This window comes from Budorcas taxicolor, chromosome 7, assembly GCF_023091745.1.
Source record: "Budorcas taxicolor isolate Tak-1 chromosome 7, Takin1.1, whole genome shotgun sequence".
Lineage (NCBI taxonomy): Eukaryota > Metazoa > Chordata > Mammalia > Artiodactyla > Bovidae > Budorcas > Budorcas taxicolor.
In genome coordinates this window covers 42,894,678-42,963,333 of record NC_068916.1, presented here as the reverse complement: position 1 = coordinate 42,963,333, position 68,656 = coordinate 42,894,678, and the positions used below count along the sequence as shown (strand labels likewise).

The 68,656-nt window shown below is 57.0% G+C and overlaps 4 protein-coding genes across 4 annotated transcripts; 1 reads left to right on the top strand and 3 right to left on the bottom strand.

Annotated features, from left to right (window-relative positions):
* Positions 1-8,457: 8,457 nt before the first annotated feature.
* Positions 8,458-13,255, bottom strand: MISP (mitotic spindle positioning). The gene is made up of 4 exons (XM_052644364.1): positions 11,446-13,255; positions 10,735-10,865; positions 9,305-9,343; positions 8,458-8,547 (listed from the first exon to the last, which is right to left on the bottom strand). Exons 1-4 carry the CDS (start codon positions 13,253-13,255, stop codon positions 8,458-8,460), a joined length of 2,070 nt encoding a protein of 689 aa, XP_052500324.1.
* A 5,344-nt stretch (positions 13,256-18,599) lies between these two features.
* Positions 18,600-43,357, bottom strand: PALM (paralemmin). Its single transcript, XM_052643112.1, has 9 exons — positions 43,330-43,357; positions 32,631-32,682; positions 32,046-32,126; positions 31,710-31,840; positions 29,801-29,966; positions 28,287-28,308; positions 26,709-26,768; positions 24,197-24,328; positions 18,600-20,654 (listed from the first exon to the last, which is right to left on the bottom strand). Exons 1-9 carry the CDS (start codon positions 43,332-43,334, stop codon positions 20,125-20,127), a joined length of 1,179 nt encoding a protein of 392 aa, XP_052499072.1. The 5' UTR covers positions 43,335-43,357; the 3' UTR covers positions 18,600-20,124.
* Positions 43,358-50,525: 7,168 nt separating this feature from the next.
* PRSS57 (serine protease 57) lies at positions 50,526-55,490 on the top strand. The gene is made up of 5 exons (XM_052644271.1): positions 50,526-50,604; positions 50,863-51,016; positions 51,866-52,010; positions 53,661-53,924; positions 55,263-55,490. The coding sequence occupies exons 1-5, from the start codon at positions 50,526-50,528 to the stop codon at positions 55,488-55,490; spliced, it is 870 nt and encodes a 289-aa protein (XP_052500231.1).
* A 939-nt stretch (positions 55,491-56,429) lies between these two features.
* Positions 56,430-62,745, bottom strand: FSTL3 (follistatin like 3). Its single transcript, XM_052643675.1, has 5 exons — positions 62,578-62,745; positions 61,041-61,226; positions 58,491-58,706; positions 57,705-57,932; positions 56,430-57,614 (listed from the first exon to the last, which is right to left on the bottom strand). The coding sequence occupies exons 1-5, from the start codon at positions 62,678-62,680 to the stop codon at positions 57,559-57,561; spliced, it is 789 nt and encodes a 262-aa protein (XP_052499635.1). The 5' UTR covers positions 62,681-62,745; the 3' UTR covers positions 56,430-57,558.
* Positions 62,746-68,656: the final 5,911 nt, after the last annotated feature.

The following is a 68,656-nucleotide window of genomic DNA, read 5'->3' as shown; positions in this document are numbered from 1 at the left end:
AGCTTCCAGAGCCACCGGGGTCTGTGCCTGGAACCAGTACTGGTCACCTGGACTCCGTCAGGACTGGCCCCAGGGGCTTATGCCACTGGTGGCCCCACCGTCCAGCCTCCACCTCCCCCGCAGCTCCCCTCACCCAGGGGAGACCAAACAGGCAGGGGGGAGACCAAGCTAGGCGACACCCCAGGAAGCCCTCTCCTCCAGGGTTTCAGCTGGTGGACACTTATTCAGCACCTACTGTGTGCCAGGCCCCCGGGATGGACTCTCCACCAGGTGGCTTCATCCTGCCCCTCTGAGATCGGCGCGCAGGGGACCTGCGCCCTGAGAGGGGCTCAACCCTGACCCACCTTCGGCCAGTGACCGCCGGACACGCCCCCAGGGGCCACGCAGGCTGACACCCAGGCTGCACGCCGGGTCCTGCCGGCTTCCCTCTGCGCCTGGGCATACTAGCCTGTTCCCGCCTCACAAGCTCAGGTTGTTCAGTCAGTTCAGTCGCTCAGTACATACAGAGCAAATACCACGTGGCGCGGAGGAGCATTTGAGGACGCGCATACCTGTTGGAGGTCCTGACACCTGCAAAGGCGCCAGGGTAGGTGTGTTGGAAGAGGAGCAAGGAGATCCACGTGGGTAGAGGGCGGAGCAGGCTATGAGGGCCTCGGGGCGTGGAAGGCTGGACTCCCACCCCCAGGGACGCGGGAGCCCCCAGGTCGCGGGGCAGAGTAGGGACGCGCCCGGCCTGCTGCTCACGCGCCCTCTGGGGGCTACAGGGAGAACAGACAGCGGAGAGGACTGCGGGGGTCCCAGAGGGGTTGGGTGGGGTGGGGTGAAGAATGATGGACGGATGATGCGGGGATGGTGGGAGGGGTGCCGGGATCCAGCCTGGGTGGGGGTCGTAGGGGGCGAGCAGGGGTGCGTTCTGTTTCCAAGGACTGTAAAGACCACGATGATTTAGAAGGGTTTCCCTAAGCACACACAAAGGTGAGCTGCTATGATTTCTTGTTGCTGGTCTGACAGCACTTGGAGGCTTGCATGAATGAAGGAAGGAAGGACTTGGAGACAGTGCTGTCAGTGGACTTTGGCCTCTGGCCACTGGGAGCCCCAGAAGGTTGTGGAGAGAGAGCAGAGTGCACGAGGTCTCCCTCCAAAGCTCCCCGCCACGCCCTACCCTGCCTCCCTCCGAATCCTGGGTGACAAAGTGCACACGGTGGGCACCTGTCCAGAGAGCCCCCCAAATATTACCTCAAGGTGTCTAGAATTCTCTGGAGACACCAGAGGCTCTTTGCCAAATGGACTTTCTATCCAGACACTGCAGGTCCCCAGCAGGAAACCAAGGAAGGAAATGCAATTTGCAGGGGCAAGACTGTGGACAAAAGCATAAATTCTGTTTGGAGTAGAAATGAAACTTATGTATTTAAGCCTAAAAAAATGCCATTTTAATATACCTACCTTTCTTCTTTTTTGGGGGGGGGGGCTTTTTTTCAACTACTTGGTTCTGGGAAAAAATTAATAGATTTTTTAAATACATAAAATCACATCTAGAAGGCAAATAGTTTCCTCTAACATCGCTTAGTGCTGCTGCCTCCACACTGCCCTACTCCTTCTTACCTTCACCAGCCTAGGGGGTTCTCTGGGTTGCGGTGGAGAATAGGGACAGGGTGGGTGTGGTGGTGGGGATGCTGCATTTTCTCCAGTCTGGGCCCTCAAGATGTTCTGGGAAAACGCCAGTCAGTTTGAGGAGTAGGGAGGCAGCTTTCTCATGCTGGATGAGAACTGGTGCAGCTTGTTCAGTCGCTCAGTTGTGTCTGACCTCATTGACTGTAGCACGCCAGGCTTCCCTGTCCATCACCAACTCCCAGAGCTTGCTCAAACTCACATCCATTGGCTCGGTGATGCCATCCAACCATCTCATTCTCTGTCACCCCCTGTCACCCCCTCTCTTCCTGCCTTCAATCTTTCCCAGCATCAGGGTCTTTTCCAATGAGTCGTGGTCAAAATATTGGAACTTCCACTTGAGCATCATCAGTCCTTCCAGTCAGGGTTCATTTGATTTAGGTGCTACTTAGTTAATGTTTTGCTGCCCTCTGGTGGTAGCATACATTTGCTCCCTTCAGCCTCGATCCAGGAAGTTGCATCTGAGTCCCTGATGGGTGAGGATTCCTTTATTTACTTGGTCAGTAGCAACAAGAGACAACATTTACGCAGCCCTGATTGTGTGTCAGCTGCCTGGTAACCCTCATAACCACCCACCTATGGAGGGGTCAGCGAGACTACCTCTTGAAAGCATTAGTCGTTCAGTTGTGTCCGACTCTTTGTGACCTACCAGGCTCCTTTGTCCATGGGATTCTCCAGGCAAGAATACTGAAGTGGGTTGCCATTCCCTTCTCCAGGGGATCCTCCCAACCCAGGGATCAAACCCAGGTCTCCCGCATTGGCAGGCAGATTCTTTACTATCTGAGGCACCAGAGTCTCCTTATAGATGAGGAAACTGAGGCTGGCAGACCTGGGTCTTGAATCTGGGGCTCTCAGAGGTGAAGAAGAATACCCTGTTTGGGGGCTGGAACCAGCTGAGCCTGCAGCTGTCATACTTTGACTATTCATTTACGTGAACCAGTAAATCTCAGTATCACCAAAGGCCTTTTGAGTAGAGTTTGCTTCAACCTTTTTTTCTTGCAATCCAAAGACCCCTGACTAGTCGGACTGGTCCCCAGGTGAGGTCATATTCTGAGTTTTCATTAGACGTGAATCTAGGGAAGGGGGCTTACCTAACCCACAGCAGCAACCACCTTTGAAAACTGGGGCACAGAACCCCACAAATAACCTCAGAGCTCTGACCCTGTTTTTATCCCCAAATTCAGTCCCACTAGAGGGCACTCCTAAAGAAAATCAATGTTGAATACCCACTGGGAGGACTGATGCTGAAGCTGAAGCTCCAATACTTTGGCCACTTGATGTGAACAGCCAACTCATTGGAAAACACTCTGATGCTGGGAAAGGTTGAAAGCACAAAGAGAAGGGGGAGACAGAGGATGAGATGGTTGGATGGCTCAGTGGACCTGAGTTTGAGCAAACCCCAGGAAATAGTGAAGGACAGGAAGCCTGGTGTGCTGTAGTTCTTGGGGTCGCAGAGAGTCCAATATGACTGAGCGACTGAACGACAGAAGGCACTGCCTGGAAATATGCTATTGGGTCCAGGCATCAGCCTGTCTGAGAGGCAGATGGAGATGGGGGAGCATGGCGGGCATGGAAAGTTAAAAAAGATGCAAAGGAGGATTTATTTTTAAAGAAACTGCTCTCAGCACTGCCCTCACTAATTTTTATCCAATTATAGTTTCCTCACTTCTCTTGCAGAAGGGAAATGTGGTGAAACCTGAGGGATGGTTCTCCCCACAGAATCTGCTGGGAGCTGCCCAGCCACAGCCATGTTCAGCTTCCTCAAGAAAACTGAGAAATCCAGATTTTTATAAAAATTTCCTGGTTTTTAAATATTAGCAAATCTTTTAAAAGAGAGAGAAAAAAGGATGTAAACATCGAGACCAAGAGAGGCCTCTATTCTAAATCTGCCCCTCTGCCATTCAGTTTGAGACCTGAAGGGTTAAGAACTGCCAAACCCCTCGTTCATGGGCCCCCGACGCCTGTGGGTAAATGGGTTACCTCACCTTTACTGGAAGGGAGACTAGTTTTTACTGGAAGAGGCCAGTTTACTCATGGTAACTTGATGAGGGTGAGGTTCAAATTGGGGATGAAGTTCAGACCCAACCTTTCCCATTAGATCCCATGCCCTCAACTCTATGCTAGGTCCCCCCAAAATGGCCAGAACTCTTTGAGTTGTCCCCATGATTCTGGCCCCTGTGTGCACACCCTGAATAATCTCCTTGAGTGTGGGTAGAATGTTATTGGTAAAGGTGATGAGCTTCTTCAAGTATGATTAAGGTCCGCAAATCAGCTGACCTCAAATTGATTGAAAGAGTGATCACCTTGGGTGGGCCTGGCCTAATCAGGTGAGGCTTTCATGAAGGCCTGGGAGCAGCAAATATCCACATAATGACCTGCTGGTGGAGGGACCATGTGGCAAAGACTTGGGGGTGGCCAGCAATAATACCTGGACCTTAGTCCTACAAATGTAAAACATTTCTGCCAGTACCCAAAAAAGGGGCCTGGAAAAAAATGCCTTCAGATAAGAATGCATCCAACACATCAATTGCAGCCTGGTGGGACCCTGAGCTGAGGACCCAGCCCCACTGAGCTGGCCTTCCAACGCTCAGAAACTGTGTAGAGATAATGGGTGTTTTTACTTTTTTAATTTCGTTTTTTAGATTTTTTTTTTTAATGTGGGCCATTTTATTTTTCTTGGCTGCACTAGGCTTTTGTTGCACACAGACTTTCCGTAGCTGTGGTGAGCGTGGGCTACTCTTTGTTGCGGTGTGTGGGCTTCTCACTGCGGTGGCTTCTCTTGTTGTGGAGGACAGGCTCTAGAGCACACGGGCTTCAGAAATTGCGGCACGTGGGCTCCCCAAGCCTCAGAGCTGGACCTTAAGCCACAGGGCTCGGTGTCCACACACTTTTCAGTCCAGTACATGGTGCCCATAACCTCCAAGGGGCAGGACGATGTAAGGCGCACCTGCCCTGTCAGGTGGAGGAAGTGCTGGTCACCACCCAGCCTGGCAGTCCCCGTCTGTCCTGACTCAGGGCTGGCCACACCCCTGGCACCACCGGAGGGACAACGCCCAGACTGACACGAGCACCCAAGCATCTGTGCCTTGGAACCTCTCCTGTTGTGCCCAAGACTCCTGTGAGCAAGCTCCTTGGGGATGAGCCTGACGAGACCTGGCTGTGGCACCCTGTCCAGGGCCACAGATTCCACAAATACAAACCCAGGCTATCCATACCTTCAGATAGACAGTGTGTGATTTTTTATTTAGCATATTGCTGTTGTTGTTTAGTCACTAAGTTGTGTCCGACTCTTTGTGACCCCATGGTCTGCAGCACGCCAGGCTTCCCTGTCCTTCACCGTATCCTGGAGTTTGCTCAAACTCATGTCCATTGGGTCGGTGATGCTATCTAATGCTTATGCTACTTAGCATAACGATGTCCCAAATATTGCATGGGATATACTTATACTGGAAACGTCATTTACGGTTGGCTTGATTTTCAATAGAACTGGGCATCTGAATGTTATCTCACAGCCCTCCCCTTGCCACCCAGGCCAACGGATATGTGGCTGGGGGTCCCCCAGACCCAGCAGCAATCCCGCAGCTGACCACAGAATCCTGAGCTCATAGCAGCTGCTATCGGAGCACCGAGGGATGGTTGTCACACAGCACAAGCTGACGGATGTGCATAGGGAGTGATAGTGACAGAGGCACACCAGAACCCAGAGCCACAGTCACAGCCCAGCTCCTGGATCCTGATCCCCACGTGGTCCTGCAGGAGTTAATGGAATAAGAGAAACACCGCCAAAGGAGAAGGTGAAAAATGCTGAGAGCGAGGAAAGGTTCTGGCTTTTCAGCTGGAAACCAGGCTTATGTTTCAGCCTTTCTAATGGCCTTGGAGAAAACTCCCTCCCTCCCCAGATCACATACCTCCATCTGGGAGGAAACCAGAAAAGAGAGAGCAGGGACCTGCGGACGCAGCCTCTGTCTCCACTTTGTCCTGCATCCAGACAGACCTTCCCTCCATTGGGAATTGCACTAAGACTTCACTGAAACCTCTCACCAGAAAAAAACAAAAAAACCTCTTGCTGAGCCCCTGTGGGACAAGGCAGCCTGGCAGGTGAATAGAATTCTCCCTCCCTTCCCCGAAGGCACAGCCCAGTGAAAAGAATTAAGCAAAAGTGAATCATCAAAAAACGAGACCTTCCCACTGGCCTCCTGAAATGTGCCTGTGAGGGTGAATTGAGAATTTCAAGGACAGTACCCTTTTCAGGACACTCCTCAGGTTTTAAGCCAGTAAATGCATCATTCCTGGATCTTTTCCAAGGTCCTTCTGAGGCCTTCAAGAGAGACAACACTTTTCTTTTTCTTTCTCTTTTTAAAATAACTGTGGGAAAATACACATAACATAAAAGCACAGCTCATTGGCATTAAGCACACTCACACTGTTGTGTAACCAGCCCCACCATCATCTCCAGTATTTTCCGGTCCTCCTAAACTGAAACTCTGTCCCCATGAAACAATGACTCCCCATCCCCTCCCCTACCCCCTGGCCCCACCATCTACTTCCTGTCTCTGCGGATTTGACTCCTCCAGGGACCTCCTGTGAATGGAATCAGACAGTGTGTGTCCTTCTGTGTCTGGTCAGCAGAGTAACAGCCCCAAAGATGTCCCCATCCTGGTCCTGAGGCCTGTGGCCGTGTCACCTCATAGGGCAGAGGGGACTTTTCAGGAGGGATTAATTTAAGGCCCCTGAGATTCGGACGACCCTGGATTTCCAGCAGACCCAGTGTCATCACATGGTCCTTTTAAGAGGGAGGGGTAGGGTCAGAGGCAGAGAGACAAGAGAAGCTGCGCTGCTGGCTGTAAGGATAGAGGGAGGGGCCACGAGCCAGGGATGGGGCGCCTCTAGAAGCTGGAAAAGGGAGATGGTGCTCCCCAGGAGCCTCCAGAGGGACCAGCTCTGCCCACACCTGGATTCAGCCCCGTGAGGCCTGAGCCGGACTCCTGACCTCAGGACTGTCAGAAAACCAAGCTGTGCTGGTCTAAGCCCTCTGTTCCTGCTAGTTCCAATCACCCCCAGAGACTGGCATCCTCAGAGAAGGGGAACCAGAGGGAGCAGCCAGTGGGCACCAGGGTGGAGGAGGAGCAGATGTGGTAGGAGATGGGGGAGGAACCGGTGAGGCCCAGGCTATATTCGAGACCCCAAAACTGCCTTCCTAAAAGGCTGGGGTGGGGGCACATTTGGTTCCTGGGGCTAGAACAGAACAGTGAGAACCCCAGAGATAAGCGGACCTTGGACCAGGCAGAAGGCATGCTGCCAGATCCAGTGCTCCCACAGGACACAGGCCCCTCCTCCCTCAGGCTGGGGTCCCCTAGACACAGGCCCTGCCTCCTCCCTAGACTGGGGTCCCCCTGAGGACAAGTCCCCTCCTCCATCAGACTGGCATCCCCCTGAATACAGACACTGCCTCTTTCCTAGACTGGGGCCCCCCTGAGGACAGGGAGCCCCTCCCTCAGCGGATCTGTTCTGCCCCCGGTAACCCCTCTCGACCTCACCCCCAGGGACGCCCTCGCCCGCAGCCTCAGCTATTTTGGGTGCACTGCCTCCCCGCCCCGCGTGGGCCGCTCTCAAGAATAGCTCTCAGAAGAGCTGAGGCGGCTTCCCTGTCTTGGAAGGGGGTGCGGGCCGTGGGGTGGGGGCGGGCAGCGGGTGGGGACAGATCCTGAGGGTGGGCATCCCCAGCTGCTACTAGTCTGGAGCCTGGGGGTTCGGGTCAGAGGGGGAGGGGCTGCTGTCGGGGTCCCTCTGGGGTCCAGGCACAGGTACTGGGGTTTCACCCCTGAGGTCCGGGTTGGGGGAGCGGAAGAGGTCCCATCACCACCCCCCATGCATGGAGGAAATCGAGGCAGGGTGGGCAAAGGGGCCTCCAGCCACACAAGGGTCAGCACTACTGGGTGATTCCTGGGAATGATCTAATCTGCGGGAGTGGTGCCTGTGGTATATGTTCAGAGCCTAATAACGACCCCTCTCCAACCACCGCCCCTGGAGCCGGAGGGACTAGGGACCCAGCTGGCACTGAATAAGCGCTCTGAGAGTGACTAGGTGACGTGGGAGAACTGAACAGTCACTCATGAACAAGCACTACTTGAGCACCTTCTGTATGCCTCACACTGGGGAGGTGAAATGGTGGGGCAGTGATGTCACCTGGAGAAGTGAAGCAGGCAGAGGCTCAGGGCACGCCCACTCCAGGCAGGGACCCCAGCAGCTGCTTTGTTTCAGGTAGGACAGAAGCCCCTAAATCAAGCACTTTTCAATGCCTGGGGCTGGGGCGCTGTCCCCATGGGATCCCATAACATCAGAGCTGTGCTGGGTGTGCTGCGGAGGGGGCCACGAGACCCTCGGATTGGGGTGCTCAGGCCTCCTCCCTCAGACTGGAGGTTTCCGAGGGCTGGAGCCAGGCAGGTCTCCCCTGTCAGTTTGGGACTTCCCAGAGGGAGAAGGGTTAGGGTGTCTCCCCTCTCAGACCAGCCATAATAATTATATCAGGAGGTGAGGGGACTGGTCTCTTTCCTCCCGGAACTCAAGAGCGTTTGACAAAGTCACAGGAGCAGAAGGAGTCATCCAAAAGCACAGCAATTTCTCCAGGAAAATGAAAATGGGAAAGAAACCCCACACCCCACAAATGCATCCACTCTTGAGACTGTCAGCAGGAGACATGTAGGTCTCGGGTGTGGGTTTAAACGGGGATCTAGGTCCTAAGGCAGGGACTCAGCAGCTCCCCAGGGCCACGGCAGCGCCGGCCCAGGCTCAGTCCTCATCCTCGCTGGCGTAGATCCCGGCTTCCCAGCGCTCTGCCATGGCATTCCTGTGTCGGGTCACCCGTGTGGCTTCTAGAATCTGCAAAAAGGAGGCATGGAGTTTCCTCAGGGCTCTAAACCCCCAAACATCTCCCCCGACCGCTAACCCCTAGGAGAGGCCTGGAGAACGATTAGAGTAGGACCGCCACCTCCTGTTTCAGACCCTCCACTCCTAGTAACAGTGCAAAGGAATGTGCTAACTCATGATGAACCCCACAGGAGGGAAATGCCCGGGCCTGGCATTGTGGACTCAGGTCAAAATGAAAGTGAAAGTCAGTTGCTCAGTCATGTCAGACTCTTTGTGATTCCATGGCCTGTAGCCTGACAGACTCCTCTGTCTGTGGGATTCTTCAGGCAAGAACACTGGAGTGGGTTGCCATTCCCTTCTCCAGGGGATCTTCCCAACCCAGGGATCAAACTCAAGTTTCCTGCATTGCATGCAGAGAGGGTCACAAATGTATTCCCCGAAACCACTGAGGTAGGTGACCTTCTATACACTCTCAGGTGGACCCCTCACTCAAAGAAAATATCCCTGTCTTGGGCGAAGCCTGCCCCAAAACCATCTCCTCAAAAGGCAGCAGGTGGACCCTCTTTCTACAGTCTGTGCCTATGGCAGGCATCAAAAGCAGATCACAGAAAAATCCACCTCAGGCAGACACTACCAATCAAGAAGATACCAGGGCCAGTACCCACTCCCAGAAGAAAGGCTTCCCATGACCCTGATGCCAGGGGAGAGGGGGCACTGATGCAGGGGGAGGGGAGGAAGGCCCAGGTCCTCGCCCCAGGGGCACACTCACCTCTGAGTTGACATCATCCAAGGGATTGATGCCGGCATACTACAGGAAAGGAACACATGTTAGTCCCCGGGGCCTTCCAGCCCTCCCCACTGGACTCGATGCACAGTCACATTTGGGGCAGAAGGGAAGGCCTTCCCTGCCCACTCTGGTCCCCCAAGTGTTCCTCAATCACCCCAAACTCAACCACCCACTATGCTGTTCCCTCATGTTGTCCCCTCATTGAAGCATTGCCCACCATTTGCAACTGTTTTCTCTTTGTAAACTTCATCATAACAAAGACAACTGACATTTACAGAGCTCTTGCTGTGGCCAGCCCTGCCCTAAGGTTCGAAGGGGGACGTTCTTATTATCACACTCATTTCACAGGGAAGGAGACTGAGGGTCAGAGAAGGGCAGAGTCTTGCCCATCACATAGTCAGCAAGCAGCAGGACTGGGACTTGAACCCAGGTCCCCAGGCTCCACTCTGCCCCAAACCACTAGGCAAGACTGTGAGCACCACATGGGCAAGGCTGGAGAGGGTGTTATTCTTTGTAGTGTAACAGTTCCTGTCCAGAGAGAAGACGGCCTCATGGTTACTAATGTAGGGTTTGGAGTCAGGCCTAGGTTCAAGTACTGGCTTGGGAACTCGGGCTATATGACATTGCGTGGGTGCTTAGTCACTCAGTCATGTTCAACTCTTTGTGACGCTATGGACTGTAGCCCACTAGGCTCCTTTGTCCGGGATTTTCCAGGCAAAAATATTGGAATGGTGGAAAAGGAAATGGCAACCCATCCAGTATTCTTGCCTGGAAAAGTCCATGGACAGAGGAGCCTGGCAGGCTGCAGTCCACAGGGTTACATGACTGAGCACAAGTGCATGAGGGTGGAGGGAGATGTGTTGATAGCAATAAACTGGTAGAACTAAAAAAAAAAAAAAGAAATCGGAGTGGGTTGCCACGCCCTCCTCCGAGGGATCTTCCCAACCCAGGGATCCAACCTGCATTTCTTACGTCTCCTGCTTTGGCAGGCGGGTTCTTTACCACTAGCGCCACTTAGGAAGCCCTGTATGACCCTGGGCACGCGTAAGTATGGCTTTCTCAACAAGAGGGAAACAAAAATCCCTCCAGATGTTAAAGGCACGGTGCTTGCAGAGCCCTGAGACGTCCATCATATGATGTGAATAATAATCAGAAATGATGTTGATGGTAATAAACACATGAAAATGATAAGGATCATTTTGATACACTGCCACTGCTCTCCTCCAAGCAGAGCTCATCCTCAGCCTTTGGTTCAGGGGGAACAACCTCATGGTGGGGACTCTGCTTATACAGCCCGGACATGAAGAGAAACTTGGTTTATCCACTGTGCACCTTGCCTGAACTTCTTCACCCCTAATGGGGAGTCAGACCTCAGCCAGGCCTCCAGGGGGATGGCAGAACTCAAGACTCACCCACTGTTCCTTCTTCTTTCTCTGCTGGAGAGCATCCTCGGCTGGGGCCTCCACCGTCCACACCAGGTCCGAGTGCAGGTGGATGGGGGTGAAATAGTGTGACTCAGACACTGAGTAGCTGCCTGTGATGCCTGGTGGGGGTGGGGGAGGGGGGAGGAATGAAAGGGCATCACGGAGGGTCCTAGAGTCTCCTGAGGGCATAACATCTGTGAGGACTCAGCCCAAGAGACACAGATTCTGGCTGAGAGGCTGGACCAGTTAAGGAGATGAGTGAATGGACAGACAGACAGAGCAGACAGCTGGTTGGGAAAACTGGTAGATCAGATCAGAATAGCTAGTCAGGAGAAACTGGATCCATAGATGGGCTGGCCATGCAAGGAGAAAAACACTAGAAAGTGACACGGGGTGGGGGCAGTTCACATGGACAAAAAGGATCAATTGATTGAGAGGCTAGAACATCTGTAAACCTCTATGCACCTAACAACAAAGTCTCCAAATCCATAAAGCAAAAACTCAAAGCAAAGTTAACATCTTTCTCCAAAATCTACTGCTTCAGCAGACAGACAAGTGGACAGACCAGTCAACCCAGGAAGTGAATGAAGTCCCCCAGACGTTCCCCCACCCTCACCCTCTCCTGGCACCCTCATACTCCTCCTGCCACCCTCCTCTGAGACTCTGCACAAAGCAGCCTTTCCCAGGACCCGTTCTCACTGGATGTGCGGGAGGAGCTCCGAGAGTCGTGGTCACAGCACTCATCCGAGAAGACCTCAGGGTACAGAGCACTCCGCCGCTCCTCAGCCATTTCCCGCTCCCGTCGCAGGACATTCTCCACTTCCCTCTCCAGCAGCTCAGATGACTGGGACTTCTGTAGCCTCAGTGCTGGGGCCCCTGCCACCTCCCAGCCCCAAACTCGGGGGGCCTCAGGTCTCTCAGGTTCATCCGGGACTCTGAACCGCAGGGGCCGCAGATGGAAGTACTCCTGTCTCAAGACACCCCTGCTGGCATGCAGGGGTCCCCGGGGGGGCTCCTGCTTCATGCCTGAGGGTTTTGCAGAGGATTCTGAGGGACGTCTCTGAGACCCTGCGGCTTTGGGAGAGCCCATTGGCCTGGCTTCATCTGCTGAGAGGTTGCTGGGCCTGCAGCAGGCGTGGGAGGCAGGGGACTCTCCTGGGGGCATCCCAGGCCTCAGGTACGGTTGGTAGGCATCAGGTGGGATACGGCTCACCTTCCTCACCTCTGGGGCCGGGCTGGCCGCATGGGCATCCGGGGTTGGGCTGAGGATGGAGTCTGAGCTGTGGACTCTTCGGAGTCTGGGCTGGGGTCCTTCGGAGGACCAGTCAGGTGTGGATGCCCGGCCCGCCTGCAGCCCCTCCCGCCGGTGATCCTCCTCACGCCGTGACTCCTGAGCAATGTCCCGCTGTACGTAGAGTGATGGACGGCCCCTGTCCCGCCATGGTGCTGCAGCCAGGCTCACCTTGCTCAGCAGGAGCCTGGCTGGGATCTCCACCAGCTCCTGGTGGCTGGCTGCCCGCCGAAGCCCCCTCTGCTCTCGGAGGTCTGCCTCTCGCTCCTGTGCCAGTCGGATCTCCCGCTCAATGGGTGTCTCCTTGAGGGGCTCTGGGGACTTTTCTCTGGACCAGGAACTGGGGTCCTGCAGGGCTTGGACAACAGAGCTGGTGGGCAAAGGGTGAACCCTCTTCTCTTCTGTGACCACCTCCTTCACCTGGGGTTTGACTGGGAGGACATACCCATTGGCCAGGGGTGGCCTGCTAAGGGCCTTAGAGGCCTGACTGGTCCCGGGTGGGGAACTCTGAGAGACCACTGTATTTACATGGGCCACTTTAGGTTGGGGGCTCTGAGGAACCTCTGGATTCACGTGGGCCACCCCAGGTGGGGCGTTTCGAGAGACCCCTGTTTTTGCATGGGCCACCCTGGATTGGGGGCTCCGGAGAACACTTGCATTGGTGTGGGCTGCTCCAGGTTGGGGGTTCGCCTGCTCCAGGTACAGGAACTGCCGCCTGGCTGCCAGGAAGTCGATCTGCTCCCTGTCTATCTCGTTCTCCTCCAGGGGCATGGACTGTGGTTGGCTGGGGCCCCTGGGCTCCCTGTGGTCAGGGGCACCATGGAGCGTGGCCACTGTGCCACTCTTCCTGACGGCCTGGCCCTGAATGACTGCCTGGCGCTCCTGCTCCAGGTTCTGTGGCTGCCAGGGTGGGGTGTCCCTGGCTTCCAGGTGGTAGACCTTCACCTCCTCATCCTCATTATCCTGGGGGCAAGGTGGCCATGGGGCTGTCTGGCCAGGGAAGACATGCAGGCTGCGGGACGTCCCAGTCCGTGTCATTTCCAGGGAGGCCTCGTGGTCAGTGGGCCATGCTGGTGTCTCGTCCTGGCTCCAGGCACTGGCCATGGGCCCCACGCCCACCAGCTCAAATGTGTAGCTGGTGTCACCATCAAAGGCTGCACCGGCCATGCGGGATGAGTGAGGGATGCCGAAGATGGGATATCTGGTAACTCGGTCCATGTTCGGAGGGAGGTCTCTGCCCACCACAGGCTCCCAGGGTGGAGATGATCTGGGCTCACTGAAGGAGGAGAAGGATGTGTGGATTACCAGGTCAGAGAACTTGGGGAGAAATGTAGTCCCTCTCCCTCTAAGGACAAAGTCCTGGCCAAGTGGCCTCTGTGATTGGCTCAGGGATGGGTAAGTGACTCAGCCCTGCCAATCAGAGCATTCTATATTTGGACCTCTGTTATTTGTACAGGGATGGACATGTGACCCAACCTGGCCAATGACATTAAACTCTGGGACTTTTCAATTAAAGTGGAAAATTGGAGCCTCTTCCTCATTGGGCTTGTGAGGCTGATAGGATGAGACAGAACTGTTGGGGGGCCATGTTTGCCCTTGAGGACACACCTTGCTTAAGAGCACCCCCAACTGCAACACAGCACCCTAAAAACATTGTTTCAGCTCCTGGATCCAGCCACACCTGAATCCCTGGGGGCCTCTGTACTGATTAACAACTCGCCCCCTGTGTGTCTAACATTTGCAGGCACCCCTCCCACCTCCTCTCCCAGACACTGCATACCCTGTTGGGTGCCAGCTCGCTGGGTCCAGACCCAGGGCGGGCTACCTCCCAACAAACTCTCTCTAAGGGCACACACATCTTGAGGTTCCTTCTGTGATTCTTTGTTTCATCTGACATTTACAGATGGCCCCACCTCTCACTGAGGGATGTCAAGTGGGGAAACTGAGGCCCAGAGAGGGGTGTGATTAGACAGAGAATCCCATATCTGGCTCTCTCCTTGAACTTGCCCAGAGGGACACCTTGTCCCATCCAGATGATTGTGGCCTCAGCACCATAAAACTTGGCCCAGCTAAGGAGTACCTTGGGCCTTGTCCCAGCTAAGGAGTACCTTGGGCCTTGTCCCTTAGGGCCAGGCAAAACCCTGACCCAGTGCCCCAGGAGGCCCAGCCCCACCAGGAGTTGGGGCTCCCTCTGAGCACGTTTCCAGGAGCCTTTGTGGAGGCCAGGCAGCTGCTCTCACACCACCACGACTCCTGGCATCTCCAGGCTGCAGTCTTCACACCCTGCCCAGGGCACTCAAGGCCACCACCTCAACCCAAATCCACAAACTCTACAGGCACCAGACCCCAAATCTGACCCTTTCCTCCTCCTTCTGCTGGGAGGACCTTGGTTTCTGCTTTTCCACAGTCTCCTTAGCTGCAGTCCAGGGAGCTCCTCCAGGAAGCCCCTCCAGACTGTCTCCACCCTTGGAGCCTGTGGCCTGAGCATCCCATGTGTACTTTGCCCAGTACAGCTGAGGAAAGGAAGCTAAGCTGTTCTCAACTCCTCAAGCAGCCCTTGTCCCCGTCCTCAGCCCCCTGATGCTACCAAGGCTACTGGGTACATCGCTGCATTTTTACACCAACTTGCTTGTGAAAGTGAAATGTGGTTTTAAAAGAAAACTGCAGACCCTCCCTGAGCTGGAAAAGTGACACCAAGCAACCTAAAATCGATCATGGGGATCCATGCTACAATCAACTCACTCTTATCATGCAGTCTTTCAAATATTGAAACTATAACTAGGAAAAAAATATTTAAAAACAAGCAGGCTTAGGTGAAAGTCCTAGCCAAGAGGGCTGAGCCCCTATCCCAAAGACTTAAGAGTGGCCGGGTGTTTATACATCTTTGCAAGGAGAAGATTGTTTAAGGCCTGTCACCTCCCACTGCAAGCCATCAACTCTCTCCCAGGGGCCTCCCTCCCTCCCAGGGGCCCAGGTGAGCATCTCTCCCAGTAGCCCAGAGTCTGGTACACAGCAAGTGCTTAATAAAGGCTACCTGACTCTCACTCCGCGTGCCCAGGGGCCAGGGTTAGAGTTCATTCAAGCAGAGAGCCGGCTGCCCCTCCAGGCTTCCCCCCTAGCCCCAGCCCACCTTGGAGGGCAGGTCTGGTCCCCATGCCCTGAACTCCTAGGGAATGCAGGAGAGTGCAGGCATGGTGGGGTTGATGCAGAAATGTTTGCTTAGTGAGTGGGCAGAGGCTCACCCAGAAGGATTTATAAGCCACAGGGGACATTAACTCCAGGAAAAAGAACTGCACGCCCAGAGGGTGTCAGGTCTCCTGGTGGGTGGGGCAGGGCGGGGGACACATCCCTCCTCAGCCCATTCCTTCTGGGTGATGCACTGAGGCCAGCAGGGTGCGGTCCCTCTTTGCCTGTGTCCTTGGGCAAGTCTCCTCCAGTTTCCCACCAACCCCAATGTCCCTCTGGATGGTAGGTAGGTCCAGAGCACGCGGCTGCCACCACGAGAGGCTGCCGCCATGCAGGTTCAGCCTGGTATGCGGTAGGCACCAGATAAATGCTTTTATAGCAGTGGCTGATGCTTTTAATTTTTAAACCCTGGATCTACCACTGATCTCAGAGTGACCTTGGGGCAGGCACTCCCTCGCCAAGCCTCAGTCTGTAAGGTGGGACTATGCTAACTCCACATCAGGGCCTGGGGAGGAACCAGGAGGCCCAAGCAGGTGCCTGGCACACAGAAGAAGAAACTGCCAGGGTTAGAGTTCATTCAAGTTCATTCTTCTCCACACTGGAGAAGAAACCGCCTTCCTGGAGGTCTCACAAACTGTGCAAATGAGTTGTACTAGTAATCAAAGACTTCCAAATCCTCGAGTGGCTCCTCCCAACTGGGCATCTCATGCCAGCACTTTGTTGGCCTCTCACGAGAGCCTGCGACGTGGGGATCATTCTGTGCCCAACACGAAGCAGAGGAAACCAAGGCCCTGAGAGGGGTCACACAGGAAGTGACAGAGCAACAGGTTCTGAAGCTGGGCAGTTACCTCCTCCTCCAGGAAGCTCCCCCGGATTGCTCCTCCCCAGTCCCAACTCTGTACCCTGTTGATACCAAAACTGAAACTGGGTTTATGGCCCCTGGGCCACATACCTGCTTCCTCATCACTGCAACTGGCCTCCTGCCCTCGGGCAAAGGCCTGCTGGAGGGGCCTGAGGCTCAGACAGGGCCAGTCACACAGCAGGGACAGGCTCTTGGGGTTCCTCTTCTGTCCCTCTGGGCTAAGGTCCCCAAGATCCTGGTAGCAGGGCCCCTTAACACACCTGGATTCTGGACCGAGTCTCTGCCCCACCCCCACGGGATTCCAGCTGCCCTCTCTGAGGCTGGACACTCCCCCTCATGCTGAGACCACCCCACCCCCTCCAGTGAGCCCCAGTCAGACCCCAGCCCAATGGAAGGGGGTGTCGTAGACTGCTCAAGCCCTCCCCAAGCAAGCCTCTGGCTGGTGCTAAGCGTCTCTCCAGAAACCCCTGAATTCCCAGAATCAGCGGGGGTGAGCTGTGCCTCTGGCCCCAGGGGTGTGATCAGGCCCCTTCCTTAGAGGGTCAGGGTTCAAGGCCAATGGATTTGGGGTCCTGAAGACCAGGGTAGAGACTGGGCCCCTGGTAAAGCTCAGGGACCGGCCTCTGCTCCCCTGGGCAGGGGCAGCATGGGAAGGACATAGACCAGCCTCAGATCCAGCCAGGGGGCTCAGAGCGAGGGGAGGACTCCCAGTCCCTGGAAGCCCACTGAACCCAGAGGTGGCTGGGGTGGGGATGAGGACTTCCTCCCTGTACCCGGAGGGACCCACTGGGGTCAGAAGGTGCCGATGACACAGAAACCCCCATGCCAAAAGCAGAGCTCCCCACCCAAGCAAGACTCCCACTCCCCACCCCCCACCTTAGTGTCCATCCCACCCTCCTTTGTCCCAGCCTCACCTGCGCTCTCAGCCCCACAGACTCCAAGCCTGGCTCTGGCTTCCTGGCTGGCACAGAGGCCTCCCAGCCTCGCCCTGGCCCGGGTTGCTAGGGAACAGGGCCCCACCCCGGGAAGCAGGTGCACCCCCTCCTCCTAGGCCCCACCTGGGCTCGAGAAACAAAGTTCAGAGGAGGAAGAGAAAGACGACACCGCTGCAGAGGGAGGGTGGCTGCTGCGCCATGCTGCACTGCCCCCGGCACCCAAGGCCCCAGCCCACAAAGCCCGAGCCAGAACTCACCCCTAAACCCTCTGGGCCTCCCCACCGCCTCCCAGCATCGCTCAGAGAGGGGCCATCTGTCTCCCGAGGTCACAGGGCTGGTCCATGAGCCAGCTGCTGTTCCTCAGAGGCAGGTCCAAGTCCAAACCCCAACCCAGGCCACCTGGCTCAGCCCACACTCTGAGGCCATTTCTCCTGAGAGATCCTTACTGGGACCAGCCCAGCGTCCTAGTCTCTGGGGATTTAGCTGGGTTTAAATTCAAATCCCACTTAACCACTCTGAGCCCATCTTCCTCCAGGAAGCGGGGGACATCACAGGATGGGGGGATGCCCCCCAGCCCACTTCCAATAAATGGCCAAATGAGGACATAAAGGTGTCAGAAAGCTTTGGGATGGTTGGGGCCCAGGCACACTGAGGCTCAAGGTGGAGGCAGGTGTTCCCAGCACACGGCTGTGGTGTCTGATCCTTGGCCGAGGTGCAGAGGACTTGCTTGCACCACAGGGCCCCTGAGTCTGCGGGAGAATCAGCCCACCGGGTGCTGTGGTTGGTCCACAGGGAAGGGTACACAGTGGGCTGGGCTTCTGTTCCTGGCTGGGGTGGCTGGCGGTGGGGGATGGGAATCTCTGTCCTGACCTGCCCCTTGGCCAGCTGTGGGCCCCCTCTGAACCTCAGTCTCTTCTTCCATCCGATGTGCCTCCAGCTGCGAGTCTGGCAGGGCTGCTCGCAGTGCAGGGGAAGGGTGGAGACTGGATCACCCCACATGCCGGGGCACTCCTGATCCCAGACTGGGGCGACCTCCTCCGCAGGACTCACACAGCCGCTGTACAGGTGGGCAAGCCAAGGCCCAGAAGGGGTGGCCACTCCTACCCAGATTATGTAGTGAGAGAAGCGGGGCCAGCAGCTTCTGCCCCATGTCCCCGTCCGTTTGCCAGGAACCAGCTTCTCTGCCAAGCTTGAGGGTGTCTGTCCCCAGGGGACTGTGAGCCCAGCAAGCAGCAGCCTCACAACCAAGGTGGGGTGGGCAGGTGTGGAACCTGAGGGCCCCAAGAAAACAGAAGCCAAGTCGCACCATGGGAAGCAGCCCCCTTACCTCCAGGCCTTACCAGCCCAGGTGCCACAAAGGTGCAGGCGGGGACTCCACCAACACCCCTACCCACAGCACTGGCGTGAGTCTGATGGGTGCAGAGCCGCAGACAGGAGACACCAGTTCCCCTGGGCTCTACCAGGCTCCTTTTAAGGCTGGACCGCCTTGCCTGGGCAGGGCCCCAACCTCTGGCCTGGCCGCACCCTCCCCGCCCAGGTGAAACTCAAGAATTCCAGCCCTGGGGCTGTTCACACCGTTTATTTGCTTCTCTGGGAAAGTCAAGAACATGGGGCCTCATCACACATTGAAAGCAGAGGGGGGCAGCAAGGGCACTTTAGCGGAGGCTCACGGCTCGAGGACTCGGGTGAACTCGAGGAGAAAGGGGGGTCCCATGGCCACTACTCAGGTCACCTCATAGAGGACCTCTCATCCCAGCCACCCAGGGGCAGAGCTGAGATGGGGACCCAGGCTGCCATCCAGAGCGGGCCCTGCACCCACCCTTCTGAGGTGGGGAGGAGCCTGGGCCGTGGGCACCAGGCTGCAGGCCCCTAGGGGAGGGGCCAAGATGGGGCCTGGTCATCCGCAGCCCACACACGAGAGGGCCTGTGAGCATGTGCACGAATGTGCCTCTGGGGACAAGTGTGGCTGAAACCAAGGAGATGTGTCTGTACATCTTGGTGTCAGCTACCCCCAGGAGGGGAGCCCCCCGCCTCTCACCCCTTTCAGTGTGGGGGAGGCAGGTGCACATCAGGCTGGGCAGCAAATGGAGGTCTCCAGCTGCAATCCAGGGGAAGCTCCCTGTCCCAGGCGAGCAGGGTGCCCTCCTCCACTGCCCAGAATGCGCCAAGCCCAGCAGAGCTGGCGGTGGGCCCAATCTCTGTGGTATGGTAGGGGATACCCGGGACCCTGGTCCAAGCAGGCTGGAAAAGGGGCCAGGGGCAGTCCCCTAGGGTCCCCAAATTAGCACCAGGAGGATAGGGGGGCCCAGTGGGAGTGGGAGCTCAGGATGGGGCTTGCATGGCCCTGCCTTGTGCAGGATGCATCTCGAAGACCCCTGGCCCAGCCTGGCCAGAAGACAGCACAGGGGTCACACCCTGCCTAAGTGGGGGGCGTGGCCCCAGGGTGCCCCCTTCCCATGTTCCATCGCCCACTGGCTGTGCCCAAAGAGAGCACTGAGGGGAGGGGCGCATTGGCTGGGGGTGTCCAGAGGGGCTCATGTTCATCCCAAGACCTTGAGCCGGGGCTCCCTGGAGAGGCACAGCCTCACCTCAGTTGCCCAAGATCCTGACCAGGCGCCTTGGCCTGGGAACCCTGCCACAGAGGCTGAGCGGGGACAGCGCAGGCTCCCAGGACCCCTGGCTCCCAGGGTCCCTCTCCTGGGGGGTTGTCCCCTCAGGGACGTCATTGGAGGGGGCAGGAAGGCACAGGCAGGAGGCCCAGAGGGAGGTGGGCTGGCATGGGGCCACGTTGAGGCCCTGGGTCATACCGGCCAGGAGCTGCCGTGACATGGGAGGCCCTCGTTTGGGGAGAAGCGGGTGTGTCCGTGTCTCTCCTACCAGGCGTGGGTGCACGGCTCAGTGGTTTAGGGTGTGTGGGGGGTGGTGATGGGATGGGGGACCCCTGTCCCTCTCTTTCCAGTGAAAGAAAACTCGGAAGGAACACGTGACAACACGGCAGGTCCTGGGCCTGTGACTGTGGGTGGAGGGTGGGCAGGCGCCGGGAGGGCCAGGCTGTGGGTGTCTGGTACAGAGGGCAGGGCCAGGGTCTGGGGGAGCCGGGCAGGTCACATGATGGAGCAGCATTTACAGCGCTGCTTCTTCATGTCGAGGTCCTGGGGCTCGGTGGCGGGGGCCTCAGGCCCCACCTGGTTCTCTTCCCTGGAGCCCTCAGTGGCGGGGGGCTCAGCCGCACTGCCATTGGGCGGGGCAGGCTCCTTGGGCTCGGCTGCATCCTCGATGACCACCAGCTCTGCTGTGATGGTGTCCTGCAAACCCAGCACCTTCTGGGTCTCAGCCTCATCCTCCACATTCTGGTAGCCCATGAAGATCATGGTGACTGGGGGCTCCTGGCCAGGCTGGATGCCAGGCAGGCCCGAGGTGGCCTCCCCAGGCTGGGCCTGAACGCCAGTGATCTCCCGCCTGGAGGGCGTGGTCCGGACAGCCTCTTCTGATGGCCCCCGGGTTTCTACTGCCCCAACCACTGACCCCGCCTCGTTCAGCGTGACCTCGTCCGCCTTGTGGATGAGTTCGTCCACCTCTGAGGAACTCAGCGGGTGAATCCCATTCTCTGCCGTGCCGTCCATGGCGTGGACCACTGGTATGGGGGGAGAGAGAGAGTGTGAGCTGGTTCCCAGACCGGAGGGAGGGCCTGGCAAGGCTGAGAGCCACCTCTAGGCTAAAGGGGAATCATAAACTAAATTACACCTTTAGAACTGACTGACAAGCAAAGCCCCGATTGGGATCAGGGCGCACGGCCAAGTTGGCACACAGAGGAAAATGTGTAGACACAAGAGCATGTGTTAGAAAACAAGAAAGAATAAATGAACTCGGATTTTATTGCCCCGCAGTGTGAAGTATTTCCATATTCCCCAGCCAACTTGCTCCCAGGCCATCACTTTTCAAAGTAGGTCTATTATTTTTTCCATTGCAAAAATGGTGAAAATGGAGTTCGAAGAAGGTAAGTAACAAGTAACTGGTCCAAGGTCACACAGCTGGCTGGGGCTGATGCTGATCTTTCTCCCCAGTCTAGGTGTATTTCCCTTCATGAGGATTTGCAGGGAGTCTGATTTCATGTGGATGATCTTAAACAAAAATTTAGTCCATTCACCCATCTTTCTTGTTTTCTCATCAATGCCCTCGAAGGCTATACATTTTCCTCTGAGTTACGTTTTGGCTGCAGCTCATGGATTACATTAGGTCATTCTGTTTGAAGTGTAAATGTCTTATCATTTCCATTTTGACTGACTGTCTCTTTAAGCCAAGATTTATTTAGAAGAGTGTTTAAACCTGGGAAAGAGGGGAACTGTGGTCCAGGAACACAGCAGGTAAGATATAACATTGTGACAAGACATAGTCACTTTCTAAAATGCTCGACCTGTGTTTGACAAGACTGTGCATCCTCCATTGGGCAGAGTTTTATAAAGACAATCAAGCTTGTTAAGCATATTTTCCAGATCTCTCCAGCTTTCATCATTCATGTCTTTCTGATGTGTCATTTTCTAACCTGTGTTACAGTCTCTAAGACCGGATGTCAGCACCTGGGAGGAGTCCCCACTGTGGTCTGACGCCAGCCCTGGATCACAGCCCTTCTAGAAACACAGCTACCCAGCTGCTTAGGGTGGAGGGAGGGACACACTGAGTGCCCTAGAAACTCTCCTCCTCTGGGGCCAAGGGTCAGGGTTGGCAGTATCTGGGTTCCGGCCAGAAGGAAAGTGCTTTCCACTCTCAGTTTCCTAACTCCTGGGGAGGGGCATCCATGATTCAGGGCCTTGCAGTGACTCTGGGCTGGAGGCCCAGAAGGTGGAGGATGTCCAGGCCGAGCAGAACCAAGCTAGGTATTTCCCACTGGCCAGTGCTCCAAGGTAGGAACCCGAGCCCTTGGCTGCCATGGAAACAGATCACCTTCCCATTGCTAAGCAACCAGAGTCCAGTCTGGCGGGTCTTGAGTCCCCAGGGGCTGGGCCAGGCTGGGCTCAGTGGCCAAGGTAAGGACCTTCCATGAGCACAGACATCTCTGCCCCTTGGCCTTGTGTGGCCATCCTGTGTCCAGGAAATAAAGCAGCTGGGACATGCCCAGAACCACATAGCTGGTGAGAACTGGAGCCAGGATTCCACTTGGGTCAAAGATCCCCAAGTACAGCAGAGCTGGGTTGTGACAGGGCTCCTTTAATAACATCCTGGATGTCCCAGAGGCCTGAACCTCTAAGAACACGAGGCTCTGGGAATCAAAACCACAGTGAGATACCACTTCACACCCACTTAGGATGGCAATTATAATTTAAAATGGTTGATAATAAGGGTTGTTGAGGATGCGGAAAAACTGGAACCCTAATGCACTGCTGGTGGAAAAATAAAATGGTAATGCCACTGTGGAAAACACCACAGCAGTTCTTCAAATAGTTAAACAGAATTCCCACATGATCCAGCAATTCCACGCCTAGGTATTACCCAAGAGAAATAAAAACATACTCCCACACAAAACCTTGTATAGCATAAAACCAAAGGGTGGAAACATCCTAAACGTCCATGAACTGATGCCTAGATAAACAAAATGTGGTCCATCCACACACTGAACTATTACTCAGCCATAAAATATAAACATGGATGAACCTTGAAAACATGATGCTCAGTGAGAGAAGCCAGACACAAAAGGTCACATAGTATATCATTCCATTGATGGGAAACGTCCAGAACAGGCCAGTCCACTGAGAGAGTGGGTTCGTGGTTGCCATGGTGGGGATGGGGAGGGATGGGGTTTCTATTTGAGGAAAAGACTGTTCTAGAACCAGGTACTGAGGGCATACAACATGGAGAGTTTTCACTGGGTTGTGCATGGAATTGTACGTGTGTCCTGCATCTCTGTCTCCAAATTCCATCTTCTCCTGAGGGCAGCATTTACCAGACTCGCTAATGGACCCTGGGGCTGAGCTGTGCTAATTTTATACCTAACTCAAGCGATCAGCTCTGGGAACCTCAGGTCCTGAAGAAAGCAAATGCTTACCTTGACTCCAAATGTACCGTTAATTTTTTTTTCTCTTGCTGCCCATGGCTTGTGTGGAGCACCTGGGAACCTGGGGATATCTGACCTGACTCACCCCACCCTCAGTACCTGGGGATCTTAGTTCCCCAACTAGGGATTGAATGCAGGCCCTCCACAGTAAAAGCACAGAGTCCTAACCACTGAGCCACCAGGGAAGTCTCTTAAAGGTTTCTTGAAATGCTGTCTTTAGGAAAGTATGTTTTCTTTTTCTGGTATCACAGCAAATGTTGCCCCAAACTTCCTCTCCCTAAGCAGGACATGCCAAAAATGAACAAAAGTTTAAATGCCAAGACCATTATGAGACGGTTGTCTAAATACTGATGGATCTCACAGCTTAAAGGAAAGTTTTCCTTAGATTTTTAAAAAAGAAAGTGAATTTTACATTTTGTGAATTATATGGGGGTGGGGGGAGGGACTTTGGAGCTTTCGCCCAAGGCTGCCCTCCCCTCCTATTTCCAGCTGCCAGAGAGAACCCTAGAAACCAAACCAGGTCTCAGCCCCATGGCCCTTCCAACACCCCCCCCACCCCCCACCCCCGCCCCTGCCAAGGCTCCCCATCCCCCACCCTCTCACTCTGCATCAGCTCCACGGGCTACTCCACAACCCCCAGCCTGTGAATCAAATCCCACCCCAGGGCCTTTGCACCGGCTGTGTGCACACTCGGTGCCCCCTGTGCAGCTGCTTCCCTTCTCTGTCCCTCCCCACTCTGCTGGACCTTCCCTCGGCCCCCTCTGAATCTCTAACGGGGGGCCCTCTGTAGCCTTTACCACAACAGTAATTATTTAAATGAATTATCTGCGAGGATATCTGAGCAGAATTTGAGCAAACTCCAGGAGATAGTGAAGGACAGGGAAGCCTGGCATGCTGCAGTCCACGGGTTCGTAAAGAGTCCGACACAACTAAGCGACTGAACAACATCTGTGAGGCAGGGGTTGGAGGGCTCAGCCCGCTGGCGTGGGGGCACCCAAGATGGAGCGGACCTCGCCCAGAGTTCGGCTCCCCAGCCCATCCTGGCGCTGGCCACGCCTCCAGACAGGTTCCGGGATGGAGGGAGGACCGGCCACGGGGCGCTGGCGGGGCAGGGGAGGGGCGCGTACCTTTGGTCTCGTCCTCGTAGACCTTGATGCCCTGAGGGAGGAGCTCCCGGGGGAGCACGGTGGTGCTGGACAGCACCCGGGTCTCCCCCGTCACCTTGTCCTTCTCCACCGTGATCTCCACCGAGTACATGGCTGGCACGAGAGGCACGGGTCAAGCTGCCGCCCACCTGCCCACGTGCCCCCCGCCGGGCTGCAGCCAAGCCGGGGAGGGGAGCCGGCAGCGCAGAGCCAAGCAGCGGGTGCCCTCGTGTGCCCTCGACGCGGCCCTCCTCCCAGCTCAGTATCCCTCCTTGGCTCCCTAGCGCCCACGGGCGTGGGGTCTGAATTCCTGGGCCACTCCGGCCGCCCCACCCTGACTGCAAAGCCTGGATCAGTTCAAGGGAGGTGGGGGCGTGCCTAGCCCAATCCAGAAAGGATTCAAGCGCAAGTGAGCAAGCCTGTGCCCCTCAGCATCCTGGGCACTCGTCCTCTGCACTGCTCTTGTAAGGCCACTACTGACGTGTCAACATTCTCATCCCTTCACCGTGGAGAGGGGATGGTCCCCCGGAAGTGTATGGAGCTACAACCCTTGAAGATTACATCCAACGGCCAGCATCTGCCCCTGTTCTGCAGACAGGTCGCCACAAACACCACACAGAGACGGCCTCCTGGCAGTGAGGCCACCAGGCCCCCACCCCTCCTCCCGTCAGGGAGGGCCCCACATGACCACGCCTAAGACCCCTCCCCGACCTGCCCCTCCTGGGTCTTCCCATTTCTCTCACGGACACCTTTGTTCTCCCTCCTCCCTCTCTTACCGACACCACTACCTCCCCCACACCCCAACCTTTCCGTCTGCAAATTCCAGGGAGCTGCTTTCAAGACTCCCAGAATCCACCCACTGCTCGTCCTCCACAGCCCCTGCTTGGAAGAAGTTGCATCCACCCCCACTATCCCTCAACCCCCTTCACTGCATCCCCACACCATCCCTCAGCCCGACCCTCATCTCCTGAGTCCCCCACAGCATCCCCTACCTTGTCCCACCATGTCCCCCTTCATCCCTTTCCTTCATCTCTCACCATCCCACTCATCATTCCCCCCCCCCCCGACAATACCCCTATCCTCCACCGTTTCCTCTCACCTTCCCCCTACCCACTATACCCCCAACATCAACCCTCCGGGACCCCCGCAATCCGCCCCGCCCACAACCTGTTCTCCCTAAGACCGCCAGTGGGCGCCTGTGAGCTGCGAGCAGGCACGCCTCTGCTTTACCCACCCCCAGCTCTCTGCAGCCCCACACCCGGCATGGGCCGCCCGTCTCTTCCTCGCCCTCACCTCCTGCCCCTCCCCCTCGCTCATTCCACTCCGACCAGCACGCGGTCCCTGCCATCCACCGGTGCCCACAGCCCAGACGTGGTCCAGACTTGACCTTTGCACTGGCAGTGCCCCTCTGCATGCCTGGCTACCTCACTTCCTTTATCCTTGCTCAGATGTCACCTCCTAAGTTAGACCTCCCCTGAGCCCTGTGATTCAAATTGTGCCCCACTCCAGCTCCCTGCGTTCCGCCTTGACCCGCATCAGAGCACCTGCTATCTGGGCTGCAATCCTCTTGCCAGGCTCATAGCAGGTGCTCAGCAAGCACTTGGAGACTGAATGAATGAATGAAGAATGCTCGGTATCACCACGTCCCTACACAGCCTAACACCCCACCATCAGACATAGTTGGGCAGGTTGTGCATTGCTCAAGGTCACCAGCTGGGGGCATGTAGCTTTGTAATTTTCTGCCCACTTCTCTGACACTGAGACCCTGAGGGTGCCCCCTCCTTCTCTAGGCTTCCCCTGCCACCCTCTCCTTCTCCTGACTGTCATTACATCCTGGTCTTCACTCCCCTCTCTGGTTTTGTGTCTCCCAACTTACTGTGATATCAGCAGCTACAAGGTTCTGCTATTTGTCATGACTTCAGTCACTTTCAGGATTAGATTTGTGCCTGACTCTGGGCACAAGGTCACTACAATCCCCACCACCACCAGGTTCCAGCTGTCAAGTGATCAAGCAGGGATTTGAACCCAACCTTATTGAGCACTAATCCCAAGTCTGTCCTGCTTGGTTACCTCCAGGAATGGGGTGCTCACTTCCTCTCCCGAGGCAGCCCAAAGACAGTGAAGGAGTGAAAGTTTGAAGCGAGCATGTGAGCCTGTGCCCACCCCTGCCAGGACCTAGAGCAAGTGGCGATGTTAGGGAGATAGAAGCCAGGAAGGGGCATCAGGTTAGAGCCGCCATGCGAGGGGGCCCGTCTTCTCGGGGAAGCTGGGCCAGCTTGTGATGGGCGTGCCAAAGCAGAGGGGGCACCCGGCCCCACCCAGGCTCAGATCTGCGGCCTTGGTCCAGCCACTCCCCACTAAAACCACAGACCCCACCTGGTGATGCTGATGGTTGCATCTGCACCAGGCCTGGCCCCCCAACCCGGCCCCCACAGGGCCAACACTCAGCTCAGGACAGCAGCTGGACGTGGACCCCAACCTGGGGCCAACCCACCTGCCTTCATCATGGTGGAGCCGTCGACTGTCCTCAGAGGGGTGTTGGAGATTTGCTTCTCTGCTCACGATGGTGGTGGTGGGGGGAAAAAGAGTGAAGAGAGATGGATTCAGAGGGGAGATCACATAGCCCCCCCCCCCGCCAAGATGTGGGACTTCACCCAGACACATGGACACCCTCCAGGCACCTGGACACCTTCAGACACACTCACACAGATACCTGGACCCTCTCCCTAACACATGCTGCACCTGGACCCATCCACACACATGTGCATGCCCTGAACACCCAGACACACATGGAATCACTCCCCGCAAAAAGAAAACACGCTTCAGTCCCATAGTCCATGACCCATCTCTTGGTCCAAATGATTTTCACAAAATCCCTGAGCAGCCTGCATGGATTTTTTTTTAATTATTAATTTTTAATTCCACAGTAAGATGAGGAGACAGACTCTCCTCATAAATAATTAACTCCTGAAAAATCAGGCCAGAGACACTTCTGACCATACCTCCAGTCCTGGCTGGTGGCGCTCTTTCCAGGCTCTACACACAGAAATAGACATGCTGAATATATATTTTAATATATATTCCTTTGTATAAGGAAATTTTAATATAGCTAATAAACCATTATAGCTAACTGTACATATTGAAGTGTCATGTGTACACGTGAAGTATTTGTAAATGTGTACATCACATACCTATAATAAATTTGTACGTGGGCTAAAATCTCTCCCAGAATTCAAACTCTGGGCTTTTTTGTTTCCTGGATGTCAGTCTTCCACATCTCTGTGTGTGGAGGATCCTTGTCTTTTTTTTTTTTTTATGGCCATGCCACGCGGTTTGGAGGATCTTAGTTCCCTCATCACGGACTGAACCCAGGCTCCAGCAACAGAAGCACCAAGTTCTAACCACTGGGCCACTAGGAAACTCCTCTTTGTCCTTTTAAGTGGTGCACAATCTCCAGGACAGCCAGGATCTTGATTTCTCATCCTCACTGACCCCATTTCACAGATGGGAAAACTGAGGCCCCCACTTGCCCTGGAGCCCAGAGCAAGTGGGCATGGAACCAGGGCCGGGCCCGCCAAGGCCAGGCACTCCAGGTGGACAGTATGAACCCACGATGGGGCTAAGACCTCAGGCAGATATGCCCCTGTGAAGCCTGCTTCCTCATCTGTAATGCAGGTGCTGCATCAGTCCACCCAGGGAGCTTGTGAAAATTCGATGAAATGATGTTGAGGGGCCCTGGGCCCAGCTCAGAGTCTGGGTTTGCTGAGTGCAGTGACAGTGCGAGCCATTAAGCTTTTTTATTATCACTTTTTAGCAACAATAACACCTTAAAGGGGCTTCCCTGGAAAGAACCCGTCTGCCAATGCAGGAGACGTGGATTCGATCTCTGATTCGGGAATATGCCTTGGTATTCTTGCCTGTTAAATCCCATGGTCAGAGGAGCCTGGCAGGCTCCAGTCCATGAGGCCGTAAGAGCCGCACACGACTTAAAGGCACCCTTCCCCTGTCTGCCATCTCCTGTCTGGCCACCAGAGGGCGCCGGGGCCCTGCCCGCCCCTTCCCTAAGACGTACCTTTGGGCGTGCCCACCGGGGTCTGCAAGAAAGAAAGGGGAGGGGTCAGGGTGTTGGCGCCCCCTTCCGCCGCCCAAGGTCCCACCGGCCGAGGCCCAAGCCTGAGCGGGGCGTGGTTCAGCGCTGACCCCATTGGAGGGGCCGTCTCCTTCTGGACCCATCCCCCACCCCGCCCTAGCCTGTGACAGCCAGAAACGCTCCTGCCTGCTCAGCTTCCAGGGGCTCGCAATGCTCCCAGAACAAAGTCCAACCCTTCCTGATGACCCCCGGGGCCTCTTCCGCCTCTTCCCACCCCTGGCCGGCCTCCTGGCTCTTCCGTGAGCCGCGTCCCTCCACTTGGAAGGCCCTTCCCGGATTTCCGCTTGGCTGGCTGCTTGCTCAGCCCCCATGACCACCCGACCTAAAGGTGACTCCGCGCCCCCATCCCGGGTTGTCCCTCAGGTTACCATGTCATTTACCCGGCCAGGAGATGGGCCAGGAGGCAGGTATAGTGAGGGGAGAGGCCATACCAGCACTCAGTCTGTGCTCAGTCAACCTCACTGAAAGCCCCCTCTCAACTTGAGTCTGTGCCTTGAGAACTCTTATTCAGTCTTTAAAACCCACCTCCTCTAGGAAGCCTGCCCAGCTCTCCCATGAAACAAACACCTCACTGGGGACTCCACAGTGCCCTAAGCTTCCCCAGGATAGGTCCTTACACCTTCCTGTGTTTGCAGCTGATTGATACATGCACATCTGCCCACTTAAAAACAGCTCAAGAAGGCCAAGGTCTGGGACTACATCCTCCGGTTCTGCCCCAACCAAGCCTTGGCAAGCAGTGAGGGTGGGTGTGTCGGCTCCAGACTGAAACTATCATAGGAGCAGCAGGGCACACAGCAGGGATGTTCCCTGGGCTGCAGCTCACCGGGGTGGGGGAAACAAGGATAGGTCGGGGGAGAGAAGGCTTGCCCCACAGGGCCCTTGAGTCCTAAAGACAACAAGCGTGGTCGGGAGACTTCCGAATTTGCCTTAACATGCTGCGGTAACCACGAGCTCAGGGTCTGGTTTCACCTGAGCCTGGCATACACGTCACAGCCTAGAATTAACAGCTAAGCCTAGTAAAGACTACTCCACTGTGTGGCCTTGAGCCAGTCTCTCAACCTCTTTGGGCCGAAGCCTTTTTCATCAAATGGGGATGCAGCTCCACCTGAAAGGGCTGCATGCAGATAGACAGGTGATGCCCATTGTGTTGGTGAACCTAGGAAGGATGACAAGCAGGTGGTCTTCGGGGAAGACCCTCTACCCATGAAGCGCTCCTTTTTCACTGATTCTTTAAATACCCGTGAAGCCCCTGTCTGGCGGGGAAACTGAGGCCCCGGGAGGCCAAGCAAGGCGTGCAGACGACGCAGCTGGGATGTGGCCGGGCTGGGATGTGGATGTGCACGCATTTGGGATGTAGGGCGCCCACAGCCACAGCCCCGGAGGCGGTGGGTGCTTCGGGACCTGGGCCAGCAGGGTGGTGCCCCGGAACCTCTTACCTGCTGAGAGTTCGGCACCGCCTCGGTCCTCTGGTCTTCTGGGGCGGGGCTCGGGGCGGGGCTCGGGGCGGGGCCGGGGGCGGGGCTCGGGGCAGCCACGCTCCCCCTGGCGGCGGCAGTGGGCAGCGCATCCGTGTTCTCCAGCTCCTCGATCTCCTGCTCCAGCCTGGGGAGTGTGCACGAGGTGACCACCCTGCCGGACACTTCTGGAGCCCGGCACCGCCAGGCGCGTCCAGGAGGGCTTTCTTGACTCGCGTGTCTCCTAACGACCCTGCGAGGTGGTCTCCTTCGCGCTCCCGGCGGGGAAATGGAGGTAAGTAAGCTGCAGAGCCGAGACCCAAACCCAGGCCGGCCGGTCCCAGACCCTTGTGCTGCCCGAGTCACTGTTTACTCCTCTGTTCGCTTCCAACACACTCTTCTTTTTCCACTCAAATACATTTATGTTTACAAGAAACTTTATCTCTCCAGGGAAACTGGAAAAACCATGTCACTTTCCAAGTTTTAGGAGATAATGGTGCTCATAAATGCAGTAAAAACAAAGCTGGCATATTCAATCCTGCCCCAGGCATCAACTGCCTACGCCTTTGGGGTGCAGGCACTCAGGACCCGGGAGATAGATGTTTTCCTTGAAGACTCAGTACAGACTAGGGAGGTGGGTAGTCTGCTGCTGCTGCTGCTGCTGCTAAGTCGCTTCAGTCATGTCCGACTCTGTGCGACCCCATAGACGGCAGCCCACAATGCTCCCCAGTCCCTGGGATTCTCCAGGCAAGAACACTGGAGTGGGTTGCCATTTCCTTCTCCAATGCATGAAAGTGAAAAGTGAAAGTGAAGGCACTGAGTCGTGTCCAACTCTCAGCAACCCCATGGACTGCAGCCTACCAGGCTCCTCCGTCCATGGGATTTTCCAGGCAAGAGTACTGGAGTGGGGTGCCATTGCCTTCTCAGCAGCCCCCTAACAAACTGAGCCCAGCTCAGCAGACTGGACACAGCTGGGGTCAGCCTGGAGGGCTTCCCGGAGGAGGTGTCCAGGTGAAGCCACTGATCGGGCAAAATGCAGGTGATGGAACCACCTGAGGAGCGTGTAGCCCTGAGGGGAAGAAAGCCAAGGCCCCCCGAAAGCCAGCCACACAGTGGGGCTCAAGGGATGCCCTCCTTGCCACCCCCTACCCAGGGCTGCACCCAGCAGGATGGATTGAGCAGAGCCCACCTCATCCAACCCCCAGGGACTGGTAATTCCCATTGACCATCCTTCCCACCTGCAAGTGCCCCTCAACCCGCTTAGTCCTGAGTGGCCCTCCAGGCCATGTCTCAGCCCTGCCTCCTCTGGGCACATGCTCCCAGGTTGAGGAACTGAGGCCTGGGGAGGAGACCCCAGCCAAGCTGCCCCCACTTTCTTCCAAACCAAATGCACCCAGACAGGATCCTGAGGTCCCCATGGGGCGGCAGGCCAGGGTGCCACAGCCAGCACATGCCTTTCAGGCCTCCCCTGGCCAGTGGACATTGGAATTTTGGCTGTCACTTCCCTCTGCCTGACCCCGCTGCCCCAGGAACTGAGCCCGGGCCTCCTGCCCGGCTGCCCGCCTGCTCGGAAACTCTTCGGTGCTTTTGTCCCAGGCCAGGGGGATGGTCACTTTCCCCGGCCTGCCCCCTCCCCCAGCTTCCTGCAGGCCAGCTGCAGTGCCTCCTGCCTCTGTGGCTCCAGGAGCGCTGGGAAGACCAGCTGGGCTGGCGCCAGGAAGCCCCGGGGGAGACTGCATCTCCGTCCTCAAAGACCTGTCTTCAGAGACCTCCATGGCCCAGACCGCTCACCCCTCACCCCTGTGTGGCTGCGGGGTTGGGAGGAGGAGGGGTCAGGCGGGCAGCACCCACCCCCAGTCACTCCCCAGCTCTGAGGCTCATGGCCCCCCACCTGGAGATGGACTCCTCCAGGTGCCGCGCCTTCTGCTCGTCCTCCTGCATCTGTCTCCTCATGTCCTCATCCCCCTCTGAGGTCGAAGACGGTGTCCCCTCCAGCAGCCAGCGTTCCCGCAGCGCCTTGGACTGGGGCAGTGGGCACCAAGGTCAAAGTCAGGGTCAGGGCTGGGGTCGGGGTCAGGTGAGGGTCTGAGTTGGCACTGGAATCAGGGTGGGGGTCGTCTCAGCCCTCCTGCTCCCCGCCCCTAAGTCCCAGATCCGGCTGAGGCAGGGGTCCCTGGATGCTGCCCCCCTTCCGCCCCCCCACCCCCAGCCGAGGCTCCGCGCGGACCTTCAGGTGCTGCAGCTGCCTCCGGTCATCCTCCAGCTGCCGGCGCCTGTTCTCGATCTCTGCCTGCCTCCGCCGCTTCTCCTGCAGACCCCGCACATGGTAAGGGCAGGCTGGGGCCGCGGAGACCCCACAGCTACCCAGACTTCACCCACGCAGGTCCCACTTGTTCTGTGAACAGCACCCACTTGGCTCACTGCACCTCCACCTGCACCCAGCTTGTTCCCCCACCCTCCCCCACCTTGTCCCTTCACCAGGAAGGACTACCAGCTTCCCCCAAACTTCCCCCAGCCTTGCCACAAGGGCAAGTTCCTTGCCCGCCACCCCCTCCACTGCAGGGGGGCTGCCTAGGGGCTCTGAGAAGCTTCTCAGCCGGAGTCCACATGCTGAAGACTAAGCGGCGCTCAACGTTTTAATTTTGTGGGGAGATGCTAGCAGGCACTGAAGTGTCCCACACTGCACCTGCGATCTGAGACCGCGATCTGAGACCGTGAGCCCCAAGCTGGGTGTGGGGAGCGCCTGAGACCCTGCGTCCCCCCCAATCTCCCCCCCATGCCCACCCCATCCTTGGGACCTGGAACAACTCACTGCAATGGCCTGCAGCCGCTCCTGCTGGGATGGGGTCTCTGCCGCCAGGACCCTGGGAGGACAGAAAAGATCAAGTCGGGGGTTGACCCCCAACATTGCTTTCAGCAGATCTAGTTCAAATTCCCACCCTATGTCTTCCTGCTGGATGAGCCCGAGATGAGATCGTTCCACACCCTCCTTGTCCCCATGCAAGATTATCCCTGCATTAATTCTCCCACAAACCCTCCTGCCACTCCTCAGGGCAGGGACAAGGGACAGGACAGGTGAGGCCTGGTCCAGACACCTAGGGAGGGCTTGGGAAGGGGAGAGCATTGAAGCTGGGCTCTGAAGGATGCATAGGAGTTCCCTGGGAATAGAAGCCTGGACTAGAGGGTCTCTTCCAGACTGAGAGACTGACCAAGACAGCCCCTTCCTCATCCTTCTCCAGCTCTGGGAGAAACACTTGGAGGAAGAGGGACCCTCCAGCTCCACCCCCTACCCCTTGGCTGCCAAGTCCTTGATGCTGTTCTGGTACTTCTGGTGTCTCCCTCACTGGCTGCCTCTGGAGTCTTCCAGGACCCCAACAGCTCAGAGAGAGCTGTGAGCCTCCCAAGAACACACAGCAAAAAAGTAGCAAACCTTAAATCCAACCCCAGATTCTTTCCTCATCTCACCCATGTTTTGCTTGTTTCTTTCATTTTTTATTTTTGCTGCACCATGAGGTTTGCAGGATCTTAGTTCCCCAGCCAAGGATTGAAGCCGGCCCCAGCAGTGACAGCAGAGTCCTAACCACTGAGCTGCCAGGGAAGTCCCCCATCCATGTTTTCTGAGAGCCCACCCAGTGCAGTATTAGCCTTAAGCTGGTATGCAGTAAGAGTTAGATAAATGCCAGTGTTGCCAGATGCTCTTAAAGGGACAGGACATCATGCTGTTGAGGATCTGGGGACTTCAGAGAGGGCACAGGACCTGGAAGATAGGTCATCCTTGCCCCTCCCCTTGATCCCCTGCATCCCCCTCCCTACCTGGGGTGGAGGGGGGAGGAGCTTTCAGAACCCGCCCCCTCCCTTCCAGGTCTCCCATCTCTGGAAGCTGCACACAGTAGGTGCAGAGTGAAATGGTCAGACGAATGATGCCCTGAACATCTCTTCCTCCTCAGGGTAACCTCGAGCTTCCAGGGGGTGGAGGGTCCTCAGCCTGAGTGGGGGCTTCCAGACCATCTGCCTCAAACCTCTGATAAACCACAAGGCCACTCTGGGAGGGACTGACTGACAGGAGGCCTCATTTCATATGGGAGGGCCTGGCAGTGGGAGCCAGACCACCCCGACCTGTTCCACTCCCCACCTCCCCCTGCCCCCCCATCTGCCCCGACCCCCTTATCTTCACAGGCACTGAAATTACAGACAGTGCTTTGGACCCCGCCCACCTCAGCCTTGACTCAGGGCCCAGAGCCACCCCGAGGCCTCCTCGGGGTGAGCCACCTCTCTGCCCATCTGGCCTTCATTTCCCCATTTGCACACAGCTCTGGGCCCTCCTGCTATGTCACCCCCCAAACCATGGTTTAGAAGGGGAACAGTGTGCAAGGTCCACCCCAGCCCAAGCCCCTGTGCGCGTGCACACAAACACACACACACACACCCCCTGTAGCTGCTCGGCGGACACCTATCCCGGGGCAGCAGTGACCCGGTCACCCGCCTTACTTGGGTCTAGTTTCCTGGCCATGCTGAGACCTGTGAAGTCATCTGGCTCCCATGCCCCGGCCAGGTGACTCCACCCAGCTTCTCCCTTCCTGTGAGGCAGCACCTGCCCCCCTGTGCCTCCCAGGGGCCCAGCACACCAGCCGCACCCCTGCAGCTTCCCCTTCTCCTTCCTCAGGGAGGCTGCATTCAGCTGGGTGGAGTTCAAGAAAGGTTTGGTCCAGCTGACCGGCTCAGATGCCCTTCCTGAAGGGCCAGACCAGTAGGATTTCTGGGTCTGCCCCATCACCTCGTGTGATACAGACAGGGTGACATGCCATGCTCCCCAACATGGGCCCATCCCCCCAGTTCTTGCAAACCCCACACTCTCCAGCCCAGCCCAAGCCTCTACCATCACCTGCCACCTCCCTGAACCCTGACAGCCCACAACTAGAAGCTGCTTCTCAAAATGAGAACCCAAACCCATCATTCTCCTGCTCTCAAGTCCCCTGGCTCCCATCACCCCTTGAAAACCCACCCCCTGGCATAGCCCAGCCCCCACCCTCTCCCCTGCCCTGGTGCCTGACCTCTACTCTCCCTCCCGCTTGTGCTCACTCTGTTCCAGCCACCAGGACCTCCTGTGGCGCCTGCCCTGAACCAAGTTCATTCTTAGCTCAGGGCCTTTACACTTGATGTTCCCTCTGCCTGCTATGCTCTGCCCATAGCTGGAAACTGAGGCCCAGAGAGGGTGAGTCACTTGTCCAAAGTCACATAGCTACAAAGTGGCAGAGCTGGGATTCGAACCACAGCTGCTTAGCCCCAGGCTGTACCACAGGCCTTCCCTTTTCTGCACAGCTCTAGTTCAGCCTCCAGGAGCCCACCCAGGCAGGAGGCAGAGTTGCAAGAGGGAGGCATAGCAGCTGAGACCCCAGTACAAACAGGGCCACAGAGGGCAGGGGGACCAATCTGCCTAATACTGGGTCCCCACCCTGGGGGTGCGGGTAGGTGGCCATTGAGGCTGGATACAGGGACACAGAGATGGCTGTGAGGCCAGCTCGACAAGCTGGAGACAAGGCGGGCAGTGTCCTTACTGGGGCAGCCAGTCCCTGCAGGGCCAAGCCAGGACAGGGGAAGTTTAGACGAGCACAGTGAGGAGAGGCTCCGGCCCAGGCAGAGAATTTCCATCTCCCCACCCGTCTCCTGTCTCAGCCCCAGGGGCACAGTCTATGTGCCCCCGCTCAGGTGTCCCTCACCAGGCCTGGGGTCGCCTGAGCCGCCCCACCCTACCCAGCCCCTGGGCTCAGCCACTGTGGGTGATGGATGGCTGGGCCCACGGGAGGCGGTCGCCCTGGCAACCGCGCCATTCCCATGGCAACGCAGAGGCCCGCTGGCGCTCAGGGGTGGGGCCGGCGCCGAGCATCTCCCACCCCCAGCCCGGCCCTAAGGGGCTGAGGGGCTGCCTGCCCAGGGCTTCAGGGGTTGCCTGCACCGGGTGGGACCCGAATGGGTAACTAGGTCTGTTCCACCCCCGGGGCAGGAGGAGGGCTTCCAGGGTCTGGTGATCGGGGCGTCCACCCAGGGAAGGGCTTCTATCCGGGAAGGGTCTGAACCCGCCCTAGGCGTATGGCAGCCAAGGTCAAGCCAAGATAAGGCTCGGCATCATAAAACCGAAAAACAAAACAAGAGGCTGGAACTCCCTAACAAATCAGGAATAGAATAGGAACCATGTTCCGCGGGCGGGACTCAGCCGCACTTTACGGAGAGGAAACTGAGTCTGGTGAGAGCCAAGAGTCCGATCTCCCGAAGATCTTGTGAGGGACGTGGGATAATTATGGCCGTTTTATCAATGAAGTATCTAAATGGTGAAGTGAGATCTGCACCCAGACAGGCGGGCAGGCTCCGGGGCGCAGGGAGCGCAGGGTCTCCCTGGCCTGGCTGCGGTGGGGGTGGTCAGTGGGACACCTGAGAAGCTCATTCGGGCTCAGTGAGTAAAGCAGAGGCCAGATCACAAAATGTGTGATTTACACACTGGGCGGAGAAGCTGAGTTTGGGCTGAGGCTTTAGGGCAGCTGCCCCCCTCTGGCTGTGTGACCCGGGGCAACTCACTTGTGTCTCTGAGCCTCCACTGGCTGCGCTGGGCCTCGGGCGACAGCTTGCAGCTGCTGAGGAGGGACAAGCCCTAGGCCAGGACGCCCACCGTCAACGCGCGCAGGCGTCTGGTCCCCGCGCGACTATATTTACGGAGCTTGGAGCAGCTTCTGGGCTCCAGCGGCCTTGTGGGCGGCTCAGGACTCGGGGAGGGCGTCGGCTGCGAGCGCGTGAGATAATCGTGGTCCAGGAGATGAGCTAATGAGACCCGAACCCAGCAAGCCCGGCAGAGGCCTCAGCTTTGCAGGCACTTATTTTTCAAAGGTCCAGAGAAGTTACGCAACCGGCCCAAGGTCACCCAGGGGGCAGGAGGGTCCAGTGTGGGAGGTGGGTGTGGGGGCTGGGGGTCACACTTGTCCTTCCAGAGCCCACGCCCGGCAGCTACAGCCAGAATGAGGGGGTCCCTGTCCAGGCAGGCGTGGAGCCCAGCGCTGGAACATTCCTGTGCTAACTGAAAGAAAACAGCTGACAACGACCTTGGCCACGGGTGGTGATGGGGGGAGGCAGAGTCACGCGGGGCCAGGGGTGGGGAGGTGAGGGGAGCCTGGTGGCCTCTCCCCACATTGAGTGGAAGATGGAGTTGGGGAGTCTGGTTCCCAGCCCCATCCCTGGCCCCTCCTAAGCACCAACACCTTCCTCGCTACAGATCCACCCACAGTTCCATCACCCTGAATGAACCTCAGCCTCTCAGCAGCCACTCAAGCCCCTGTGTTTGCCCCTCACTTTTCCCCTTTCTCTCCTTCACCTCCAATCTCAACTCAGACATAGCTGCCTCTTTCAGGGAGCCTTCCTGGGTCTCTTCCCCTCATCAGGAAGGAATTCTTCTCGAAGCCCCTCAGCCCTCAGCACAGGTGACCCCTAGAACCACTGATGTCACTGGTGAGGTGGACAGCCCTTGAGGCATGGGCTTTCCAAAAGTTTCCAGGCAGAGAGACATCACCACCAAGGTGGAGACGGCAGTTGCAGCAGGCCACAGACCCAGGAAAGAAAAACTGTTGCCTATTAACCTAGGATAGGGGGCAGGGGAGCTGGACCCTGGCCAGGGCCCTCACAACAGAACAGGGCAGCAGGGCATGAAAGCCTGCCCACCCTCAGGGCCACGCCTCCTCTGGTTTCCAGCAAATGCCTCTGCAGGGACCAGCCTCACAGACCTGCATCCCTCCCCACCCCTCAACTTCCAGTGCCTCAAACATTCCAGGTGCGATCCCACCTCAGGGCCTTTGCATGGACTGTGTCCAGATCTGGGCCACCCCTGCCAGGTCTCCAAGGGGCTCACGACTCCTGGGGCCTGTCTTCAGATGTCACATCCTTACTCTGGCCTTCTCTGACCCTAATTAACCCCAGCACCTCCAACCCCCACCCCCTAGCCCTTATCATCCAGAAAACCTAATGATTTTACTTATTTTGTTGATTTCTCCACAAGGACAATAACTGTCTCTTTTTGTCCCTGCCATGTCCCCAGTATACAGCAGGCACTCAATAAATGTCCACTGGGTGAACATGTGTGCTAGGGTCCTTCCATTTCCAAAAGAGGGCCCCACCTAAGGGCTCCCCACCTTTGTCACACTCCTGCCATGCCCCCGACTCCACCCCGGACCATCTGTCCTGTGATCACTTTTTATTTTTATTTTTTTAAAGAAATTCACTGTCACATCTTAAATTCATCTAAAATAGTACCTGGGCTCCCCACATTCAAGAGAGGACAAAGAACAAGCCCCAGCTGCCTGAGAAGTGACTTACAAATTAATACAGGAACAACCTAAGTGCCCACCAGCGGATGATGGATAAATACAAGGTGGTCCTTCCATACACGGGCGGGTCACTCAGCCTTGAAAAGGGGTGGAGCCCTGATGCTCACTGCCAGGTGGACAGACCCCGAGAACACGTTGCTCAGTGAGAGAAGCAGACACAGGACACACAGGGTGTGATTCCACTGATGGGAAACGTCCAGAACAGGCCAATCCACAGACAGGGGATTAGTGGTTGTCCAGGTTTGGGGGCGGAGAAGGCAATGGCAACCCACTCCAGTACTCTTGCCTGGAAAATCCCATGGATGGAGGAGCCTGGTAGGCTGTAGTCCATGGGGTAGCTAAGAGTCGGACACGACTGAACGACATCACTTTCACTTTTCACTTTCATGCATTGGAGAAGGAAATGGCGACCCACTCCAGTGTTCTTGCCTGGAGAATCCCAGGGATGGGGGAGCCTGGTGGGCTGCCGTCTATGGGGTTGCACAGAGTCGGACACAACTGAAGCGACTTAGCAGCAGCAGCAGGTTTGGGGGATGGGGTGGGGAGTGAGTCCTGGTGGGAATGGGGTTTTGGGGGGGGTTGATGGAATGTTCTGCAATTAGAAGCTATGGCTGTACTGTGCATGTACTAAAAACCACTGGACTCTATGCATGTACTGAAAACCACTGAGCCACTTTAAACAGGTGCATTGTGTGGTGTGTGAATGATCTCAAACAACCTGGTAAGAATAAATATACACACAGATACAGCAGAGATGCTGACTGTCTCACCAAGGGCCATACTAGGGGGTGAGGCAGCCACCCCAGGGACATCATAAGGTCCTTCCAGCCCTGCTCTGAGGCTCTTCAGGATTAGCAGGATCTGAACACAACCTGACCTGGTCATCGCCTGCCCACTCCCTGACAGCTGTTACTAGAAGCCCCTGCCAAGCCTTGCTGGCCCCCCACCCGTGCCCCCACTCACCCAGGCTGGGCTCCCAGGCCTGCACTCACTCTTGTTTTTACCTGTCTTCCCACCTCGGGGTCTGGGTCAGGCTTCTCCTCCCAATACCTGGCCCCATCCAGGCTGTCCCAGGGATGGTTCTGACTTGCCCTGAGTTCCTAGTTGAAACCCACAGGCAGGAGACAGAAACAGCAGCCCAGATCTCCACTCCTCAACACCACAACCTCTGCTCAGCCACCTCGTGCTCCACAGAAACCCTATGAAGCATGGTCTTGATGCCCCCTAGCCTCCCAGCACGCCCAGGGACTGGGCTGTCTCACCCTGACAAAGCCCCCATCTCTGTAGGCAGCTCTGACTATCACAAAGTTCTGAAGTCGGGTCCACGCCCATCCAGACATGGGGTCCTGCCACTCCTCCCCCAGCTCTGGCATTTCTCCGCCGGCTGTCCCCAATGGCCGCCTGTCCAGGCTGAGTCCTGAGCTGCTTCTCCCTGCTCCCTGCTCTGGCCCCTTAGCCAGCAGAGCCTCTTTCTGGTGCCTGGGTCAGCACCTCTCTCCTCTTCTGCTTAGACGCCACCCATGGCTCCCGATGGCTCCCCATGGCTCCCCAGATGAGCAGTGTAGGCCCAGGAGGACCTGGCCCCAAGAGCACAAACTGAAGAACGCTCTCTTCTCCCTACGCTTTCCCACCTCTGGTCCTTTGCATGAACCAGTCTTTTCACCTGCTGCACCCTTCTGCCTACCTAGGAAAACTTTTAAGTATCTTTTACAAAAAAGGTCCATAACACAACGGAGCAGGATACCTTTCCCACACCTCAAAGAAGACCCTCCACAGGCTCCCCCAGAGCCCTCTGATCCTGCACAGGGCTACGGTGGTCAGTAGGAAGTGTTTCCTAAATGACCAGATGAGAGACTTCCCTGGCGGTTTGGTGGTTAGAACTTGGTGCTTTCACTGCTAGGACCCAGGTCCTATGCTTGGTAGGGAAACTATGATCTTGCAGGCCACATGGTGTGGCCAAAAACAAACCAACAAACAACCCCCAAAAAAGCAGATGCCAGGCTTCCTAGGTAGAGAAAGGATGGAGGCAGTAGGGTCTCAGACTGGGGGAAAGGTGACGGGATTTTTTTTTTAAGAAAGTCAATTCGTTTTCCTGCATCAAAACCTGAACCCTTTGAAGATGGGGCTGGGACCGCCCAGGATGCTCCATTCACCAGATGGGAAAAGTGAGGTTCAGAGAAGGGGGCAGCCTGACCAAGACCCCATGGTGGGTGAGGAAACGCTCTCCATGCTCCACTCCCAAGTCAGCAGCCACAGAGGGTTCCCTGGCAGTGGGTCAAGGGTAGATGGCCCCTGGGAGGCCAGACCACAACAAAGTCCACCTCTGTGCCATCCAATCGGCCAACCAGGCTGAAAAACTGATGTCTGGATACCTAGAACCACCAGTCCACAGTCCCTGGACAAGAAGGTGCAAAGGCCCTTCCTCAGCTCCCCTCCCCAGCACCAGAATGCCCAAGAGCAAATGCCAGCATCACCCTCTTCTGGTTGTGTGGCCTCGAGCGTGTTCAGTCACCTCTCTGTGCCTCAGTTTCCCCACCTCACAGGACCAAGTGTGTCCATGGGAACAAAGCATTCAAAAAGGGGCCCAGTACACAGCAAGCACTCAATAATCGTCAAGTAAATGTCACATCTGCACCTCTTAGGCCTCTTTCCTGTCTTCCTGCCACCACCTCTAGGATTATCGTCATGTTCTTCCCTTCAAATCCACTCACTGTTTAAATCCAACCCCTTTGTTTTCAAAGGAAATGTTACCAAGGCTGAGTAAACCAGAAGCCAGTGCCAAAACCATCAGAGTAAAAACACTTAAAAAAAAGATACCGTGAAAATAAAAACTTGTTATTAAGTTCTATTATCACTAGATACCGGTTCTGCTTCTCATTAGAGAGGGAGACCAGCACTTGCAGAAGGAGCATTAAGGATGCAGTTAGCACCCAGGTGAGCTGATGATCTCTCTGAAACTGTTCAGGCCTCAGGATGAGAAGGGACCTGATGAGTCCTGACCCAACTCTGCTTTCCTGCCTCCTGTGGGGCCCGATCCTCATGCTCACCAGAGAAGATGTGGACATCTGAGACGGCTGCTTCCAGCTAAGGGGCCAGAAGAGCAGCCCCTCCCCTGCGGCCACCAGCAGACCCTCCCCATGGCAGGATGCCCCCAGCTCCCTGTCCCCCAGTTCCAGGCCCCACCCTTGTTCCACCTTTAGAGCACCACCTATCGCCTCCACTGGCTGGTAAGAATTCTTACTTTCTCAAATTAGTGAAAATTTGTTTAATCCTTTAAAAATCTGTCAAATGCTAAACGTCTTTTTAGAAGAAAGTTTCCAGCATCACCATCTCCAGTGATGGCAGAATCCATGGAAATGGAGGGAGGTAAACGATTGTGCCCTGGCGGGGGCTGTGCTCCTATGAAGAAGGACGGAGGGCCGGGCAGGTGTTCATGCAGGGAGCAGATGTAGCCCCTCCCCACCCATCGTCAACTCCAGTGCTGGGGACTGGCTTCCTTGCACGGCTACTCAAGCAGTTAATACCAAGTCCCGTCCTACACCTGCACCTAGAAAAACCAGGGATCCGCCTAATGGGGGGACTCCGACACCAGATCTGACTGTGACCAAGAAGGCCTAGGGTCAGGGCGGCAAGCACCCAGGAGCCCTCTGTGTGCTCTGTGGCCCTGGGGCAGCGGCTGCCCATCCCTGGGCCTCTATAAACCCGTGCAGAATGAAGGGGGTGGCGGGAAAGGAAACAATGGGGTTCATCCTGAATATCTCATCTCATTCCTCTGCTCTGGGTGGGCGTTTCCTGTCTACTCGCCTCCTCCCCCAGGCAGCCCCCTTCTCAAGGCCACACCCTGCCCAGGGCCTGCTGTCTGGAGGCCCAGAGGCTCCCTTGGGCCCCTGGGAGCACAGCAGATAAACAAGTGAGGGGACCGTAACAGACAGGTCTGGTCCCCTGCTCCCCTGAGCCCCTGGCTGGGCTCCAGGGCCAGGCTGGGCCTTTGTCTAGGTTTTCAAAAGCAGAGGACACAGGGTGTTGCCTTGCCGGGAGGTGGGGGAAGGAGGCAGTGGCTCCCACCCAGCTGAGGGTGTGGTGGGTCATGGGTGAATCCCCGGAGGAAAGTTGCAGGCTTGGAAAATATACCCAGTGGGAAGGGCCCAGGAGCCAGCCGGGTGGGCTGGTGGACCTCCATGTCTGGGCCCTGGGGCAGGGTAGGGATCTGGCCCAGAGTGGGGCAGTCGCTGGCCCCCCGCATAGGACAGGGGGGCTGCAGGACACCAGACACCGCCTTCCCAGCCCCTGCCCATGTAAACACACCCCACAGCCTCCCTGCACCCACCTGTGGGAGTAGGGGCGTGGGGGATGCCCTGACACCAGGAACAGAGGACCCGCCCCGTAAATGACCAGGCAAACACACTGGGCACCCGCTAGTGCAGAGACCGCCGCTAACCCACAGTCCTTCATCCAAGCCCCGGCACACAGCCCACTCATCCACTCCTACACCGAGCCCCAGGCTAGCAGACTCTTGGCTACATCATTAGGGGCCCCACCTCAGAGGCACTTTCCCCAGGAAAGGAGGGGACCCAAGCTCCGCTGTTGGAAAGCACAGGGACCACTAGGCTCACACACATGCCAGACCCGGAAGCCTGGAGCAAAGCCCACTAGAAGCCGGGAAATCGGGCGGCTGGACCCCCGCCTTAACAAGGGCTCCAGACAGCACTTGAGGCCCTTGGGGAGGGCAGCCAGGCGAGGGAGGACCGGCCGGTGCGCGTCCAGGGCACAGGGCGCAGCGAGCGCAGGCCGGGGCTGGGAAGCGAGCTCCAGGCCCGGCGGTGCAGTGAGGAGGGGTCGTCCCGCCGCCCCAGAAGCAGGAGGACCGCAGCCCGCCCGGGGCACGAGGGCGGAGGCACAGTGCGTCCCCTCCCCACACGCTCACGCGTCCCGGGCCGCCCCCAGCCGCCGCCGCCCGAGTCCTCGTGAGCCTGTGGGCCACCGGGGCCGGGTCGAGGGGGAGGCCTGGGGCGGGCACGGCCCAGCCCGAGTCCCTCCGTGGCTGAGCGGGGGTCTCGGGAGTCCCTCGCCACCTCCCCGCCAGCGCTGTGGGGGCGAGAATCGGGGCCTCAGCCTCCGGGGCGCCCCTGGCGCGAGCGCGCTACTCACTCCATCTCCCCGCCGAGATCAGTGGGTCCGCGAGGCCGGCGGCGGGGGCGCGCGGGGGAGGGCCGGCGGGCTAAGGCCAGGCGGCCGGGGCTGCGCGGCGCGGGGGCGGCGGCACCGGCGCGGGCATCGCCCCGCGCGCGGCTGTTTATTGTCCGCGCGGTGGCGGGCGCGGGGGGTGGGCTGGGCGCGCGCGCCGCCGCCGCCGCGTTTCGCTCGCGCCCCCTCCCGCCGGCTCCTCGCCTCCCGCCGCCGCCCGCCTGCGCCTCCTGCCGGCCGCCGCTGCACCCCGGCCACCGCGCGCCCTCCCGCCCTGTCCGCCCGCAGCTCTTGCAGCCCTGACCCATTCATTCCATCTCGGCGCGGGTCTGATTCTCGTGCCGAGCCGATCCGGGCGCCGGCCGGGGACCCAGTCTGGCCGCCATCCATGCCGCCCCTCCCCGGCTCCCCAGCCAGAGGGCCGCGAATGGGGACAAATTGCTCGGGGAGGCCCGGCAGGCGGCTCCAAGAGTTCACGGTCCCGCTGCGGACGGAAGGTCCTGCCGACGGGCCGCGGAGAGTCTGGAGAAGAGCGTTCGGGTGGCGGGCGCGGCGAGCGCGTAAGGCCGGCGATAGGACCGAGCCGGGCCCGTTCCAGGAGGAAGCGATTGCTGGTCTTCTGAGCACTGGCGGGGCTTTGGGCCTGGCCCTACGTTTGGACGAGGGTTAAGGAACTTAATCTGACCCATAACTCTCTCGGGGCAAACAGGCCTGTGTGGTCAGAGTGAGTGAGGAGCAGGGAGAATTCAGACTGTCTTGAGGGCACTGGGGAGCCACAGCAGAGTTTAGAGGAAGAGAGGGTCACCCCGATTTATGTTTGCAAAAGCCACTTGGCCTGCAAGGTGGGGAGCGGATGAAGGGGCGCTAAGGGAAGGGGGCTTGGAGTCCAGAAGTGGCTGAAGAGGGACCTGGTGGAGGCTGGGCCAGGCTGAGAACCAGGTAGATTCTGGATGGATCTTGAAAGGTGGTGCTGCAGATGGCCACAGGATGGGATGCGGGATGACAAGGCATCATTGGTCCCTTCTGCGGCCTGAGCTACTGGAAGGACATGTGACATGAACGGGGCCTGGGGGACAAGAAGGAAACACTGGCCAGACAGCTGGATCCCCAAGGGGTAGGCCTGGCCTGCGCTGGAGGGGGGCACCTCAGGGGGAGCAGGTGAGGGCAACTGGAAGAGCCAACTCAGTCCCCTGCCTTCCCCTCTGTTCCCTGTGGTCTATCTATCTTGGGTCCTCCATTCATGTGGACCCCACGGATCAGGAGGGAGGCAGACTTGTCTTAGGACACTAGCCCTCAGGCTCTGAACACATTTACTCCAGAGGACAATTGACGCGGAGCAGAGAGGGAGGTTCTTTAGAAGTACTTAGGGGTTTTGTAAAACGATTCTGCTCAATGGTGCTCAGTAAATGGGTGTGTAAAGGAACTGTGGTGCTGGAGAAGACTCTTAAGAGTCCCTTGGACAGCAAGAAGATCAACCCAGTCAATCCTAAAGGAAATCAACCCTGAATATTCATTTGAAGTCTGATGCTGAAGCTGAAGCTCCAATACTTTGGCCACCTGATGCAAACAGCTGACTCACTGGAAAAGACTGAGAGCAGGAGGAGAAGAGGGCAACAGAGGATGAGATGGTTGGATGACATCGCCAACTCAATAGACGTGAGCTTGAGCAACCTGTGGGAGATGGTGAAGGACAGCCTGGCGTGCTGCAGTCCATGGGGTCACAAAAAATCAGACACAACTGAGCAACTGAATGACAAAAACAAATGAAACAGGCTTGGATGAGGTCTGGAGAAAGATGGGACAGGATGTGCCGCAGATGCGGGGCTGTCGGCCTTTACCCCCAAAGGCTTTTGCACCCCCTTTCTACAGTGAACATGCACCATTTAGCAGGGAAAGAATGAAATAAACTACCAAACAGAACAAAGGAAAAGACTCAGAAACATCAGGGGGCCTGGGTTCCAGTCCCAGCTCAGCTCCTCAGGTGCTGTGTGATGCCAGGTCTGCTCCTTAACCTCTCTGAGCCTCACTTCCCTACCTCCTAGGGCTGCTGAAGGACTTGGAATAGGGCCCAGCTCACACTCATGTAGGGGTTGGCACTTTTTCTGTAAAGGGCCAGATAGTAAATATTCCCAGCATTGCGGGCTGGCCGATCTGTTGCAAGGACTCACCTCTGCCATTGCAGCCAGAGGCAGTAGATTGCAGCATCAAGTGGCCCTGTGCCAATAAAACTTTATTTACGAAACAGGCATACCCACCTCACAGCTCTCGCCATTGCTGGACATCCTCTGGGCATCTGGACCTCAGCGGGTCTGACACTGGGCTCTGCATGGGCCCCTCTCACCACCCCTTTCCTGTTCCCTGGTCAGAGACCCTGCCCCATGTCTCCCAGCCCTGACTCTAGCCCAGGCCCTGTGTCTCCTACCCCTGCCTCCTTTCACTGTCCTCTCCCTGTCTCCCTGCCTCCTCTCTCCTTTCCACTCTCACTAGAGGGTCTTCCCCTACCTGCCCTACTCACGCACCTTCTATAGCTTCCCAGTGCCCTGCAGCCTGGCTCTCAAGTCCCAGCTGAGCCCTGGAAGCGCCCTTCCTTCCCCTGCCCCTGCTGCTCGCCCTGCCGCTCACCCACTGGGCCCTTCTCCAGGAGCCCCCTCCCCACCTTCCCCGTGTTCCTGGGTCTTCTTCTTGCCCTAAAATCCTACTCTCTTCCCTCTGCTTCCTGCCGACTTCAGTCACTTTTCCCCCTGAATTCCGCCTCTGATGATGTCACTCACTGTGGTGTCTCGCGCCCAGCTCTCTGCCAGAGCAGGGGTCCTCCTTCTGTGTCCCCTTCCCCCCACATCCAGTGCCTGCTCACAACAGGCGCTCAGTAAACACTCATGGAGTGAAGGACTGCATGCCTCCTGCTGTCTCCTTTGATCTTCTCAGCAGGAGTGGTGGCACTAGCCTGTGGTTTACAGATGAGGGGTGCACAGGACACCCAGCCCCCTGCTGAATTCTCGCCAACACCCTTAGAGACCCTCTCAGGTCATCTGTTTCCCAAAGGAGGAGACTGAGGCCCAGACAGCTGTGGGGGCAGCTCTAGGGACCCCAGCAGTGACCCATCCTCCCCCTGCAGAAATCCTGGAGGCTGAAAAGGCAGACAAGGTGGAGAGAAGTGGTGAGGCTCTGCCTGCTGCTTCAGAGACCCATTCGTTGAACGGGTTTGCTCAGCGCCCCCACGTGCCACCCACTGAGACCCACACATCCCTTTCTCTGTTCTCTGCCAGGTCCTCGGATGCAGGTCCAGGAAAAAGTCTGGGAAGTGCAATGGTGTCCGGCACGATCCCTCACTGGCTGGGGCTGACACCCGCAGGGGAGTGACTGCCATACAAGATGCTGGTGGATTGGGCTGTTTATTCTTTAAAAAAAAAAAAAAAATTTGTTTATTTGGCTGCACTGGGTCTTATTGTAGCATGGGGGATCTAGTTCCCTGACCAGGGATTGAATCCAGGCAACCCTGCATTGGGAGCACAGAGCCTTAGCCACTGGACCTTCAGGGATATCCCTGGGCTGTTTATTCTTAAGGCACTATCGCCCATTTCAAGTAATAAGAAGCAGTCTCCTTGGAGTGTGAGTTAAAGGGGTTAAAAAAGTAAAGGGTAAGTGTCACTAGCTGACACCTGCGTGGCCTGTGCCCTGGGCCAAGCATCAACCCCATCCACAGATGAAGAAACTGAGGCACATGGAGTCCAAGTCGGGGTGGGTGGGGTCCCTGGGCTTCAACACTGTGTCTAGGGGTTCACTGGGAAGATTTTGAGTTTTTCTCAAGTTCTCAGGGGCTCCTGACCAAACTTCATTCCTCTTCTGACTGCTTGAACCTCTGCTGCTAATTTAGGCTAAGGAAGGGCCTGTTCACTTATTGAGTGCTGACTGCATGACCCACTCAGGGCAAGGTGATAGACACCGACTGCATGTGTGCCCTACTCAGGTGCTCAGCAACTGACCTTGAGCTAACCTCCTCAATATATAAAACGCTCCAACAAATCAACAACAAAAGTAAGGGTGATAACGATACAGCAAAGTAATTAACACAGGGGACTGAGGGTGGCTAAATATAGCCTCACAATGTCCCTGTCCTCATTTTGGGGCCTGTGGACATGTCACCTCATGGTGCAGAGGGGACTTTGCAAGTGAGATTAAGTTAAGGGGAGTAAAGGGAGTTTTCTCATCATTATCATCATCATCACCATCGCGCTGTGACTTAGAAAGCCACCAAATCCTCCATGCAAAGACCCTTCAAGTCTCAGAGTTTTGGTTTCAAGACCCTCTGCTGTACAGCCCCAGACCAGCCAGGCTCCTCTCCCTGGGCCTTGGTTTAGGAAATGGAAACACTGAGCCCCACACAGGAGGTTCCTTAGGACTTCAACGAGCTTGGTTATTCAGATCCTTGAAGGACGGTTGCTGGTTTCACAACTCTCACCAGAAAAGAAGGAAATGTGCCAGGTTGTGGGCAGAGTTGGCCCCTGGCAGAGATAGCACGAGCTGGTCTGAGGCTGCAACTCTGGCACATTGCTCCCTCGCTGTGCAACCTTGGTCAAAGCACTTGACCTTTCTGTGCCTCTGTTTCCCCCATTAGTAACATGGGGATAGCAACAATTCCAACAGCCTTGGGTTTCTCTAGGACTGCATGAGTCCTACACACCCTGGGGCATGTGGCTGGGGGAAGTGACCGACACGGGAGCACAGCTGTGACAGGCCAATCCCAGGGCTCCACAGTGGACAGGAGCCACTGAAGTCACCTAAGGAATAATCCCCTACCAGCTGCTTTGACCTCCAAGGAAGCACAGGGTCCAGCCTGGCCTAGACCCCGGAAACAACTTCCACGTGGACCCTGTTTCCCACTTTGCTCTGTGTTCAAGGCCTGATGGTTCCTGCAGCTGCTATCACATCACCACAAACTTAGTAGCCTAGAATCACGTGTCCAGGCTTCCCCAGTGGTCCACTGGTTAACAATTCACCTTGCAACGCGTGAGACACTGGTTTGATCCTTGCTCTGGGAAGATCCCACAAGCCATGGAGCAACTAAGCCCATGCACAACTACTGAGCTTGTGCTCTGAGCCTGCTCAGCAACAAGAGAAGCCACCGTGATAAGAAGCCCCCACACTGCAACTGAAGAGTAGCCCTCACTCACCACCACAGGAGAAAGCCCACGCAGCAATGAAGACACAGCACAGCCAAAAATTAATTAATTTAAAAAAATCACATCTGCTTGCCTGGTTGGTGAGCCTCTTTGAGATGAGATCCAGGTACCTGCATGCCATATTTCTTTCCAAACCAGCTGGTTCTACCCTCACCCTGCCACTTTCAAGGCTGTGCCTCAGTTTCCTTGTCAATACCATGGGCAATAACAATACAACATAGTAATTAACACAGGGGACTGAGGCTGGCTAAATATAGCCCCACAACATCCCTGTCCTCATTTTGAGGGCTGTGGACATGTCACCTCATGGGGCAGAAGGGACTTTGCAGGTGAGATTAAGTTAAGGCCCCTGAGATGGGAAAAAGTTATGACAAACCTAGACAGCATATTAAAAACCAGAGACATCACTTTGCCAACAAAGGTCTGTCTAGTCAAAGCTATGGTTTCTCCAGTAGTCATGTATGGAAGTGAGAGTTGAACCATAAAGAAAGCTGAGTGCCGAAGAATTGATGCTTTTGAACTGTGGAGTTGGAGAAGACTCTTGAGAGTCCCTTGGACAGCAAGGAGACCAAACCAGTCAATCCTAAAGGAAATCAACCCTGAATATCCATTAGAAGGGGATGCTGAAGCTGAAGCTCCAATACTTTGGCCACATGATTCGAATAGCTGACTCACTGGAAAAGTCCCTGATGCTGGGAAAGATTGAGGGCAGGAGGAGAAGGGGGTGACAGAGGATGAGATGGTTAGATAGCATCACTGACTCAATGGACATGAATCTGTGCAAACTCCAGGAGATAGTGAAGGACAGAGGAGGCTGGCCTGCTGCAGTCTATGGGGTCGCAAACAGTCAGGCATGACCGAGCGACTGAACAACAACAACCTGAGATGGGGACTACCCTGGATTCCCCAGGGGGCCCAGTGTCATCACAGGGTCCTTATAAAAGGGAGAGGGGAGGATCAGAGGCAGAGAGACGGGAGATGCTGTGCTACTGGCTGTGAGGATGGAGGGAGGAGCCGCAAGTCAGGGACGCAGCTCCTCTAGAAGCTGGAAAAGGGGCAGCCAGTACTCCCCAGGAGCCTCCAAAGGGACCAACCCTGCCCACCCCTGGATTCAGCCCTATGAGCCCATGTTGGAATTCTAACCTGCCTCCCAGACCTCTCATTGCATCTCCACATTAGCGGGGCCTCAGCAAAGCCTCCCCAGGGCAGCACAGGGTCTCTGACCTGTGTGTCCATAGGCTTACGAAGGCCCTGCCTCCCTGCCCCCTCCTTGGTCTGAGGCCTCCTTGGCTCTCCAGTGCTCACAGGAGGAGCCCCTGCCCCTTGGCCCCACATTCGAGGGCCTGAACTGACCCAATGAGCTCGATATTATCTGACCACCAGGCCCTGTGCTTCCGTTGTGAGCCCAGATCAGTGGATCTACACCCTTAACCGGGAGAAACGTCAGCACCAAGGGTGTGGGGGCCTTTGTCACATTACGCTCCACCTCTAGCACCTACTAGAGGCTGGTATACAATAGGTGCTCAATACATGCAGCAAAGGCAGCAGGAATCACAGGGCTTTCCGGGGCTGGGATTGCACATGGGGAGACTGAGGCCGGAGGCAGTGACCGGCAGGGCTGGGGCGGGACTGCCTCCATCTGGTGAGCTGGCCCCCAACCTGGAGAGGCAGCCAAGGCTGCAGTGCTGCTGGCTGCTTAGCAGTTTCTGGTGAACCGGTTACTGGTTACTCGGTTTCTGGGTGAACAACATGGCCCTGGAGCCCTCACACCTCCTCCACTGCTGGTCTCCCGGGCAATTATGATTGTCATCAACAACCCCAATGCAGGAGAATCATCGGGTTTTCTAAAATGCTGGCTCAGAACCGGCCGTTGCTGGCGGGGCCTCCAACCACAGGCCACAGCCCCATTCCCCTTTTCCTGGACGTTGGGTGGGGTGTGGCCCACTGAGCTCTCCAAGGACACACCTGCTTGTGACAGCCATGGGGCCTGGGGTGGGGGACTGGGGCCGCCTGCTGCTGACTGTGACTGCTGTCCTGACACTGCCCATGAGGCCCCCAGGTGAGGACCCCCAAGTACTCCACCCAAGCCTGCCAGAGGCCCACAGGGACCCACCCAGGAAGCCCCAGCCCCCTGCATGGCTGCTTCTTTTGGGGGGGGCAGGAGGCCCAGCCCCAGCCTCAGGTTTTAGGGAGTCTGGCCCCCCACTCCGCAAACTCCAGGGTCTTCTCTTTCCGTCTCTGTCTCTCCTGCCTCCCCCCAGCCTGGCCCCCACCCCATCCTGCCCCACCCCTGACAGGCCACCCACCCTGCCTGCAGGCTCCTGGGGGGCACAGATCATTGGGGGCCACGAGGTGACCCCCCACTCCCGGCCCTATATGGCATCCGTGAAGTTCCAGGGCCAGCACAACTGCGGAGGCTTCCTGCTGAGGGCCCGCTGGGTCGTGTCGGCTGCCCACTGCTTCATCGGCCGGTGAGTCTGGGATGAGGGCATGTGTGGGCTGGGGGGTGGAGGGGGCTTGTGCAGATGGGCCTCTCAGCTGGGCAGGGGGAGTTAACAGAGAAAAAGGGGCAGGAGAAGGAGGGACGTACCGGCAGCCGTGACCATAAGCAGAGTTACAACCATTGTATTCATCCTGAGTGTGTGCTTGCATGCATACTAAGTTGCTTCAGTCATGTCTGACTCTTTGAGACTCCATGGATTGTAGCCCACCAGGCTCCTCTGTTCATGGGATTCTCCAGGCAGGAATACTGGAGCGGGTTGCCATGCCCTTCTCCAGGGGATCATCCCAACCCAGGGATCGAATCGCAGTCTCCTGCATTGGCAGGCAGGTTCTTTACCACTAGCGCCACTTGGGAAGCTCTCGTTCTGAGTATATTGATACAATAATTACTAACATTACTATTGAAATTATTGGAGGCAATGCTATAATCCAGATGGGAATTAGAATAAATATAATGAGTGTTATATTCATTTGAAGTATACTGTTATAATAAGTATTCAAATTAATAGTGCAGCAGGACTCTCCTGGTGACCTGGTGGTTAGGACTCCACACATTCACTGCAGGGGCCATGGGTTTGATCCCTGGTCGGGGAACTAAGATGCCACATATCATGTGGAGTGGTCAAAAAATATATATATATTGCAGCGATTGAAGTTAATACCTTAATTGAGATGGGAGGGTGATCAACTCAACATTTATCATCACAAGCTGGCAGGAGGATGGCATGGGCTTACTTCCCAGGAGGCGAGAGACTGAGCCTGTGTGAGGCGGCCCTCACCTCAGCCTTGCTCACATTCCCCACCCATTCCCCCCACAGAGACCCCGGGACAGGCCTGGTAGTGCTGGGAGCCCATGCCTTGCGCACTGTGGAGGCCACACAACAGGTGTTCAGCATCTCCGCTGTCATCACACACCCAGACTACCAGCCCACCACGCACACCAGTGACATCTGTCTGCTGCAGGTGACCCACTGCGTGGGGATCGGGCCCTCGGTGCAGGTCTGACCTGTCCCTACCCCTCCCCTTACCATGGCCTGACTTGTTTAAAAACAGCTGTTAGGCGCCTGTGAGCACCCGTGAGTCAAGTCACTCCCTTTGCTGCCCTCTGGAACACCCACACCGCCCGCTTGGCCTGCTGCTCGCTGAGCGGTCAGCACCCTAACAGGCTCTGACCCCCAGGCCTTTGCACTGGCTGTGGCCCTGCCCAGCCCATGTTCCCCAGACTCCAAGTGGCTTTCAGGTCTTTGCTCAGTTGTCCCCTTCTCGGGCAGCCTCCCTTGATGACCTCCAGTTCTCAGCTGCCCCTGGCTCCCCCCTTCTTACTCCATCCCCTCTTCTGTGTCCAGCACCACCCACACCTTCTGGAAGCACCTGTACCACTGGTTCCACCTCTGCCCTCGAGGGCGGGGATTTTTATCTCATTTGTGGTGAGTTATTGTACACAGCAGATGCTCAACATTCACGCTGAAAGAGGGAGACAGTGAGGCTGTGGGGCCATCAAATACCCTGATCCCTGCCCCCTCAGGCCCTCCAGGGCGTTTCCTCCCTCCCCGCACATGCGCCTCTATTTGGACCTCACATGGCCCTTCCTGCTTGGGCGACAACCCTTCCCACAGCCCCCACCTGGGGGGCCCCAAATTCAACCCCAGGCACTCCGGGGCTGCCATTTAAAGGGAGAATATCCCCAAACTGCCCTTGAAATGTGGTGAAAATCAAACAGAGGGGACATCAACACAACAAAAATGAAACCCTGGGAACAGGAGGGTCTAGGGTGTGGGGTTTTCTTGGCAAAATATAATGTGGGAAGCCAGTGTTGGCAGCCAAAGCTGGCGTATGAATTCTGCTCCTCTGTGAAACCCATAGCCTGGAACCCCTGCTATGGTTCACCTAGCCCACTGTGCAGATGAGGAAACTAAGGCCAGGGGTGATCAGGGATGCACCCAAGGTCAGGGAGCAAACACTCAAACTAGGGGTCCAAGTTGTTCATTCCATAACTGCTGATTGAGTGCCATCTGTGTGCCAGGAAACCATGAATACACAGCCATGAACACACAGCCCTGGCCTGGCTCCCTCTGAACTCCCGGTCTAACTAGGTGGCAGCTGAGTAAATCAGCCTTGACAGGAGCACATGGGAGCCCAGAGGAGGCATCTGTCCTAGACTGGCAATCTGGGAGGACTTCCTGGAAGTGGTGTCTAAGCTGAGTCCTAAAAGCTGGATAGGAAAGGTGCCCCCAAGCAAGGGGTGCAGTGTTACAGTGTGAGCAACTGTGCAGGTGGGCGGAGGGAAGGGCCAACTGATGGGCCAAGAGGTTTTTTATCCCTGTGTCCTAAGGGCAATGGGCACTGGAGGAGAGCTCAGAGCAGGGAAGGAGATGTTGGTTAGCAGGACCCCTGGGCAGCTGCAGGGGCGAGACTGGAAGCATGGAGGCTGGTGAGGTCTCATGAGCAGGGCCCCAAGGTGACAGAAGCAGCCAGGCCCTCTGACAGACTAACAACAGCTACAACTGACTTCTTTCCACAAGGACAGGAAGAGACAAGGAAATGTAGACAGGAAGGGGTGGCAGAGGGCGGCTGCAGGCAGGCCTAACCTCCCAGCACCTTCCGCCCCCGCAGCTGAACAGCTCTGCCACCCTGGGTCCTGCCGTGGGACTACTGGGGCTGCCGCGGAGGGGTGCCAGGCCTCCCCGGGCTGGGATGCGCTGCAAGGTGGCTGGCTGGGGCTCCGTGTCTGACTTCGAGGAACTGCCCCCCGGGCTGATGGAAGCCGAGGTCCGTGTGCTGGAGCTGGACGCCTGCAACAGGTCCTGGAAGGGGCAGCTGAGCCCTGCCATGCTCTGCACCCGCAGTGGGGACCGCCGGCGACGTGGCTTCTGCTCGGTGAGATGTTCATTCTCAGTCCTGCCTGCTTGCTGTGTAGGGAAACTGAGGCCCTCAGAGAGGTCAGAGCTGGTCAGAGAGCCTTGGCAACTAAGTCCCAGCTTACCTTTGACCAGTTGGTGAGGCCTGGGAAGGGGAGGGAGCCTCCAGGGTCACAGGGCTGCCATGTATGGCTGCACAGGTTGTGCACTGCACAAAGGACTACAGACTTGTGTCTTTAAAAGCAGTGTCCAGATCTCAAGGAAGATGCTTCTGCTCCTAAGCCTTTGTATGGATTAGTGGCAAACCTGGCCCTGATGCTCAGGGAGAAACACAGCCTGGACTGGGAGCAGGGGAGTGTCTTTTGTTCTAGCCAAGAGAGTGTGTGGTTCAGATTCTAGAGCCCAACTGCCCAGGTCCACATTCAGACTGAGCCACTTCTTACACGTATGGTCTTGGAAAAGTCATCTCACTTCTCAGGACTTCACTTTCTCCATCTGTAAAATGGTCACACCAATAGGACATATTTCTTTGGGTCAGAGCTGATTTCTGGTGAAAATTAGGGTAATAGGTCTGGGGAGAGGAGGAAGCAGGGATTTTAGGGTGAGTATTCAGGAAGGCCTCTCTGAGGACAGTACTTTTGAGACTGGAGGAGCCTTGAGAATATCTGAGGGGAGACAAGTTAGGCAGACAGACCAGTCACAGGGCTGCTGTGTACAGTCCCGCAGGTTGTACATTTCACAAGGAGCTGTAGACTTGTGTGGTATACAAGGAGTGTCCAGCAGGGGGAAGTAATGGGTCTCGAGGATAGGCAAAAGCCTAGAGGTTGGAGCTTGGGCTTCCCAGGTGACGCTTGCGGTAAAGAACCCCCTGGCCAATTCAGGAGATGTACGAGAAGTGGCTTCGATCCTCCCTGGGTCAGCAAGATCCCCTGGAGGAGGGCACAGCCACCCACTTCAGTATTCTTGCCTGGAGAATCTCATGGACAGAGGAGACTGGAGAGCTATAGTCCATAGGGTCGCAAAGAGTTGGACACAGCTGAAGCAACTTAGCACACACAGGTTGGAGCTGGGTTTGCTGCAGAAACAGCTGGCATGTCTGGCTGGAACCAAGTGAGTTGGGGGAGAGGAGGGCAGATAAGCAATGGGGGCTGGCTCCTCCAGGCCCTAAAGGCTGAGATGACGTGTTTAGTCTTTGCTCTAAGAGCATGGTCCTGGCCCAGGCTCTGGGGAGTGTCCATGGGACATAACAGGGTTTTGAGGTAGAGAAGGTCCAGATCAGATCTACATATATTAGCTCTTTTAAGGAAAGTGAGGCCCAGTAAGGGACCCCTGACCTCACCTTTGCCTCCACCCCCAGGCGGACTCTGGAGGACCCCTGGTATGCAGAAATCGGGCCTATGGCCTCGTCTCCTTCTCTGGCCTCTGGTGTGGGGATCCCAAGACACCCGATGTGTACACACAGGTGTCCGCCTTCGTGACTTGGATCTGGGACGTGATTTGGCATGGCCAGCGTGGCTCCCAGCCCAGGACCACTGGGGGCCGGCAGGCGTTGTCTGAACCACAGCAGCACCGGGTACACCACTGAGATGGCAAACGATACAAATAGCTCTGGCCTGGAAAACTCCGAGGCTGGAGCAGAGGGTCCATGAGCCCCTAAACCCCAGGAAGCCTGGTGTCAGGGCGGGTATGGGGCATCAGTTCCCAACAAAAGGGCAAAATAACAATAAAGTGTTAACTGACTACAGATATGATGGTCTACCCCCAAGGCCCACCTACATGCCCTTCAGCTTCTCCTTGGCCTCCGAGTGGTCAAGGGTCCAGCTCCACCACCCCCTCCCTGAGGGACCCTGAGCCACAGGACCTGGACTCACCATCCTCCCTCCCCCTCCCCACGCTGACCCCCCTGGAGTTTCCCATCCCCGCCTCACAGCCCAGGCTGGGGACAGCCTCCTGGCCTCCTCAGCCCCTGCCTAGAACGCCATTCCTCTGTCCTCCGCTAGACCCATTCACAGATGGGGAAACCAAGGCTGGGAGAGAGTGGGGTCTCAGGTTGGCCCACCTCCGTGTGAAGCCTGATCCTCTAAAGGAACTTCAGGCAAATGGTGCCTGGCTGGCAGCAAGGCTGGGTGAGCCCCAGCCCAGTGCTTTTACTAATCATGTCAGTGTCATTTGGGCACCTCCAACCCTTCCGGGCCAGACCGCCATCTCTGGACCCTAAACCAAGTGGACTCTTGGGGCTTCCCTAAGCCACCCAGACCTCATTCCTTTCCTCCCCTATCCCATAAAGGCCAAGACTCTCCCACCCAACCCCATGCCACCCGCCTCAGTTCTATGCCTGCTACTGCCCACAACTGAAGCTGGATGCTGAGGCCCAGAAGTAGGCAGCACCTGCCCCAAGAACATGCGCTTGTGTCTCTTCTGGATGCTTCCAGAAACCCCCACAGCACCCCAGGCTGGTAACCCCCTCCGAAAGTGGGGGGACACAGAGGATCAGAGAGAGGGGAGCAGAACAAGGTCTGAACACCCACAGTGTTTTTCAGTGTTTATTTCTTTGGCAGGTGAGGCAGGACCCCAGGGCGGGGGAGATTGCCCTGTTGGCAGGCTTGGGCGAACCCATTACTAAAGGGCACTTTTCTGGGTGTCACAGGTAAGGCACTTCCTGGAGGCAGGGAAGGACATGGATGAGCACCACTGCCTTGGGGAGCTGTGCTCCTGCCCCACTGGACGCCCCTCCCACTCTGGGTCTGCACCTCTGGTCTACAGATGGGCATGGGGAGGTGACACAGAGCAACAGTCCAGGTGGCAGGAGGAAACCCAGCTGGCAGGAGGAAACCCAGCTGGCAGGCAAGGAGGGTTCAGCTGGGAACTGGGCCTAGATGCCAGGGCAAGACACAGGGAACGCCACCTGTGGATGGGGTAGCAGGTACCGGGGTGCCCCTCAGACACACAGCTCCAGGATGCCAGGTGTGCAGCAGGTCTTGGCATATACACCCCACCCTGGGCCAGTGGTTGAGCAGGGCCTCACAGGCCCCACCGGGTCCCTCCCACCCAACATGGTGCCTGCTTTGTTCTAGCAGATGCCTCTCCATACCCAAGGCCTGTGTCAGGAGGCACAGATGGCACCCCCATCCTCCAGGGACATGCTGGGAAATGGGTGAAGCAGGGGGAAGGTAAGTCCCTTGGTCACCCTGGGACTGGTGGCGGACAGTGGTTGCTTCCTTGATCTGTCTGCGGTCTGGGCATGTTCTGAAGCTCATCTATTCACACCCAGGCTGTGAACCCCCTCTCACCCCCTGGTCCCTGTTCTAGAAGGCCAGGGTACCTCCTCATTAATTGCTGGCAGGAAATCCCTAGACCTCTTGGTGGCAGCGACAATCATCAGAGTGATCCCCAAGGGAACATAAGTTTGAGGTCCTCCTGGGCAATAGGGTACCTGGGGTGGGGCCTGGGGGGGGCTGGGCCCCCACCCACCAGCCCTGCTCCCAGGCTTCTTTTCCCCAGTCCTTCCAAGATATCGTCGAGGGGCACCAGGGCTCCCACAGTGGTCCCTGTCCAGGTTCTGGGGAGTGTCCGTTGGACATAAATAGACTCTGCTGTGGCAATAAATAAAATGGGGAAGCCTTGAACGCCAGGCCCAGGCCGGTCCCGCAGGCTCACACAAAGTTCTCCTCCTCCTCCTCGGACTCAGGATCTAACGGCTCGGGGGTGCCTGCAGAGTGGGAGGGACCAAAAGAGAAATGCGGGCGCGGAGAGGGGCTGGGGGCTAGATCCCGCCGCTGCTCCCCGCCGCGTGCCGCACCTGCACAGCTGCCCGGGTGGCGCACGCCGATGGAGCGGCCCAGGAAGCAGGTGGCCTGGCGGAGATGGCAGGAGGACAGGTAGGTGACGTTGTTGTTGCCACAGAGTTCCTGGCCGGGGCTGGATGGTGCGGGGCAGGGCGCCGAGCGACACACCACGCAGTGCGCGCTGCCAGTCTGGTCCACCACACACGACTGTGGCCGCAGGCAAACCACGTGGGCGCAAGATTCTGCAGGTGGGGCGTGGGGACCAGTAAAGAGCGCTACTCCAGACAGGGCGGGGTATTCAGGCCTCTCCCCCTTGCTGCGCCAGAAGCCACACCCCTTCGAATGTCCCGCCCACTCACTGGTCCCACCTTTAGACCCGCCCCTTGTTGCACCGCAGTCACACCCCTTTCACGAACCACGCCACGCCCCAGATCTACCCTCAATCTCTCCCCACTTTGCGCCAATAAGTTTCTGACTCTCATACTCGTACTTCTCATCCCATAGGAGCCCCAGAAGCCACCTTTCCAAACCTGTACCCTACTCGTCCCTATTCCCGATCCCACAAAAGACCTGATCTTGTGATTCTCTCTTGGGACTATAGGCCCCGCCCACGAGCTCACGCCTAGGCCCCGCCTACCATGGGCCGCACCCAAATCCACGAGACCTACAATAAGCACCCTGGATTGTAGACCCCGCCCCTTCCTGCCAGTGACCCACCCCCACGAGCTGCGGCAGCGGCCTCTAACAGGATGCTCAGGTCCAGTGGCCACGCCCAACCCCAAGGCTCCGCCCCAACGTACTGCGGCAGCGACCCCGGTACATCACGCGCAGGTCCGGGTGGCCGCGACAGCGCGCGGCGCGCAGCTCGCACTCGTCGCGGTAGGTGGCGCCGTCAGAGCCGCAGACCTGCAGGCGCGCCGGGAGCCCGGTGCAATCGGGCGCGCACTCGCAGCGCGGACGGCCCCCCAGCATGCGGCAGGCCTTGCCGGGGCCGCACTCCACGCCTTCGCACGAATCTGTGGATAGAGGACACGCACGCGTGGGCTGCGGCGCGTGGCCGAGGCCGGAGGTCCTCCGAGACCCAGCGCCCTCGCTCCCTGTTCCGACGGGTAAAGGCCGGACCGGAGTGAGGCGCAGTCCGAAGAAGGGGCCCACGGTGGGGGGGGGGGACTGATTTGGGGTCTGGGGGAATTTCAGCCACTCCGAGGTGGACTAGTACTCGACGCTTTTCGTGGGACGGGCCTCTGTCAGGGTGCAGGGCTTCGTGTGGGCGGAAGCGAGGGGTCTCTGCCGGGAATCTGGGGGTCTGGGAGGAACAGGCTTCACCCCCAGTCCTGCTCTCGCTCCGCAGCTGGGCCACCCGCTCAGGCTGACGTCTGTTCCCTGATTTACGCGCGTTTCTGGGAAGGCCGGCGGGGGACCGGCTGCGTCAGCCCGGGGGGCTCCACCCCATCCAGGCGCGGGGCTGGGGAGGATGGGCAGCGTCTGTTCCTCCCGCCTGCCAGGACCTCCCCTGAAGAGGCGTCGGGGAGGGCGGGGCGTTGGCCTGGTCTGCGGTTCATTTCCTGAGGAGGGGGCCTCGCACAGCTCGAGCCCTCGAAACAGGGGTTATCGCCCCCCGCAGCTCCATTTCTCAGGTAGGGACATAAATCTCTGGCGTCCTCGCCCCCACTCCGGCCCCACGAAAAGCATGCTTTTCGCCTCCCAGGCCCAGTACGGCCTCCCACATGCCCCCACAAGGTGGTGCCCTTTTGTCATCATTTTACCAAAGGGGCCTCCCAGGTGGCGATAGTGGTAAAGAGACTGCCTGCCAACGCTGGAACAGGAGATGCAGGTTTGATCCCTGGGTCGGGAAGATCCCCTGGAGTAGGAAATGGTCATCCACTCCAGTATTCTTGCCTGGAGAATCCCATGGACAGAGAAGCTTGGCGGGCTACAGACCACAGGGCCCCAGAGTCCGACATAATTGAGCAACTGAGCAAATATATACATATACACCAAAGCGGGAAACTCACAGCTGTGAGTTGAGGAGAGCCAGGGCACCTAGGTGTGAGAACTCCAGGCCAGACCAGATGGACCCCCAGCTCCATGATTTGTGGGTCTGGGCCTATCTCTGAGCTCAAGTTGAAGTTTCAGCCTCAGTTGCCCTGAGTGTAACAGTGGGGCTGATCCGGAACTCCACCCTACAGGGTGAGCATACAGTGATGGAAGCTCCTTTAGAGGCCAGCCAGAGTCCCTCATGTCTCCCTGCCAGGGCATGTGGACTGCACCTGGGTGCCTCCCGTGCTGCCCGCCCACACGCACATCTGGAAACGCTCCCCCCGGGTGGCTTCACACACGCTAGAACAGAAGTGGCAGGGCTGAGTTCCTGTTGCCAGGGCCAGATGAGGTGGGGGGAGGGCATCCTAGACCATGTCAGGCCCGGGCCAGGCACTTTTTGAAGTCTGCCCTCCTCCCAAAACCCAGAGGGGCTTCTGGAGGGAGCCAGGGCACATGGCAGTTGAGTTCAGGACCACCCAGCCAGGCTGATCTGGTATTAATCACATCTCAGCCGGCCAGCCAGGCTCCTCGGCTTGGCCTGCAGGTCTGAAGCCCTCAGCTCCAGCTTCCATCCGGCACCCCTGTCCTGACTCCACCCACCTGGGTCTGATCCCAGGCCATGGTCCCACTCCCCACCCGCCCCACCATGGTCTCTCCATCTGGCAAACTCCTAATCATCCAACAACACCCTGGTTTCCAGAGCCCACCTCCTTCAAGTCATGTCCCCATGCGCTCTCTGGGTCCTTGCAGGTTCAGTCTTGCACAGGGGGCTGAGAGGGTCTCCAACGAGACTATGTCTTGACTTATTTATTCATTCATTGTGCCTTAAAAGAGCTCCTAGTCTCATGGAGGAGGCGGCATTTCACAGAACACAGTCCAGAAGGCAAATGCTTGTTAAACATACAGCTGTGGCCCTAACCACAGACCCTGGAACCTGCGAGATTAAGGGCAGATGTGTTTGGGAACACTGAGTGTGGGGTCACAAACCCTAATGGCCAGTCAGGGCGAATCCACCTTTCTAGGAGCTAGGTGTGCCTGTCTATCCACCATGTGGAGTGAAGGTGAGCAAGGCTGTCAGGGCAGAGGGCTCCTCTTGAGTGAGACCCTAGAGGCTGGAAACCAACCTGGGGAATCCTCTCTGCAGGAGGCTGAGTCTTGGGAGCCCGAAGGCCCCCAAACCCTCTCTGAGTCTGGGATCCCCTTGCCAGCAGCCTCAACCTCCCACATGCCCCCAAGACAGGAAGCTCACTCTTGCCTGTGCCGCCTCTGACCAAGAGACCATGGCCTTCTGCTGACATACAGGGTCTCACCTTTGCAGGGGAGGCAGTGGACGAGGCCTAGGAAGCCCAGGAGGCTGATCTTGTTCCCCGGGTGGGTGAAATTGGACCAGGCGGTGTCGATGTTGCCAGAGGCACAGCACTCAGCCTGGCTCACATCCGTCTTCAGCACCAGGCTGCAGGTGGCCTCTCGGCCCTGCTGGAGCCAGCAGACACCACCTGCGGACAGAGGGGCAGGTCCTACAGGGCCAGAGGTGCCCCCAGGTGCTCCTGCCCACACTCAAGCCTTGGCCTGCCAGCCAGCTGCTGGCCCATGGGGATGCATACAGTTGGTGCTCAGTAACTGCAAAGGGGATGACCGACCTCCCACCTGGGAGGGAGGGATAGAGAACCACACAGGTGTCCCGGCTCTGGCTGCAGATTCTTCTGGGATCCTTCCTTTGGGCTCCGGCCCCCACACAGCTCTACTGCCAACCCCCTCCCCTCCCGGCAAGCTCTCCCCATGGCTCCAGGCCCCCAGCTCAGGCCTGGCATCCTGCCCGACCAGTCAAACACCCGGAGCTGGACGTGTCAGGGTCAGTGGGCCCTAGAGCCGCCTCTCCCGCCTCTGCCCTCTGTCTAGACAGCGCCCGAGGGCACGCGGAGCCCCCTCGCCCGGCAGCCCCCCCTCGCCTGGCCCGCCTCTTACTCACTCCAACTTGGGAACATTCCCCTTGCATGAGCTCACTGTCTCCCCGGGGACGCGGCCTTCGGGGAGGGGGCTTGGCTCCCCCTCAGTGCAGGGTTGGGGTGGGGCTGCAGGGTGGGGTGGGGGGGACAGATGGCCCTCAGTTTCTGCACCGTTAAGTGGGGGCAGGAGTGGCCAGGGCCCCCATCCCAGGAGCTCCCAGGCACTGTGCTGAGCTCTGAGGGACCAGCTCAGTTCGAGGAGCTCGGCATCTTTGCTCCCCTTATAAAAGGGGAAACTGAGGCCCAGAGTGGGGCGTGTGACTTCCCCGGAGTCTTCACAACTGGCAGGTATGAGATTCTAACAAGTCTGCCTGCGCCAGACCCAGGAAAGATCTGAGACCCTGGCTGGAGATCTTGAGTCCAACCAGCCAGCCCTGCCTCTCTGGGACACTGGGACCCAGAAAGTCCAGGTTCATATCCGCTTTGCCCGGTACAAGCCGTCTGACCCTGTGCCTCAGTTTCCCCATCTGGAAACCGGGCATAAGAGTGCTCACACTGTAGGGCTGCTGCGTGGATTCCAGGAGGGAGGCGGCAGACCCTGAGCACTCAGTAACTGTCAGCAGCCCTGGGGACTAGTTCTTGATAATAAATTGTGAGGAGTCACATCTGCTCGCCTGACCTCCTGGTGACCCTCCTTTAGGTCTTTTAGGGCTGGGGGAGGGGAGCCCCAAGCATTCCCACATTCAACCTGCAGCGGCCATGGGTCATCACAGGTCACTGCTCTCTGCCCCCAGCTGCCACCGCCGCCGCGCCCCCCGACCTATCTATCCCCCGGCCCGCATTCCCGGCAGGCCCACGTGGGTGGCCCGCCCCGCCCGCCCCTTCCGGCCGCCCCACTCACCCGGCGCGGGGTCCCCCGAACCCATGGAGCCCACGAAGCCCACGGCCCACGCCAGGGCCCCCCAGGGCAGTGGCCAGAGTGGCCCCGGCGCCCGGGGACGCATGGCGAACGCAGACACGGCAGCGACCCCCGCGTCGGACGCGCGGGCGGCTGGCGAGCGGGCGGCAGGGAGGGCGGCGGCGGCACCACTTCCAGCGCGCGGCCGGCGCGCCCTATAAAGGTCCCGCGGGCTGCGGGCGGGGCGGGGCGGGCCGGCCGGGGCGGGGCGCGGGGACGGCGGGGCTCGGGGCAGTGTCGCGCGCGATGTGGGCGGCAGCTGGTGGGGGGCGGGGGCCCCACCCGGGAGCCGGGCCCGTGGCTTCGAGTTCGAGGTGTCACCGTGCGTTTGGGGCGGGGGGATTTGGCCAGTGACCCACGAAGAGTGCGTCTGCGGAGCCTTGCGCATCGTGGTCTGCATGTGATGGCTGGCTTGGCCCCAGTGTGCTCTGGGCTCCTAGCCTGACCTCCCCGTCCCCTCCCACACACCCGGGGACCTCAGCCCCAGCCACTCCCTAATCCAACCCTCCAGGCCACCCGCCTGGCCACCTGGTCCCTGGAGCCGGTGGGCACAGCTGGGTGTGAGCACGTGGGGGGAGGGGCTGTGGAGAGGAGACAGAGATGCAGACATACCAGTGGTCCCAACAACATGCCAACAACAATAATCATACCGCAAATCTTCCAGAGTGCCTACTGTGTGCCTTGCCTTTGCCCCCTCCTACCCTTGCAACAACCCCTCACGTGGCTTGAATAACCTGACTGCTCCTCCCCTCCAAGGGTCAGTGCTCTCTGTCCTTTGCCACCTGGAATCCTGGTTTCCCAAAATGCATGATGGGCTGGGAAGCATGCAGCCCCCTGGGGCCTTGGTGCAGAAGATGCTTTTCCTACTCTGGGCTGATCCCTTCAGTCCTTGGGGCCCCAGAAAATTGTCAGGGCACCTCCACATCTCATGGACCCTGTGTTTGTGCAGCCCCTCTACACAGTTTGTGTTTGTGTTTCTGGGGAATAATTAGTGACAGTCTCCTGGAGGCAAGGACCTTTGGGGGTACTGGGGCAACACGTTGACTAAGGCAGACCTACTCCCATCCTCAGTGAGCTTGTGTGGTCATAGACAACAAAATACATAGACAGACAAATTAATGTGTAACTTTAAGGAGTGGAAAATGCTTTTAGGAAAAACAAATGACTGAGAGCTGTTGGTTATCTCCCAGGGCCACCTATGCCTCAATGCTCCCCATTCCTGCATCTGCCCCCTCCCCAGGTGTAGAAGCAGGACCCCTAAAGCCACATCCCTCTTCTGCATGCACGAGATCTTCTGTGGCCAACACCACCCCCCAGACCCTGTCCTTCACCTTAGCTTCCTGGCCTGACCCATGTCTCCCAGCCAATGCCAGGGGACACATTACTTCAGAGCAGCACCGAGGGAGGGCACCAGCCGTCTTGACCTGCCCTTGGCCTCTGATCGTCCAAGGGGGTTCTCTCCTGGTTGGGAAATGGGGCACGAATGAGACCCCGTGTTCTCACCAAGGGTGTGCGGGGGCTACACAGGGTGACCTTGGCTGAGACCTGACCCTTCGGTACGTGGCTCAGCCACCCATTCCTGAGCTGTGCAAATAAAAGGGCTATTGTTGGCCTGGCGTGGGTTCGAAACCGAGGCCAGCAGCCCGTGGCCTTCTGCTTCCCAGGCTGGCATGTCTCCTGAACCCAGAAGCTCTGTACTGCATGACCTTAAGGAGGTCATGGCCCTCTTCGCGGAGCCCCTCCTTCCAGTATCTCCCGTAGTGCCCTCTTCTCTACCCTGACCCAGCCTGCAGCAACTTCCTACCCTAGCCGCTTGCCCTAAGGTTTCCTGGCCCACACCCATCCTAACTCCCATGGTCCCAACTTACCACCCCCAGGGAAACTGACAGAAACAATCTACTAATCAGATCTGTGATGGAAGATGCCAACCTGACCCAGCCCAGGGAGACAGGGCAGACTTCTCAGAAGGAAAGAGTGTTTATGTTGAGTTAGATCGAACGATATGAGGGAAGGGGGGATGGAAACTGAAGTCATGGGATGTTTGTGCTACAAGTAAGAGAAAGCCTGAATACAGCCCTCTGAGACATGTGGGTTTGCAGACCCTGTGAATATGTCACCTTCCATGGCAAAAGGACTTTGCACATAGGAGTAAGTTGAGGCCCTTCAGATGGGAGATGATGATCCTGGGTTAATCAAGTGGGCCCAGTGTAATGACAGCATCCTTTAAAGTGGAGACCTTCCCCACTGTGGTCAGAGAGATGCAACATGAGGAGGACTAGACCTGCCATTTTCAGCTTTGAAGATGGAGGAAGGGGCCTCCAGCCAAGGAATGTGGGCAGCCTCCAGAAGCTGGAAAGGGCAAGGAACAGATTCTCCCCTGGAGCCTCTGGAAAGGAACACGGCTCTGCCAATACCTTGATTTCAGCTCAAGAGGGAGCTGTGTTGGACTTCTGACCTCTGGAACTGGAAAAGAAAAAAAAATCTGTGTTGTTTTAAGCCACTAAGTTTGCGTCGATTTGTGACAGCTGCTAATACAACGGGGTTCAGTGTCGCAATGATATGATCCCTACCTGGCTGGAGAAAAACAACGGGGTGAACACATACATGTAAAGACAGTGGAGGACAGAGACTCCGGGAGCAGGGAGGTCGTGGGGTCTCCGAGGAGGTGACTCTAAGGCCCGGAGGGAGGAGGAGGCATCTCGTGGAAGCACAGTCCAGTCTGTGCCACCCTGGCCAGGCTACATGTGACCACTCTGTGCCTCTATGCTTTCAACTGTAAAATGGGCACAGATCCCAGTACGGCAGATTCCAGTCAGGAAGCCAGGAACAGTGCTTGGTGCACGGGAGGGGCGTGACGTGGGTGCAGAGATTATTACTTAAGGAATAAAGTGAAGTGAAGTCGCTCAGTCGTGTCCGACTCTTTGCAACCCCATAGACTGCAGCCTGCCAGGCTCCTCTGTCCATGGGATTTCCAGGCAATAGTACTGGAGTGGATTGCGATTTCCTTCTCCAGGGAATCTTCCCAACCCAGGGATTGAACCCGGATCTCCCGCATTGTAGACAGAGGCTTTACCGTTAGGGAATAGATAAGTATTTTACCATTCAGAACAAGGCAGGCATCCACTTTACAGAGGGGTCAACTGAGGTTGGAGAAAGGAAAGTGAATTTCTGGGAGTCTCAAAGCCCCGCAGGGTCAGGAATGGAGTCAGTACCAGGCAAACAAGATTCCAGGACCGGAGCAATCGGGGTGCATCCCCAGGTTGTGGGACTCCTCAGGTCCCAGAGCCGGGTTTTCCTTTGGGGAATCACCTCCTGAACTCCCAACTCAAAAGCCCCCAAGAGTGGCCCCAACCCAGGCCTGACCACTTAGAATCATCTGACATTTAGCAACAGGAAGAGTCAGCTCTGAGACATTAGCTTGAAAAGAACCACCCACTTCTTGCCTGAGCTAGAGGGGTGTGAGCCTGGGGCTGCAGATGGCTTCTGCCAATGTCCAGGGAGAGGCCAGCTCAGTGGGACACTGAACCAAGAGAGGCAGCAGTAATGCCCTCTGGTGTTATTGGAGGTCCTTGCTCCAGCTGTGCCTGAACTCCTCTTCCCCATAAGATAAAGCTGATCTAAGCAGCATTTCTGTCCCTTGCAGGGAACAAAACCAGCTTTCAATAATCCTGCTTATATTTTATTCAGGCAAAGGCTTTGGAACCCAGAGCAGCAGATTCTGTAGGGGCTGTGGGAATCACATCACGCTGCTGTACCAACCACTGCCTCCAGGATGGCCTGATAAAGAACACTCAGGGTCATTGGATCCCATATTACTCAAGCCAGAAGAATGCTTGTGATAGACCCCACATCAGCTTAACCTGTGCAACCCTTGGACTAGACCTGAAACTCTGCAGGCTGTGGGAAGTAAGGTCTTGCTGGTTCTTTAGTGGGACATATGATGATAACCAAGGGCTTTCCTGGTGACTCAGACAGTAAAGAATCTGCCTGCAATGCAGGAGCCCCAGCATTGATCCCTGGGTAGGAAAGATCCCCTGAAGAAGGAAATAGCAACCCACTCCAGTATTCTTGCCTGGAGAACCCCATGGACAGAGGACCCTGTCAGGTTATAGTCCATGGGGTCACAAAGAGTTGGACACAACTGAGCGACTAATACTTCACACAAGACAACACTGAAGACTCGGCCATGGCAGATAGCATGGGAGAACTCTGAACAGAGCTGGGTATTGTAACGTCCAAAACATGCGTGTGGTCTCTGTTCCAAATGCCACCCAGGGCTCCCCATAGCCCCTGGATGGAGTCCAGGCTTGCCGGCCTAGGTTTGAAGCCCTTCCTTCAGAGACTACTCAATTCTTGCCCCTTCCTTTAGCTACTTTCCCACGTTGCCCCCAAATGTCCCCATGCCATCCTCTTCCCTGTAAAGACTAATAGGATTTTACGCAGGAATCTGGCGGCCACGTTTGACCCAGAAGGCCGGACCTGCCCTCAGCTTGGAGGCGAATCCTGATTGGCTGAACAGGGTTGAAATGATGTCAGGCACAACCATGTGATCCAGCTCTGGCCAATGACAGGAGGGATAGCCTACTGGGGCGAGACTTCAGGGAAATGAGGAAATACTCAGGCGGCCTGTGTCTGGAGGTGACCATGTAATAGCTTGACGTATGAGTTTCCTGTTTGCTGCTTTAACAAAGTGTCGTAAATTTAGCTGCTTAAAATAGCACAGACATTATTTACTGTTCTGGAAATCAACAGTCTGACAGGAGTCTTACTGAGCTAAAATATCAGGCGTATATGGGGGCCTTTATTCTGTACATGACAGTGCTCAATATTGTTGAGTAGCTGACTTTGCAGACATTTGTGGCCGTATCCCGGCTGTGTTCTTGCGCCTGGCACACGGTCGATACCAGCATCTGTGATTGAGGGATTGCGTGGTGATCTCGATCCCTGCCAGGTTTAGAGGTGGTGCAACCGCATCTCCTTTGAGGGAGGCAGAGCAGCCTTGATAAAGCTATGAAAGCTTAATTACCCAATTTGGTAAATGTGCTGCTGCTTCAGATAAGAGAGTGGCCTAGCTTTAGAAGTACACCTGGTCGTGCTTGGGATAAAGGGGCTGGGGGCAGCAAGTTTGCCCAAAATTCCACACAGACACATAGAGAGAGCAAAAAAAGTTCGCCACTGGTGTACCCGAGTCAAGGACACGTGGGATCCTTTGTACTATTCTTGAAACACTTCTGGAAGTTAGAAATTGTTTAAAATAACAACTTTTGAGCAGCATTCAAGAGAGGTTACTCAAGAGAGAGAGAGGATGGAGGCATCCATCTCCCCCACTGGTTTCACAGGTCCTGGTCCTGACGACTTAGTCCTGAAAGATTCCTTGAGCAGGTGGAAATGAAGGAAGTTTGACCTAAAAGGATGGTGACTTGACCCCAGGAGAATAGATTGAAGGACATTTGAGGTTCTGGGGCTGCCAGGTCCTGGGTATGGGTGACTCAGGGGTCTAAAATAAAAAATGCAACACAAAAACCAACAAATACAAATAAAAAGGACATAAGTCGAAATATGTAAGTAAAAGGTTGAAAAGCAAGCAAAAAAATGCTTAAGCAGATAGCAGTGTATTCATGCCTGTTGAAATAATGCCCGGTAGGGCGGTGGCCTCCCTAGGAAGTGGGTGACAGAACTGCTTTTTCCAGCTCTAGCATTCCCAAAGCTCCCTCCCAGAGGCTGGATTTGAACCCAAGTCAGTGACTAAGGCGTGAAATGGTCCTGTCCTGAGGGGTTACTTCCTAATCCACTTTCAAAGACTATTCAAGAAAATGCTGAGAACCCATCAGGAGGCACCCCACAATCAGAGAGCCCTGGAGTGGCCAGGCCTCCCATCACACATCTGTCCCATCAGTGGAAGCAGCAAGGTGGCCACTGGTCATAAATGGATGCATGAGGCCCCAGAACCGCAGGACCTCTGGATCACATGCAGATACCGGCCTGATTACTTGAATTTGGTTGTCCCAGTCCCAGGGTAACC

Excerpts from the sequence above, each read along its gene's own strand:
- MISP (XM_052644364.1), bottom strand. The coding sequence starts at position 13,255 with ATGGACCGAGTTACCAGATATCCCATCTTCGGCATCCCTCACTCATCC. Across the intron at positions 9,344-10,734 it reads GAAAGAAGAAGGAACAGTGG|TATGCCGGCATCAATCCCTT; the intron begins GTGAGTCTTGAG and ends CCTTTCCTGTAG. Across the intron at positions 8,548-9,304 it reads TGGATGATGTCAACTCAGAG|ATTCTAGAAGCCACACGGGT; the intron begins GTGAGTGTGCCC and ends TCCTTTTTGCAG.
- PALM (XM_052643112.1), bottom strand. Across the intron at positions 31,841-32,045 it reads GGCAGCTGCAGCACCTGAAG|TCCAAGGCGCTGCGGGAACG; the intron begins GTCCGCGCGGAG and ends CCACTGCCCCAG. Across the intron at positions 20,655-24,196 it reads CTACGAGGACGAGACCAAAG|TGGTCCACGCCATGGACGGC; the intron begins GTACGCGCCCCT and ends CCCCCATACCAG.
- PRSS57 (XM_052644271.1), top strand. The coding sequence starts at position 50,526 with ATGGGGCCTGGGGTGGGGGACTGGGGCCGCCTGCTGCTGACTGTGACT. Across the intron at positions 50,605-50,862 it reads ACTGCCCATGAGGCCCCCAG|GCTCCTGGGGGGCACAGATC; the intron begins GTGAGGACCCCC and ends CCCTGCCTGCAG. Across the intron at positions 53,925-55,262 it reads GGCGACGTGGCTTCTGCTCG|GCGGACTCTGGAGGACCCCT; the intron begins GTGAGATGTTCA and ends CTCCACCCCCAG.
- FSTL3 (XM_052643675.1), bottom strand. The coding sequence starts at position 62,680 with ATGCGTCCCCGGGCGCCGGGGCCACTCTGGCCACTGCCCTGGGGGGCC. Across the intron at positions 57,933-58,490 it reads GTACCGGGGTCGCTGCCGCA|AATCTTGCGCCCACGTGGTT; the intron begins GTACGTTGGGGC and ends CCCCACCTGCAG. Across the intron at positions 57,615-57,704 it reads CCACCCGGGCAGCTGTGCAG|GCACCCCCGAGCCGTTAGAT; the intron begins GTGCGGCACGCG and ends CCCACTCTGCAG.